This window comes from Cupressus sempervirens, chromosome 11 (genome assembly GCF_028749045.1).
Source record: "Cupressus sempervirens isolate cs-2001-9-10 chromosome 11, ASM2874904v1, whole genome shotgun sequence".
In the NCBI taxonomy this organism is placed as follows: domain Eukaryota; kingdom Viridiplantae; phylum Streptophyta; class Pinopsida; order Cupressales; family Cupressaceae; genus Cupressus; species Cupressus sempervirens.
Window position 1 is genome coordinate 55,134,518 of NC_143128.1, and position 72,089 is coordinate 55,206,606.

At 33.5% G+C, this 72,089-nt stretch overlaps 1 protein-coding gene across 2 annotated transcripts; it reads left to right on the top strand.

Annotated features, from left to right (window-relative positions):
• Window positions 1-6,769: 6,769 nt before the first annotated feature.
• LOC149528210 (uncharacterized) lies at window positions 6,770-30,700 on the top strand. Of its 2 annotated transcripts, none has more exons than XM_089810608.1 (9): window positions 6,770-6,832; window positions 6,950-7,104; window positions 9,472-9,826; window positions 10,217-10,816; window positions 11,128-11,184; window positions 11,311-11,460; window positions 29,472-29,605; window positions 30,013-30,094; window positions 30,216-30,700. In XM_089810608.1, the coding sequence occupies exons 2-8, from the start codon at window positions 7,020-7,022 to the stop codon at window positions 30,087-30,089; spliced, it is 1,458 nt and encodes a 485-aa protein (XP_089666734.1). In that variant the 5' UTR covers window positions 6,770-6,832; window positions 6,950-7,019; the 3' UTR covers window positions 30,090-30,094; window positions 30,216-30,700. The 2 variants fall into 2 exon arrangements, with proteins under 2 accessions (XP_089666734.1, XP_089666733.1); XM_089810607.1 differs by having other exon boundaries at window positions 6,781-6,832; window positions 6,967-7,104.
• The last annotated feature ends 41,389 nt before the right edge of the window (window positions 30,701-72,089 follow it).

Sequence of the window (72,089 nt, forward strand, 5' to 3'; positions counted from 1 at the left end):
ATGAAATTAATAATTAATCATTTAAAAAAGTTTCAAAAATAAAAAATAAAAATTTGAAAATAATATTATTATTTTATAAAATAAAAATAAAAATACAATTAGTATTTTCACATGCATTAGATCTCTCAAATCATGCAACCATACTATACTTAGTTTTCTATCTTTAGTTATTTGTTTTCACATGCATGCATAAGTTTAGTTACAATACATTTTTCTTTCAATTAATCTTTTTTTTCCAATAAATTTTGTAACCAAATTATTTTAGATATAAGAAGAATATTTATCTTTATTTAGAAAATTCATGAAAAGCACATGGTTCTAATGACAATTTTAAAGTTGAAACCTTAGCTATTCTATTTGTTGCTTTTTTCCAATTTTCTATAATCAAATTTTCCTTATATTACAATCATAATAATTTTCTAGAATTTTTCTCAGTCAAGTTTTCTTGATTAATAAGTTTTACTTTTTCAATATCTACAACATAATTTTTTATCAAAAAATCAATACAATAAATTAATAAGCATTATTCAAGCACGTAGGAAGACACAAAGTAGACAGCTCTTTCCAATGGGTTTTCAAACCCTACCTCAAAATCACAACTAAAATATGAGACAATCTGTGAATGCTTGCAAATCTGAACCCTCCAAAACTTTCACAATTCTTTTAATCCAATTCCGAATTTTGCTCCCCAAACCTTGTGTGTGTAGAAATGAGTTCGAATCTTTTATTAAAGAGTTTAACTCTATCTAGAGTTTTCGGTTTCAAACATGCAAATGTCTCTCCTTAAAATAAACTTTTATTATTTAATCCATTTATAAACACTTAAAGAACTTTTTAATTAAAACATTCTTTTAGTTTATTTTCCTCTACTTTCTTAATCAATGCAAGCACTATTTAAAGCATAGTTTATTATTTAAATTAATATTAATAATTAAAGCTCATCACTTAAATGCAACTCTAATTTAATTATTAATAATTAAATATTTATAATAAAGCAATATTAAATCTGTAATTTTTTGATTCTTTTTTATCCAACTTTTTAAATTAGACTTTTAAATTAAATCTTTTAAAATGAAGCACATATTTAATTAATTTTTAACTAATTAAATATCATCATATTGTAATTTCTTTTAACCAATTTTCTAAATTAGACTTCCAAATTAAGTCTTTTTAATAAAAGCATATATTTAATTAATTGAATATTCTCATATTTTAATATTTTTCTTTTAATCAAATAATATTTAATAATTTTCAATATTATATGATCAACTCAATTATTATATTAAATCATCACCAAATAAATTACATAGACAAATCCACATAAAAGTCACATTACCAAAACTTACTAAAACTCAAAAGTAAACAACACAGACAAAGATAAACTCATGGGTTTAATCCATTTATAAACACTTGAAGAACTTTTTAATTAAAACATTCTTTTAGTTTATTTTCCTCTACTTTCTTAATCAATGCAAGCACTATTTAAGGCATAGTTTATTATTTAAATTAATATTAATAATTAAAGCTCATCACTTAAATGCAGCTCTAATTTAATTAATAAAAATTAAATATTTATAATAAAGCAATATTAAATCTGTAATCTTTTGATTCTTTTTTATCCAACTTTTTAAATTAGACTTTTAAATTAAATCTTTTAAAATGAAGCACATATTTAATTAATTTTTAATTAATTAAATATCATCATATTCTGATTTCTTTTAACCAATTTTCTAAATTAGACTTCCAAATTAAGTCTTTTTAATAAAAGCATACATTTAATTAATTGAATATTCTCATATTTTAATATTTTCTTTTTAATCAAATAATATTTAATAATTCTCAATATATATGATCAACCCAAATATTATATTAAATCATTACCAAATAAATTACATAGCCAAATCCACATAAAAGTAACATTACCAAAACTGACTAAAACTCAAAAGTAAACAACACAGACAAAGATAAACTCATGGGTTTAGAAAGGGTGGAAAGTCAAATACATGTCCTCCTTCTCAAGGCAAGAACTTAGGCTATGGCTGGGATTGGACTCAGAACATTTTCTTCCCATTCTTACCATCGAGTTATTGCGATAGGGCACGCTCATCCTGACAATTTAGGGAAGTCGATGCCTAGTACTTATAAATCTGTATAAAATATGTGAATGTACATGTGCATATATATAAGCTAAACAAACAATGACGAGGAGTGGTACATCGTGTAGATCTCGACTAGCAGGTGATTACGATTCCCTCCTTCAACCATATCAAGCATGTCAAACATAAATGTAAAACACACACACACGCACACACACACACACACACACCATACACATGCAAGTATGGGGTAAGTATAATAGTAAATTCTAAATATAAATAACATCATATTATAGCATGAATATCTTATCATCATGAGGACATACTAAACATCTTTTTAAGACACCATATGGCATCATCGTAAAAGTAATTTCATTAACTAATAGAAATTAAAGCATCATCACTACCAATAGGAAATTGTTACAACCTAATGTAATCAATTACTCAACATATCAAAGTATTGCATTTCAAATATCAAATAAGGGTTAACACATTTATAGAAGAGTCATATAGAACTTTAACAATTAAGTCTACAATGATAGCAAATGAGGGGTATTACACCAAATATGTGTATAGCTTTATGTCAACATGGCATAAACAAATTCTTTAAGTGTAAAAGTCTGATCACATTTAAGCTTTCATAACAGGCTTGGATAACAAGGTTGAGGCTAGGAAGCTTCATTTCCCTCCCTTTTCATGTGTTTTGTTCTTCCAAACTAGTGTCTCAACTTCTTTTTTAGTAGGTTTACATGTCATCAATTGGATATTTGTAAACTTATCACCATAATTTCTCACATCTTCTAAGCAATCTAGTCATATTAGTTTTCTATTTTTGGACAACATTAACATATTTTTACATTTATTTTTACCAATGTCTCCATAGTTCATAGAGACACGTGTACCATTTTTTAATAACTTTTGATCTACTTGATCAAATTTAAAATAATTTATATATTATTATTGTGCACTTGATTCTTTACACTTAAAAAATTATTTTTTTAAAATTATTTTGATGGAAGTTGTGTTTCACACATGAATATGCACCCAAATTTTAGGATATGCTAAATTAAAAAACTAATTAAAAATCCTCAACAATTTTTTTATAAAAATAAACTTCTAGCTCTCACTCTTAACTATTTTTCTACTAAAGGACTTTGAAAATACCAAATCTAACCATGACATTTTTTGATATGCATGCTAAATATATATAATGTTTTTTTAATCATGAATGATTTTTCGTGCACAAAAGGCGTCACCCTCTTAATCTTATCCATTTAAAAAAAAAATAGTCCATGAAACTAAATTCAAAGTACTATAATTATCATGCACACATTTTTTCTACATTTTAAAGGTTCTTAGTGAATACACATGTTGAGGAAGAGCATACAAAAATATTTAGAATTAGATCTTCATGGAACCCATATCCTTTTATGTCTAAGTGATCACTTTTTATATATGTTTGTGAGTTTTTTGGTTTGAAATATAGTGTTACAATTCGTCCACAAACCTCAAAGTAGGGGCAAAATGTAATGATGAGATATATATATATATATATATATATATATATATATATATATATATATATATGTCTATTTAATTTTTGGCAATGGAATACCTTAATGCAATTACATAGCAATAAATGTCCCAATATTGTGTTATTTCACACTCATTATGTGATCCACTACCCACCCATGCTTACATACACTTCCAAATATTTAATCTAATCCTATCCCTATTTATAGTTTCTCCTACTCATTTGTCACTTATGACACATTTATCACATGTGTGTATCTTCATATACATCCATACACTCATTTGTTTCCATCCATACACTCATTTATTTCCTTAAATTTTCACATCTATTTTTCTCAAGTTAATTTAATGTTTTATAGGAGTCATCTTGTAATGCATAAATTGTAGGAAATGGGTATATCGTTTGGTAAGCTTTTTAATGTGACTACTAGCGTTGGTGCGACACATCCTACGATACCATTTGGGTTGGGTGAGTTTGGACCTCGTGACCTTGTACTTCATAGCAAGAAGCTTTTGCTAATCAAACTAGGCCCCCAATTGAATCCTAATCACTTCAACGATGTTCATTTAAAGAATATTCTAGATTAGAGAATTTAAAATGAACATGACTCTGCACCACACCATCTAGGACACTTACATGCATGAAGAGTGTTTGTCTTCAATCTTCAATATATTGCATAACTAAAAATCTAGTCTACTCTGTTAAGAATATTAACCAGATAACCTATAGATCTAATAGTACAGACCGTACTTTCTCTTCTTATTATATATCTCTAAACTGACATTATATTATATATATAACTCTTCCTAGGAGCCAACGACTTTTCACGAAGCAATAGTATGATGCTTAACTAAACTAATACATAGTTAGTTACGTGTTATTAATTTTTCTTCTCTAATTGCCGACTTAGAGGGAGTTTAGTTAGTGCTAGTTTAGGAAGGGTTATGTCCCTTTGAGGGACATACCCTTTAGGAAGGATATATAGGGAGGTTATAGATGCAAATTAAGGACACACAACTACAACAAAGTCTGCTCCTCTAAGTATCTATATCCTGCAAATAATATCAGAGATACTTACTCACAATCAAAAGTCAAATATTCATTATTGGATCTACATAAAATTAGGAATTAACTCCATCAATATTCAGAATTCTTAGAAGACCATTCTTAGCATTTAAAGACTGGATTAAAAGTCTAATTCAGAGATAAGGAATTTGAAAAATCTTTACATACTCAAGAGAGCAAGTTAGGAATACTTGGCCCTATAATTCAACAATTTTCCCAAGATATTTTTTTATAATATTAATTTTGGTGTATGAGCAAACATCATAAGTAAAAGTTTAATAGGTTGTTCCAGTCCGTGATAATTATTTATTTGAGTTTCCAAGCCACTTTTTGCATGATGTGTCAATATTATTAAGTGCAAGATAAACCTTCCATAATACAAAATTACTTGTGAACATTTTGACAACTAAGTTACATCTACAATAGTTGTTATACAAATTTATTTTATTTTTATTCTAAACCAATCAAATACTATAATATATCATAGTGTTTTATTATCATGATTCTCACAATAAATATACATGCTAATCTCCATCCAAAATGCAGTAAAGACAAAACAAACTGAAGATCAAACACAAAATTTTCAGAAAAAATCATGATGTTTTCAATTTTGATTTTTTGAAATTTGGTCAACTGTAGAGTTTGAATGGAGGATAGCTATGCCCATTTTCAACTATCAGATAACAAACCAAAATATTTTTTATGACAATTCGAATGTCGACTTCTTTCAACTCATAAAAAACCATTTGACTCATCAATGTTGAGCAGTTAATCTCCCTCCTTTGTCATGCTTTTCTCTATTGAATCTGTGTTGAATAACTTACTATATCTAAATTAAATGAGCACTTATGCATATCCTTAGAACCATATCATAATATTTTAGCACATTTTACCATATTCTTTTTAGATTACTGCAACAAACTATTCAGACTGAAGCATTGACTTTATTTTTATCTATTTTCAAGTTAAGGATTGTGCTGCAAATCTAGTTTATGCATAAAGAAAGTCATAAATTACTCATGAACAAGGTTTAATCTAACATATTATATTTTGGCTTTAAGTTTAATGTGGATGGAGTACATCTTTGATAAGTTCATGGAATACGTAACTGTTTTTATATTGTGTCAATTATAGAATATCATTAGATATTTCAAAGATTTAGGATTACATATATTTTATGTTGTAACACGATTTTCTAGATATGGTATAAGAACTTCGATTCTAAGGAAAAATCTAATGTGATATTGTATGTTGTTTTTGTCATTTACTAATATCATAAAAATGGAGCGGAGACTGGATTTTGTGACTTCTTCCTTACAATAGATAGTTTAGTCTATGGAGTCAACCTCCGCCTTCAAGAAATATATGTGTGTATGTATGTATATGTATATGTATGTATGTATGTATATATACATATGTACATATATACATACATATATCTATGATATGTACATATATACATACATATATCTATGTACATATATATACATATGTGTGTGTGTGTGTGCGCGTACACACACACACACACACATATATATGCAAAGTGATTTTTACAATCTATTTTTAAAAAAACTATTTTGAATTCAATTGTGTATAGATTTATACATCAAGATTTTGCATCACACTCAATAATTTAGTGTCACAATAAAGAAAACCAAAGAAATACAAGATAACAGATTTTATAGTTTGATTTGATATATTGCTGTAAAAATCTTGTATACAATTGAATTCAGAAACAATTTTTCCTAAATTTATATATATATATATATAATTTTGTAACCTCAGTATATTTGACATAAATATTTTAATTTTTAATGATTCTGCACTTTCTAATCAGAATTGTTGGACTTTTATTGTATTGTCATGTAAAGTAGAGGGAGGTAGCTTGCATTAGTCATGCTATAAAAGAAAAGTATTAAGTCACCTCAAACGCATGAAGTTCCTTGCCACCCAGGATCGAAACAACACTCAATTTAAAAGATGAGACAAATCCCAATCCTCATGGCAGACCCAACCCCTTGATGACGACAAACTACCCAAATACATATAAAATACAAAGAAGCTAATTGAATCTAATCTCGAAATTTGTAGCTCATGTTCAACACATAAATGCACCAAAATGAAAATGTAATATTAGGTAGGAGCTCAATCCATTTCAGTAGTTTACGGTCCACATCTTTTTTTTTAATTTTTTTTTTTGACTGATATTCTTCCATCTAACGTCGTGCACCTAATTTATCACCTCTATTAACAGATCTGCATTGATATCAGTTTCAACGCAGAGTACTAAACACTCCATAGTTTCATTGGTGAGGACTCATAGAATGATGATTATATTTCTGCTACCATGGATGTCCTTCATTTCTTCAGTTTTATTGATTTCTTCTGCGACTGCAACTCTGCAACAAGGTAATTTACCAATTCCTCTGTTTTTTTTAAGACATTATACATTACATGGTACATTGTACCCAACTGCAATATTTCTGAAATTTAGCATAGATTATATGGAAGCCATGAACCCAGCTGTAAGTCTTCAATCTTCTTAACCTTTCACAAACTTCGGTGGAGTTTTTCCCAGATCCCTCTCGCTTGCTAAACAGGGTAAAGAACAGATTATGAGTAATAAGGCGTTAAGTTTACATTTGTGCAAATTCTCTGTCTTTTGCTGTCGAACGACGAACACCCACTCTCAGACACGGAATTCTTTTTTCTCTTGCTTAAAATGTCTTGGGATATATCTGTTATTAAGTTACATGTTTAGGGGTTTTCTACTGGGGGTGTAGAGCTCGATGATCTCCATGACATGACTATTTCTTTTCTTTTTGTCTACCATCGTAAAAAACACGTTTACTTTGATTTTGCAGCTGCATATATCGAAACAATTTTTCGGGAGGAGTTCTATCTCTTACGTAAGCTGATCCTAGACTTATGTGAAGATTCAAGCTACGAATGCTTGATTAGAAATAACTATTTCTTCCCTTTGTCTGATGGCAAGGTAGGACGCTGCGGTGCCATGAAACGGTTTGAGAACATAGCTTGGCAGAAAATGTTTGAGCGCTAGACTTTAAGTATTAAGAAAGACAGAGCATATACCCAAATAAAAAATGTAGAACCCCTCACGTAGATATGGAAGATGCGTATAGCGAGTAATAAGATCACGATCCCGTAATGCTGAAATAGTTTACAGTTCTCCAATAGAGGTTAATAAGTTATTGTTGTGGAATCAAAAGAGTTGGAAGAAGAGGAATACTCAATAATATCCATGTTTGTGTTGTAGGAAAACTGTATGAAAAAACATGGATATTGGGCGGAAGACTAAGTCTTGAGACACTCGTAATGGCTTTGTGTAATTTGCCGATCTTTGGATATCAAATGAATACATATGAGCTCCCTCAAAGGATTTGTTTGCTAACTAATATTGTCCTAGGAACAGTAAGTCTCCTAAACTGAATGATATTCACCAATGATACAAAGTGTAAGAAGTGGGAAGGGGGGGATGAGAAAACAGTTTTCTGGGATGGATTTTTTTCTCCAAGCAGGGGATGGCAGCCGACTGCAGTGTGGGCAGCTATGTCAAGGGGCGGACGAGGAAACAGGTTTCTGGGAAAAAAAAAATTCTCTGAACAGGGAATGGCAGTGGGGGCAGCTACCTAAAAAATAGAGAATAATTAAAATATATCGGGAAGTTTTAAATATTCATGTGAAAACATGGATAAAGCACGCTTATGTACGTTATAAAACCTTAACATTTAATGTTTATGCTAAATAATTTAAATTGAGAGTTCACATGAAAGAAGTCAAACACATTAATTCTATGCACAGCCAAGGTGTAGGTTTCCGGAAGTTTCCAAGTTTCCGGGATGTTCCCATTTCCGGGGTGGGTCAAATTATATCGGAAACATGTCCCCTGGTAGCACTGCTTATAACTTCATGGACAATTTGGACACGACCAATTTTAAGGTTTTGAGATGGGTCTTTTCCGGCTAGATATAAACTGTAATCTATATATGCATTGAATACTGTTCCATTGCTGCTGGAATAATTATGTAGTATATCTTGTATAATACTGTCTTGCACCTTGATCACAATATCTTCTTTCCTTGTAAGAGTGCAAAAAGTGCTTTGCACCATCAGTCTCCACATCCTAAACTACCTGTTTTTCTTCAGTAAGCTGGTCTTATGCTGTTTATGTTCTTGCTTTTGCACATTTTCGACCTGGACCTTAGATCCACTTGTTGATCAAATATCATTGATGAACTTCATGGTCATGTTGTTTTGATTTAACAGGATATGTAGTGCTGGTAATATTAAATGACATTTTCGTATACAAAACACATTTGATCTATTGCTTTGAGATTTGAAAAGTTTGTACAAAATTTGTGATCGGAGTCGAACTTGCTTTTATTTCTGAAAGTTTTTTGCAACTCTTCTCTGCCAAGCCAAGAACCATAATTGAAAGTGTTATTTTAAGTTTTGTCCCTGTCCTTACAAATTTTATGTTCTTCAGTTTGAGCAAGATACACTGATATAATTAAAAGATACACTGATATAATTAATGGCATTAGAGGATTTTGTTGCAATAATTGATGGATATTTTGAGGAACAAAATCCTCAACTTTGTTTGAAACAAGCTTGAATTATTTTGTTAACACTCACTTCGGTGGTAGCCACAAGGCAAGGGGATCCACCAAGCACAGAAACACCTTTAAGAAACATTATTAATGGAGAGAATGCTAAAACTTGTGATATATGCTGATAACTATATTGCTTTTGTAGCTTCTGAACAAGGGCCAGCTCCAGCACTTTACCATGGAAATATTGGTTCGGGGGCACCTGTATTTATTTCAAGCATTCCAAGTCCATCATATTCTCCCTCTGCACCTGCACCTGCTTTAACAGGCACTTTGGAAGATTCGCTCATTCTTTCCCCATCATCTTCAACAAGCTCTTCACTTGCAAGTGAGTTTTCCTCAGCACCTGAACCTTCTTCTGAGGAAGTACTTCCAACTGCAAAGCTTCCTGAAGAATCTGGGTCAAAGAATGTTAAATGGTGTGCAGTAGGGGATGAATTTATAAATTGCCAGTACTATATAAGTCTTTTGACACCATTGGACGACTATAGCTGGAAATGGTATGTCATGCATTTGGACTGATTTTGATTTTGATTTTTAGCTCGCATATTTGCCTTAGCACATGGTTGTTTTAATCTGTGGCATCATTTTTCCCCAACTGTATTATATATTATGTAGGCATATTCATATTCTTCTTTCTTTATCCAAGTATTTATCATTTGGGATGTAGTCAATTTTCAGGATTCCTGTCATTTATGCTTTGTACACAGTTGTTTCTAATTTTGGGTCCCTTTCCGATGGTACTTATCTATTAGAACTGAAAAATGAATGAACCCTTTGATTGGCATCAACCTACTTCTGGTCATTTATGGACTTTAATGCTCTCTTTCATGCCTACTTTCTTTGGTCATTCATATACATTAATGCTCTCTTTCTTACTTTCTTTGCAGTGTGTCAAGGAAAACAACATTTGAATGTTTGGAAGCAATAAAGAACAAGGAAGCAGACCTCATCTCCTTGGATTCAGGCCTAGCATATATTGCTTTTATGAACTACTCTATGAAGGGTATAATGGCCGAAGAGTACTGCTATCAAGATACTTCATATGATGCTGTTGCCATTGTTGAGAAAAAAATGTGCAATAGGAAAGGAGACTTGAGCTTGAAAGATTTCAAGGGCAAGAAATCTTGCCATGGAAACTATTTGACAGCAGCTGGATGGAACTATCCACTGAACTACATTCTGAACTCCATTTTACAAAATCCATCTGAAAAGATTTTTCCTGCAAGAACAGATGAAGATCTGATGTCCAGTTTTTTCTCTGCATCCTGCGCCCCCTCCCAATTAGAAGGAAGAGGTTTGTGCAGTGCTTGTGGTAATAGCAGCACATGTGCTGTAGACAAGACATACTCTGGGCACTCAGGGGCTTTCCGGTGTCTTGTAGAGGAAATTGGAGATATTGCATTCTTAAAGGCTGATACTGCCCTATTATATTCTGCAGAAGGCATGAATAATCAATCCTGGTCAACGAAATCAGTCACTGACTACATGTGAGTACAGAACAAGCATAGTACATGAAAATGTGACTAAGTATATTCTTTTAATAATTCTTGCCAACTTTTTTTGAAACATGATTCTAAGAACAACTGTGTTCAGTCTTCTGAATTAGTTGCTTAATGTCAAAGAAGATCAGGAAATCTGTTATATTCTGTGATCTGATCTATCCAAGGATGTCTAGCAGGTGAACCAGAAATGTTAATAAAGTGGGTTGAACACGGATATTCCTAAATGTATGTTTTGAAAATGAGTACCCATTTAAAATAATCGCAAAATTATTACTAACCTTGTAAATGGAACTTAGGTACCTCTGTCCACATGGAGGTTGTAGAGCTATCAATGGCTTTCCTGGGGATTGCAAGTAGGTTCTGATTGTTTGATACTAATTTTTGTTTTTTGAAACCCAAAAAGTGAAAATGGTTTATTACAATATGTTCTTGACCTTATTGTTGCAGGACTTATCTTACTTACATTTTGAACATTTCAGATTTGGTTCAGTTCCAGCAAATACAATAATGACGAGGAACTCCCTTCCGCATTCAAAGAAATTGGCTATTGTGCATACCTTACTAAATGCAAGTTGGGCAGATGCCTTATATAGTGGCAGGAATTGGGCTGATCATCTGCTTTCGTCCAGGTATTTCCCCAACATCAAATGTAAGCTGAATAACATGGTCCATTTTGTAAATGTTCTATTGTTTCATATATATGTGCATGTGGATATATAGGATGTAGAACTTATAGAAACCATGCAGTGTACACACCTGAATGGAAGAACTTAAAACAGTCTGCACATTCTAACTGTTAAACTTGGAAGATGGTTCCACGCAAAGAAGAACATGGCAGCTGTTTACTTTCAGCCCACCCAAACATGCCAGGCGTCAGTTTGATCAAAATATTATGCCTACCTCATCTGATGATGGATGTTGCACTGTTGTTAAAACTAACAACAATAAACAAGAAGTTCAAATCCAGCTCTCAAATGGTTAAATTTATTGAAATCCCAAAGGAATAATATGACTACAATAGATGAAATTTTTTGTTGAAAATTCCTCAACATTTTTTGAGATCTACTGTTAAATTCAGGAAAGGAGTTAGTAATGATGTAGGAAGGCGCGTGTGGTCTAACAGAGAAGTGGTGAATGAATTCTTCCTTGCTAATGATGGTAGTGTAGATTGATTAAGCACCGCATGTATATTTAAATCCCATGTGATATTTGATGGACAATGCTCTATATTGTTGGAATTAAAATGTGTTATGAGTGGAAGTAAATTGCAAGTGAGAAACTTGGAAACAGAAAAGAAAATGTTAATCTGTAGATTCAAAATCTAGAACTATAGTCTATAACACAATATTGTTAACCTGAATATTACTGAAAAGAGATTAATTACAAATTGTATACTCTCCTCATAGAGAAACACATCTTTATGCAGCTATCGACAATAAGAAATAAAGAGACATTGATAGAAGATAGAAAGATTCATTTTCAACTAGCCATTTGGAAGCTGGCTTGGAGTTGAATATGGTTCAAAAGCAATTATGGAAGGTCAAACTTTGGAGTTTTTAGTCATTTATTGAGTTTGTTGCATTCAACACATGGCAAACATCCAATTTGTTCTTTTAAACATCAAAATGGCTTTCCAGACACAAACTGATGCAGAGCCTCAGATAATCGTGAATGAATGACACATTCTTCAACAAAAAGGCAGTTATCCAGGGAGGAAAGAAACTGATGCAATATACTGAGCACCCCTTGGCAATCACCTATAACCCACTTCAAACAGTCAAGCAATGTGATCTTTAGCACTAAATTCGAAAGATTTAAACATCAACTCATGCAAACAAACTCGTTGAAATTCTTATTGAAAGCAGAATTGGTTTTCCAAAACAGTGACGCAAGTCTATTGCCTTCTCAATACAATCTGATTTGGTCTACTCTTAGATACACAATGTCGTGTATTTGCATCCGGAGATGACTTCTGAAACCTCTTTCCTGCTCTCCTCTAGACTTCTAAAAATCATAACTCAATCCTCACCTACCTGTAATTAACACAATATAAATATCTCTCTCAGAAACTTCTAGAAAATGTAATGGATTCCTTAAAGAAGCATTCCCTAAAAAAGAAAAAACTTAAATGTCCACACTTAAATCTTCTGTGTTACTTTTTCCAATTAAGAGTCAAACCAGGAAGGAGGAATGTAATGCAAAAATAAAAGTGATGATGATTCAGCAGGCCTCCCTCCATATGGATGCCCGTGCATCAGACACCCATGGTAGAAAGAAATATTTCTTAGAGTGGAACTCAAGAATATTTATAAGTTTAATGCTTATTCTAAATTCACTTTTGTGTCCTCTCTGTCTAAATATGCTTCATCAGTTTTGATGTTTCATCCATCCTTATTTTTTCCTCTCTTTCTACCTCTTCTTACATAATCCAACTCCCACAAATATGCACTAGGAAACTCTGGATAATTATAAGCTTCAACGTCGTCCTCCTCAATAAAATAATCAAATTCATGCATAATCTCTTTTTTCGAAACTACTACAACAATTTGTCCTTCATCTTCCTCTTCTACAACATTGTGTTCCTCTTTCCCTTTGTCTTCTAAAAGACAAGGCTTAACTGCAAACTTTTTCTCCTCTGCATTCATGTCAATGTTAGTAAAATAATCAAGAGATTCATCTTTCCCATGATGCAACAAACTATTAGTTACAGATCTTCATCTTCAACATTCTCTTTATGAAGCAAGACATCATCCATCAACCCATTCTTCACTTGTCCATCTTCTTCCTCATTTATGACTTCATCATCTTCCAATGTATTATTTTCTACAACATTCTTTCCTATACCAAGATTATCATCCTTAAACAAATCAGGTTCAACAATGCTTTCACAAAAATCAGATTCTACCTCTTTTTCCTTCTCTGTTGAAAGATTCATTCTGCCCCTACAGAATGCAATCAGTGTTGCAACTTGCATGAGCAAATTATAATCTTCATCCCCACCCTCTTGAACAATCCTTTAACTCCATTAATCAAACATTTACTCTCTTTGAGCAAATTATACATACCTTTACATCATTCTTACTCAATGGTTTCAATCTGTGCCAAACTTCATCTTTCATCAATGTTTATGTGTTTGAATAACCATCTTGTATTGCCTTCCTATTGAGCTACTATGGTCTTCCTGATAAAATATGAAAAACAATCAATGACATAATATCACACAAGACCTCATCATGTTAATCTCCTACCTTAAATTTAACTTAACATTGTTCACTCACCAAAACTTTTCGATCATCCTACTACAAAGCAATCCAATATGGATGTGGTTGCCTTCTTCTTCTTCCTAACTACAACTTGCTTACTAGCTCCTGCAACAAGATTGTCTATACTTCCACCATCAACAATGACATTCCATACCATACCCTTACATCTTGTCTGAAATTCTTTTCCTTTGAACTGATTCTTGTCGTGCATTCATCAAGACTCTTCTTGCAACAAGATTCTCTCCATTATTTTGCATCTTCTGATTGATTCTTTAGCATCTTCCTCATTCACATTTGTAACTCTCGCTTTGCCTTCATTTCTTTTTCTTGTCTCTTTTCTGGACAATCATACACTATGTGTCCTTTTCCTCCAAATTCGAAACAAGTTATTTTGTAATTTCCTCTTCCAAAATCTGTATACAAGCTTCCTCTACCTTTCAAACTTGGATTTCTTTTACAAGTCTAATTCTAATCAGCTGGGATAAACTGTCTTTTCATTTTCTCTATCACCCGATCCCATTTAGTAATCTTGTCTTTACCTGTTCTTCTCTCAAGCTGCACCTTTTTCCACCAAATAGAGGTATGTCCTTTGAATCTGGTCTTTGCAAATCTCACTCTGTTGGGATCGTCAACTTCTTCCACTTCAAAATACTTTTCCATATTGTTTATCCAATCACTCTTCAAGAGTCAGATTTCCATTGAATGTAAGGATATCAATCTTTGGTCTCTTTCCTATTTTTGACAATACCCTCACCAAAGGATCATTCACAACCACTGCTGTTGCTGCATCTTCTTCATCACTTGCATCATTGTCATTTCCTATAGCTTCACCTTCTTCAGTCTCAAGTTCTCTTTTTCGGGTAAAACCACTTCTAATTTCTTCTTGTAATGCTTCAACTTGAATTCTCAAGCCTCTAAAACCATCACTACGGACAACATTTGCAGGATTTCTTCCTCCACTTCTAACTACAACTATGCAACAACCACACAAGGCTCCTCTTACATGCATTTTTACAATACCCACAAACTCATTATTGGTGTAACTTACCTCCCTCTGGTCAATCTGCCTACACACTCAAAATCTTCAAGCTCTAACACAATATGCAATATGCTGAACACCTCTTAGCAAACACCTATAACACACTTCAAACACTCAAACAATCTGATCTATAGTGGTGAATTAGATAGATATGTAAACAAACTCACTGAAATTCTTATTGAAAGCGAAAATGGTTTTTACAAAACAGTGAGCCAAGTCTATTGGCTTCTTAATACGAATTCCTTTTGGTCTGCTCTCAAATCTGCAACATGGTGTATTTGCATCTAGAGATGACTTCCAGAACCTATTCCCAATTCTCTTAAAGACTCCAAAAAAGAGATAACTCACTTCTCAAAAATCATAACTTACCCCTCACATACCCACTCCAACACTACTTCAAGCCCCCACTCCAAAAAATTATTGAAAATGTAATGAAATCCTTAAAGAAGCATTCCATAAAAAAGAAAAACTTGAAGTGTCCACACTAAATCTGCTGCTTTACTTTCAAAACCATTCACTTTTGCTAATTTAAGAATCAAACCAGGAAGGAAGAATGTAATGAAGAAGGTCGTGAATGTTTTGCAAGGCTCCCCCCATGTCGATGCCTCTACATCAAAAACATCCATCATAGTAGAGCATGCTAGAAAATATCAGTGATTTACAAAAGTTTCATCTGTTAGAAAGTTAAGTCCACCCACACAACTGAGAGGGAGCGGGGGGAGGGTGAATCAGTTGTGTGAAAATTAAACTTATATCCTGCTACTTAAATTGAACTTTGAAAACCAAAACAATGAAGCATAACAAGAGGTAAACCATACACGGTGACACAATGATTTGTTAACTAGGGAAACACTTGATCAAAGGGAAAGCCTCGGTGGGGATGGCACCCACAAGATAGTGTACTAATATACGTGTTCCTTGTGAAAGGATGTGACTTTATTAGGAGCTAAATACAATGCAACCGGTACAACAGTCCTAGTTAAAGGACAGATCCCTGTTAGGAGACCTTGATCCATTGTTAGAAGGTTCAAACCCTACTAAAGGCTTGTAAGAAGAACAACTGAACCCACTGTTAAAACTGCTTTAGTCAACAACGAAGAGTTGATCTTTAGGATAAAAAATCCAATAGTTGAACTAACCAATACTACAACTCAATTGCCAACGTAATTCCTTTGAAGTCCAAATCCAACATCCAAAATCCAATAGTTGAACTAACCAGTACTGCAACTCAATTGCCAATGCAATTCCTTTGAAGTCCAAATCCTACATCGAACTCTATCTCAGCTCTACTATGATAAAACTTGCATCATCTGATCACATCCACATCAATATAATATAATGTGACAAATACATCCAAGGAAACCATCTTTACCTTATACTGTATCCAAATAACAAATTAGGTCATCCTGTTAAGGTTTTCCCAATATACAATGATTACATAAGACCTCATTGAGGCATACACACCTCCTTAAGCATCAATACAATTGTTACAAAATGTTTCCACATGATACAATACATTTAACACTTCTTTCAATAAAGATCAACATGTTGCTGAGGTTGGTTTTGTACCACTACATAACATATAGCAATTGAACACCTGATATGGAATATCAAATCCTCAATTCCTCTCTTGAAAAGTTAATACTCATGAAGACATAAGCAAAACTCCAATGTTCCTTACACCTATGGATACTAACTCAATATATCAATGTGATTTGCTAGTAATCACGTAGGCGGCCTTACACTATTTGTTTGAGGACAACTTGGACTTTTGGTGGGATGATGGTGACGATGTTTTGAATGAGTTCTAGATGATGTTGATGGAGACGGTAATGGTGATGGAGGGTGAATGTTCTAATGACTTATGCCTTCCTAACCTTTTGCAAAACTCCAAATACTATACTACTTGCTATTCTACTCCTACTCTTATGAATAGAAAGATTAGCAAATGGATGAGGATTGGATGAGGATCGAATCTAATGAAGGCTAACCGGCGGCTCCACCTCCATAGATGCAATGATTCAAAGGAAAAGAACTAGTTTACCAGACAAGGCTTCCCAACAAGCCGCTAGGATGCTAGTGGCCTAGTTATAGATCCCTATCAAACATCCACTAATACTACCATGCAACTATCCATCTACTTTTCTCTCTACTTAGCAACTTGAGATGAAATCTATTTTAACAACTTCAAAGAAAATCTTATTCTAACTATTGGAAGTAGAAACCATGCAACAATACCAAAAGTTCTTAATCACCACGCAAGTCACAACAATGAGAAAGAAAAGCAATTTTGGCATTATCTTAGCAACAATTTTCTTCGACCCTTTACAAATGAGAGCAAATGGCCTTATATAGAGACCAAAATTTACAATCGACGGTAGAGATAAAGAGGCAAAATCAACGATCTAGATTGGATCCTAGAAACCCTAATAAGGGTTGCCACCCCATTGGCCAATGAGAAGATGCCACCTCATCAATGGATCAATGAAAAAAAAGGAAAAGTGGCAACCAATGAGAAGGCACCAAAATGGTGGCCAATCAGAATCAGACACCTACCCCACCCTAGAAGAAAGAGAAATTGCTACTTGGGCTTACATCAAATGATCTTCTAATATAGTTCTACCCTTTTCTTTCATCTTTTTAGCCAAAGTAATGAACTTGGCTAGCTTGTCGTTGACTTCCTTCATGGAGGGACAAGGCATGTGTTTCATCTTGAGCTCAGCGAAATTCATCATGCTGTTTGCTGCTTGTAGTGTCTTCTCATGGTCCTTCTCGTACTCTTTTGCATATCCAATAAAGGCATTGAGGGAGGCAAGGGTGCCCAAATGTTTTTTCTTGATGGCAACCTTCTCCAACTCATCCAATCTCGATCCAAATTCTGTATCATTGATGTTCTCCTCTTTGATATCTTTAAAATCAAGTGCAGCCCCAACATCACTCATCATGGTTGAAATGGAAGTGTTAACGCCTGGGCTGTGTAGTGCAATCTCATTATGTATTTCTTCAAGTATTCTCAATTTGATAGTCAAGGCAACAAACCAAGACTCCACCGTACTCAATCCTCCTTCATCAATCAACATGGCCCTTTCCAAATATTTCTCTGGTAGCTCAATGAATGCCTGTAGTCTAGGAATAGCTAAATCCTTGACTAGAAGGAAATTCTTCCATTCACCTTCAAATGTTCTGAATTTATCTCTAATAGCCACTAATGACCTGAATGTCGAGACAAAGGAAGGCAAGAAGTTTTGCCCGTCTTGGATTGTATCATGGATCCAATCCTTGACTTCACGCAACTGAGCCGATATCTCTTCCATGTTGCTCCTGCTGTCTTGAGGAAGGGCTGCCTGGTGCAACTGTTGGGTAGTCTGGCAATCTCTCCGATACTTGTTCTCGGCCTCCAATTTTATGATCCTTTCATTTGCCTTCCTCAACCTTTCTCTAATTGAAACTATGCTCTTCTAAATTTCCTCACATTCCATGTCATTTGTGTTTCTTCCCAAGTTATGCTCCACTATCTCGTATTCTTGAGTTGCAATCTCATCCAATGCCTTGTTAACCATTGGTATAGCAATCTAAACCTTTCGATGACCATCACTGTCGCTCCTAATCACTTTCACTACTATTTTTGCAATCTATTTCTAGTTTTTGCTATCACCCTTTTCCATTAATCCTTGGATGTCTTCAACTGTTCGGGCAGCTACTACCTCGCCTCTTGGCATTAGCATTTGCCTTAACCATAGTGGTGTAGTGCATCTTCCCAAATCTAGATTCGGTTTGACTAGCAAAGCATCACCAACGGCCTCGGGCGCCTGGCTTACTTCCTCAATATCAATTGGTCCATCTTCTTCTCCACTAGTAACTGCCATGTCATCTCCATGCTGATTCTCTGAGAGAGGAGAGTACTTGGTGCTATCACTGTAACCACTTGATTCTGAATCATAGCTCACCTCCACCGCAGTCCCTTGTTCACTTGTGTTATCTTCTTGACCTCTAGCCTCAATTATACTTTCTCTCAATGGCATTGCATTCTGTCTCTTTGCTGGGGGTTCCCGATGTTCTTTACTTTTCTCAACCTCCAAAGCTCTCTTCTTGCTTCTAACTGTTTCTTGCTGCTGGCTACTTCCTTCACCCTTTTGTTCGATTGATTCCGTTAGACCTTCCTTTGGCTTTATCTTCTCATAAGTAAGGTGTACCCTTTGACTTTGCAATTTCCTCAACTTCCCATTATACCACAACTCAGTATGCAAATCAACTACTCTTGTAATTGCCTCCAAGGAAGGATCTTGATGATCGTTCCAATCCACTAGATTCAACTCTGTTCCCTCCACTGTATCATAATCTTCTCTCAACACATTTTCATCATCCTCCAGTTGATCGGAAATATTAAGGCCTCTCCATCTGACTGCCCTCATCATGTTCACTGACAATCTTGAGAAAGCTAGCTTCCTCACGTGAAAGTCATCCCATGCATTGGCCCATAAATCTTCTATAGTAGGAACATTTTTTAATGTATTTCCATGAGATGCCTTGATAAGACCATTAGGATCGAATCCTTGCCTTGCTTTGTACCATCTTAGATGATACCATTCCAATTCTTTCTCTGCAGTTGCAAAAGCGACAAGATTGGGGCAACCATCATTGCCAATTATGAATGAGAAGGTAATCCCTGTCTCACCCTTAAGTTTCATTATTCTATCATAAAGCCAATTCCATCAAAACTACCTTGTCGGGTGGGTACTTTGGAAGTCTCTTGGTACAAACTATGCTTCTTGGTACTCTAATGTATGTGAATTGCAGAAACTGGATAAACCAACTCTCGTATTTCTTAATCTTTGCTTTTGCTTCCGATGAGAGCCTCTTAGTAGGTGTCCCTTGTAGTACCCTTATTGTCTTCATGGCAAAGGCGTCAAAAACATTTTATAATCTTTGTTGTTGTGTAAATGAAGCTGTGAATAGCATTCATGCACCAAATATTGCCCCGACCCATTACCAATCTCTCCTAAGGCCTTAAGTCCAGGATTCTCATACAATCTCGCAATCAAATAGAATAGATAGGACACCATATAGAATTGCTTTTGATTTTGTACGGTCCTAAGTTGCAATTCTAGATTCTTGCTTATGATCCTAGCCCAATCAAATCTTCTTTTTCCTTTGTCAATTTCATCAATAAAGCAGTACATCCAGTTTTCGAATTGCATACCTTGAGCTAGGCCCATGATCCGGCTGAGGAGCACAATGAGATCGCCATACTCTGATTTGAAGTCTGATACGGTAAGCTTCGATGATCTGGTAACTCCCTTCTTTCCTTTGTGTAGCCAGTCCTGTTTTAGATGCATGAAATAAGCCTCTTGGTTATCTTGAAATGACTTGGCCACCTGATCCATCATTACTACTGTCATGCTTTTGTACTGAGGGATGTTAAATGCCTCTTCGATCACTTGTCTGCCAATGTTGGCCAACACTTTCTTCCCTTCATCAAAAATGATGGATTTACTTACCAAATCAAATCGGGATGCACATTCCATTACCAATTCTAGACAAGGCAAGGCAAGAGGGAAGGTCACTGCGTATACAATTCCACTTTTGGAAATCTTCTTTGCCATGGGGGATTGTCCTTCCTTCAATCTGTCCTTTAGCTATATCATGTTCATTGTGCCGATATTGGTATCGGCTATTTGCCTCACTTTTGAGAAGAAGGTGGTCTTGAGCATTATGTCTTCTTGGTCTTTCTTAGTATTCGTTCCCTTAGGATTCTTGCTTGCACTAACATCTACCATCCTAAACACTTATTTATGCCCCTTCATTCCAAGTGATATGGACTACCCTTATCGATCTCCAACCTTCTTTCTATTGATGGATTCTAACTTATTTCTGCCTCGCCAAGTCCTATCGCTACACTTATCAATCTCCAATCTTCAACCTAGAAGTAGGACTACCACTTATTTTTGCCTCTTCGTTACCTTAGGATGGACTACACTTACATCTCCCAACTTCATTCCTAGGGTGGTTTAGCTTATTTTTGCCTCGCCAAATATCCTATCATGGAATCTACACTTATTTCTCCAATCTTCAACCTATAGATGGTATGATGAAGTGGTGGATGATGAATGCAAGAAGAACATAAGGGAAACAAAACCAAACATGAACAAGGAGTGAAATCTGCATAAGAACCACCTTCAGCTCTAAAAATGAATTGAATTTACCTTTACCAATAGCCAGGTCTTCTTTGGAGTTCGGATCAGATTCTAAAAAGAATTCAAGCTTCCTCCTAAAATCAGAATTTTAATCCCTTTGAAATTGTCCACACCTTGCCAAAAATCAGACTTCAATCAAGCATCCTCTACCAAAGAACAATGCCCAGATCTAGTGTAAAATCGCAGTCCATTGCAAGAAAATCAGTCCTCCACCAAATCGCCAAGGCAAGAGGAAGTACGGATCTGCCCTAATAAAATCCACAATTTAGAAAATGCTTCCCAAAAACAATTCTTCCAGGACCGAACTTGTCCTCCAAGAGAAAAATTGCCAATTCAGAGAGCTGCTCTTTGAAGGGAAAATTGCCAAACATAAGAAAAATCTGCTCCAAGAAATAATTCGTCCAAGGCATGTGAAATCTGCCCCTTGCTAAGAAAATCGCGAAGTAGAGAAGAGGCTTGTGGTGGAATGAGAAATTGAAGAGGGGGAAAACCTTCTTATATCACCCTCCCATACCTCCTCCAAGTTGGTTAACTAGCCTTGGGAGAGACAAAAAATTAAATTAGGCCACCATTCATGGTCCAAATTTAAATGCCAAGCTAAAATTTTATTTTGCCTTAATGAAATTTGCATTTTTAATTGCTTGTTAGGACCAAAATTGCAAAATAAAATTAAGAAAGCCTTGGAGATGTTAAAAAAATTCATTTAATAAATTCTTAGGTAATTAAATATCATTTAAAATCAAATTTGGCAAGCCAAAATCAATTTTTCAATTTTAATTTACCAATCATTTTAATATCTTTAAAATTTTCAAGGCACTTTTCCTAATTTAATGCAAAATTTTGCAATTTAATCCATTTTTTATTTTACAATGTAAATTTGATTTTTTACCAAAACTAAACCATTTTTCTAGCATCCAAAATCGATTTTTCAAATTTAATTTCAATATCACAAAATTTCTTTTTTTCACCAAAAAATTCAAGATTTTTCAAAACAATTAAATCTAAAAATTTTCATTTTGAAAATGTTCAAGTCTATACAATTATATCCAATTTTCAAAATAAATCGTCTAAGTCCCAAAAATTTGTAACTTTAGCCCACCAAATATTGTTCTAACTATCGAGAAAATGTTGTCCTTGAAATTTGTTTGGCCTAAGGATAAAATTACCAATTCTGGAAAATCAAGTTAAAATCGGGTGAAAAACAAATCTAAGCATTTCCCCTAGCTCGAAGGTGTCCAAGGTGTAAATTTTTCTAAAATCGGAAATTTTTGGGCAACTTCAAAATTTTTTATCAAGGCAATTTGAAAAAAGGGGATCCCCAAAATTTTTGGGGCGATGGTGTGAGAACCTCACAACACACGTTTCACTAGCACAGTTAATTGCCAGTAAAACATATTGCACGTTTTACTTCCGCAACCTCTCTAGAATACTCTCCAAGATATTCTATCACAAACATGTCTTCAACCATGATCCAAGCTCACTAACCTTAATTCAACTTTGCATATAAGATATAGCCAATTTATCAGCAACTATCTCTAATAGAATTTCCTGCACACTGGTATGCTACCAGTCTTCACCAAATGAACTATAACTCATCTAATACTCGATATAAATGTAAGTGATCATAGATGTAGCATCTACACTCACCCATGAACATAATCCTAAGCTCGCATAGCTAAACCTTTTTTGTGCCAACTTTGCTAACTCAACAAACCTCTGTAATGTACAGAATTCCTGTATGATCTCAAACATATGTGTTGTCATCAATACAATACATCAACAGTTTGTCCTGTCCAAGTGTCATCCAGACCTATAATCCTAACATCATCTGCCTCCTCTAGATTCACCAGAATCTCACCACAGGCCTAAGCACTACCTAAACTGCTAGGTTGCATGGGTATATGTATCCATACCCTTGGGACTTGTACCCACATACCTAAGGTACTAGGTACTCAATGGAGAGCATCATAGCTAAGGAACTTGATTATGATTTTTGATTTTTTGTTTCATTTTTTGTTGTGTATCAAGTTTAATTCAATACGTAATCAGTTTGGAACTTTGATACAATACTGACTAAGAGTAAACATTATCAATGTTTATCATTTTCAATATGTCATTGTTATATACTTTTATGATCTTCTTGTTCATGTTTAAAGTCTGGCTTCTCTGTTATGCATCTAAACATTTATCATATATTATTATTACAAACATTCCGCAAATCTGAAACTAAAAACAATACATTACATCTGAAACCTTATCTCTGTTCTTGTTTTGAAAAACCATTGTCATGACACATATTTTCAGATTTTTTATAAATATTAACTTATATTAAAAAACAGTTTGACATATCCAAGTACCCGTCCTCTATTTTGAAAAATAGTCATACCTGTACCAATACCAGTACCCTAAGTACCCAAGTAGCCTTGTCCCCATGAAACCTTTCTAAACTATAGACCTGATTTTTTGGTGTGGAAACACGACTACTAGACCCCCAATCTTACATTAACTCCTTAAAATAGCGTGTACATGAACGAATGTACTCAATGTGTCTGAGCAGTTACGAACAACCACAACAAGATGGGAGAAAGAATCGATTAGCTCTTTGTTTAGAAGATCTAGTTTATATCATTGTCCCCTTACCTTTCAAAATTCTGAACGTCCTAGTTCAAAGCTAGTTTATTGTGAAAAGAAACATCAAGAAAGCTAAAACACTAAGCAACTTAAGAATGCGATCTTTACATTATTTTTTCAAAGAAAGATTGCTTCCATTCCAACATGCCACTACATCAAACATCTAGGTGAGAGTTTAGGTTAGACAGTGAAACCATTGTTTTGGCTTGAAGAACAAAATCGTGATATTCCATTCCTCCAGCTTAGATACTTCTGCAAATGTCGACATTTTTTCTTCTTTCACTTCCAGCTTCTTTTTGGATCAGTGATCCTTCTCCTATACCAATTGGTTGTTTTCCTTTTTTTGCAGCTCTTTAAAGTCTTAGTGGTCCTCCTCCAATGAAAATCATCATGGCTCTTTGCACCATTCATACCACCTTCTATGCTCTGCAAATTAACCATTTCAAATAAAAATTCTGATATGACTTTCCTTCTTGTCTATATTATACTATTATGTCATTTAGGTATGCCTTTTTGTTCGTCTTTTTTGAGGTCTTTTTTTATTAGCTTTGTATGATTCCATTCATAAGAATGCTACTCTTTTGCATTAGCTTCCTTTTCTACACAACAAAGGTATGTTCTTTTGCTTCTTCCCTAAGTCACTCTCATTCCTTCTCTGCTAGAGAAATGTTTTTCTAGTCTGTTTTTTTCAAAAACAAGATTCTCTAGACATTCCTCTCACTATTTCTAGCTGGTTGTGTCCTCTAAAACCAACACTTCTTCATCACAAATGGATCTCAAAGGTCTACATCTTTTTGTATCTTCTTCTTTATTCTATTCACCGCATGATGAACCCTCTTCAACTGAACACACATGATGCGCAGGGCTTCTCACATTCCCCTCTCACTACCAATCCTTCGTCGATCTCATAAACTGTGCACTTTATGTATCAGTTTGAAGTGAATAAATGGATAGCTACCAAAGAAAATATAGAAAAAAGAGACAAAAACTTCTATCTACCATGTAGTACAATGGCTCACAGGGATAGGAATGATTTTCTCTTATACCAAACTGATAGCCTCAATAAATGTAAATGCATTATATATTCTTACAAAAATTCAGCAGTTCAAGGAGGAAAGAAATGTCCACTATATTAAAGTAAGTATGCCAGAAAATATGATGCATGAGCATCCTAGGTTGCATTTCTGTCCTGCTTGGTAGATGTGTACTCGGTTATACTTGACATGCTCAGTGACTTCATTGCTGATTGGCTTGGCGGAGGTGTTTCTACCTTCGTTCACCGACTGGCTCGGGTTCTTCTTTCATCGAGTGATTTTGTCTTATGTTCACTGAGTACCTCGATGACTATTTGCTACTGTTGTTTGGTGATGTCTTGTTCTTCTTTCACCGAGTTGTCTGTTTGGTTCTTATGTGAGAGCCGACTTGTGTATTTAATTCAAAGTTGTAATTAAATGTATTGGATCGATCATTGGGATGTTTGTGGAGTGTTATTTGGTCAGCCTTCTCCTTATGATGATCTAGAATCTTTTGTAAGCCGTTTTGGCAAGTATAAATAGAGGATCTTGGTTTAGGTTTGGGAGCAAGTAGTAGGTAGCGAGAATCAGAGAAAAAGATTGTAGATCTCGCAAATTGGAGGATATTTGTGTATTTGAATCTTTGTATTGGCTGTAACCCAAGAGGCCTCACAGCCGGGCATGTATGATGAAAATTTGATGAATCAATGACAGATTGTCGATTCTCTCTCCTTTCTGGCACTGTCTCTTCATAATTGCTTCTGTTATGTTACCTCTGTGGGGTTGGTTGATCACTAGGCGTGCCTTTGGCCCTAGTTATCATTTCCCTTGCATCAAAATATCAATAATCTATTGATCTGAATTCAGCAAGGAATTGATTTTAACAATACAAGGTAAGCAAAAACTTGAAAGTATTGTGAATAAATGGACAATAGTACGACTTGAAATAGGAGTTGTATGCATGAAAAATCATCATTAAATTCTTCAACCTGAGTTTTTAAACACAAGTGTTGAATCTCAATAGTCTTTGGACTTCAATCAATTTGAATTGAAGAGTTCTTAGAGAATAAAACAAAAAACATATTACAAATATTTAGAAAACTATAAAATTGGGTAGTCTGACTTGGCAAGGCCATAACTTTATGTCCAGTGCTCAAAATTGAAACCTCTTGCATTGTTGGAAAGGTATGGAAGAGGTCTAGATTTAATTCCTTAGAACCATGCCTTCGCCAATCATTCTAAAGAACTAACAACAGTTCTCTCAACTCCAGATGATTCTAGTTTTTCTCACTTCTGCAACTCTGAACTACTCTAGACTTTCCCAATATGGCCTGGATCATCCTCAAATTGTTCTAGACAATTTTCATCATATTCTAGATCAGTTCCACGTGGCTCCTATCCAACATATGTTCAATCATCCCCTTACTGCTTCAGACTACTCCCAACATATACTAGTTACATTTATTATACTAACAGTTCATAAGGATTTACATGAGTCTCATCTGCCTCTCCTGGATTTGACTCCCCTCAGTAAGCCTCAGCGCTATCTAAATAATAGAGCTCATTTTTTGCCATGACAACACCACCACTATACTCCTCATCTTACACTAGCTCCTCAAAATAGCATCCAAATAACCTTACCCAAACAGTAAGAGTGGTTACAAACAAACCCAACAAGATAGGAGAAGAGAAAGTTGACCATAGTTCAAAATCTCGTTTTTTGCCACTTATCGACAAGGAAAAAAAAAATCTCGGCAAATATTGGAGAGAAATTGGTAACTTGTGGGAAAATTTCAGGAATTTTTAAAATAACTTAAATTTAATTAAAAATGCAATTTTTTTGCCAAATTCAATAAGTAGATGCATCTAATGAGTCAATTGTAAAGTTTCTGCAAATTCTATATCCTTTCAATCAGACTTTAATTCTGTCCTTGGTTGCTGAGAATGATCTTCTTATTAATCTGAATATTGAAGAAGTTGTCACCTTTACTTCTGATCTGAATGTTATATAATTTTTGCAATAAATCAATAGGATGATATTACTTGAAGAAGCAGACTTAATTGTAATTGTCTGTCCTTCAAACTGTAATACTATCCTTCCTATATACCCAACTAAAGGAAATGACACTCAAATGGACATGTCTCTTACCTAAGTCAGCCCATATGCCTCTTTCATAAATCGACGATTTACAAGATTAGTTACCATTAAATACTAAATAACACACAGTGTTTAGATTAGTTTTAATAACACATAAGCTTCTAGGAAGTTGTCGTCTCATAAGAGGAAGACTACATACAATGTCATATGTAGTATATAGGATGAGAAGATCAAGTGCAGTTTGCACTTTCAGATCTGTATGTTATCTGGTTATATACTTAACATCAATAAATGAGTAAACAAACCAAACAAGCTGATCTAAATATATGTAAATGCAATAAGTAACAAAATCGCATCCTCATGTCAATAACATGCATTACAGAAGGAGACCAAAAGAGTGTGCTATGCCTTTCTTGTAAGATCCTATCCGCTGCCACATATGCCGATGCATTGTCAGTTATGATTTCCACATTTTCAACCCCAACCTCCATCACAGCATTCTCTAGCATTAGAGTCAAGTCTCAGCCGTCTTTACCTTGTTCAAGGTATCCAATGGTTTAAAAAAACTATTTGATCCTTGCAAGAAACCAAAAAGTTGATGATGGTCCGATTTCTTCCATCCATCCATCCATCTGAAAGTATGGTGCAGCCATACTGTTTCCATTGTAATTTTTTCTCTTCAACCACATCTTGAGCTCTAGAAACAACATCTTTGAGCAATTTACAAGCACAAAATAAAAAATGACATTAAGTACACAATTTGTACACAACTTTGATTAAAAAAAATTACATTCAACAAAAATAAGTAAATTGTAAGACTGTAAAAGTATTAAAATTTGAAACAAGTAACTTAACCTCCCACTCAAGTTTGCAGGAGTAGGTGGCTTATAGCCCTTTCCCGCTACCATACAACCAGTCACGAAATTCAGAAAATATGGACTTGCTGCAACATTGAAGGTGATGTTAAAAACCAAAACTTGGCTCATTGAATGTCAACTTGTCAATACACATCACTGTTCCATCCAGTATCCTCTAGTGATGGTTGTGCTCCAGGTGTATTTCTATGCACAAAATAACCATCAAGAGAAGATTTGTGTGGTCTACTAGAACCAACAGAAGTGGAAGATGAGTGGCCAACAGGTGTGCAGATCCGTGGGCCATGAAGAGGTCCATGGGGAACTACCCACAACCTTAAGTCTCCTCCGTTGATTAGGCAAGCTTTGGGGTGAACTCCTAAAACTATGATTTTACTGAGAAAAGTATGATATTTTTTGGAAAGTTTGCAAAATTATGGTGTTAGATCTTAGTCATTACACTCCAAAACGTGTTAGAGAACATTGCAAATGGTATTCAAGAGATTCAATCAAGTTAAATGCAACTAAGGTAACACAACCCATTTTTTAACTTTAAAAAAAAAAAATTTAGAATACTTGTGAATCCAGATTTTCTTAAAAAGAGCTTCGAATCCACGTCAAATCCACTTGCAATCACTCTAAAAGGCTTCCAAACACTATTCTCTCCTCCACAACCCTTCTTTTCTCTTCCAAGCACTCTAGAATGCAAAAAAAATGAAATAACAGTTGCTGTTGGGCATCTTGGTTTTGAACTTACACACACGAGAGAAGACAGTTAGTTATCGTGAGAAGTTGGACAATTCTCAGAGAGAGGTTCAATCTTCTTGGCCGAGATTTTGGCATGAAAACCTTGTATTTTCTTTCCACTCCCAACTTCTCATGAGAAACTGATATTTCTGCCACTTATCGGCAAGATTTTGAACTATGGGAGAAACAATCAATTAGCTCTTGTTTCAGAGGAATTATATTACAAACATTCAGATAAAATTAGTTTGCGGCTCTGCACCACCTACTTCTTGATCAAATCCTTCAATTGTTTCCAGAATTGAAAGTTAAGGCCTAGATCTAGATTGAGACCCCTGGAACCCTGTATGTGCTCACTTAATATTGGTTGTGTGATTATTATAATTGTACTTATTAGATATTCTTGTACTTACCGTCAGTCACTTCTGAAAAATATAATATAAATTGAAGTTGGAAAAAAATTCATTATAGCTAAGTATTGTAGCAGTCAAGCAAATGATATTTGCCTCGCTACAAACCTAACTGAAATAAACTGACTGGTAGTGGTGTCAATTGTGTGTAAGCTTAACCTATAAATAACTTTATGATGTGCACACCCTATGAGAAATACATTCCAGATTTTTTATTTTTGAATGGACAGTGACTGGAAATGCTTATACTCTTCCTCGTTTATTTCTGAGACCTATAAAGAATGCAGCTTGATTCATTTCTGTACATTCATAAATTTTGCTTAATGTTGGTACAAATCTTTCCTGGTCAATTTCTATGTGGGTTGCAACTAACCATCTAGTAATTTCCATGCAGCACACAAGGTTTAAGAGAAGTGAAGGAGTTGACCAGATCTTTCCTTGGAGTATCTGCTCATGTCTCTCAGGCTATAGAAAACCTTAATGGTAACAATGCTGAAAAGACAAATGATACAAATATCCCTCTTCAAGGTACATACCATGGTGTCATGTTGATGACTTTATTTTGTTGTTGGGCAGTTTCTAATTTTCCTGTTTATCTTGAATATTTTATGACTTATAATTTGCCTTATTTTTTAATCATAAAAAATTAAAAAAGATCAATATAAGATTTCCATCACTGCGAATTTTCATTTTGATTGGGTGCTTCTTGAATAAAAATTTGTCAGATTTAAAAAATAAAATTGTAAATATGTGTGTGCGCACACGTGCGTGTGTGTGTGGGCGTGCGTGGGTGTGTGCGTGTGCGTGTGTGTTGTCTGTGTCTGTGTGTACAAGACAAAGTCTGGCACAGTGATCGTAGAAGCACCCAATGAAAAATGTAAACATGGTCGAAGGCTGAAACATTGATAAAAAGTTTGTTTCCTTTGCTTGGGCAGATTTTTCAGCAGCATTTGCTACATGTCATCATTCATGGATCCTTGCTGCTCTTATATCAATATTCATTGTTTTCTAGTTAATGTAAGCTTACATGGGCCTTCAAGTATCTTCTTTCAGTTTGCTTCCTTTCGATTTTGTTCAATAATTATACTAAATCGAGTAATTTGCTCCGACTTGAATACCATGGCAATTGGTGCTGCAGGATGGCTTCATTTTTAACATGTTTCTATGGCATTTCAAGGAGCTCTGTTGTACAACAAAATCATGGAAGTATATGGAGATGCCTTTGATCTCACATGTTTTGAACAGATTAACTGTGGCATTTTACCCATTGCAAGTCTCACCATTTTGATATCAAAGCTGCTACAACAGAGTCCTGACCTTAAAGAATCTGTATTACATTAAATGATTACACAAAGTGTAGTTTTTCACTTCTCGGACAAAGCAAAGTGTAGTTTTTCACTTCTCAGACAAAGTGTAGTTACTATAAGAATTAATCAATTTTTTTCCTTTGAGATTGTTTTGTTGCCAGTATAGAGCTATACTGCATACTTTTGGATCGACACCCTAGTATATTGAAATTTCAGAAGTTAATTTGTCTCCGTACTGAGCCCATTATCAGGTAAAAGACTAGGAGCCTATTGTTTGAACTTTGAAAACCAATTATGAATCTTTACTGTTTTTGAAGACCAAGGTGTTCAGAATTGTAATATTTCTTTTCCTGTAGAAAGTTTCCAAAATCATTAAAAGAAAAAGTCAGTACGACAAATCTCTCATGGAATCTGGAAGTCACAAATCTCATCCAGATAAATCACTTCAATAATGATGAATAAATTATAAAAGTGCTCTCTCAAAATATTGGTCTATGCAAGCTATCTATGAGAGCTTATTATAATTGATTTGCAAAGAATTCACAACTTAAGCTGCTTTTATTTCTGTTGAATATTTTCTAAACAAAAATGTTAGTTCACATTATGAAATTAAACAGCTCATTCAACATACTGCTTTTATCCGTCTTTTTTTCGCATCAATTCTTAAGATAACATTTAGCATGGGATAAAATGAAAGGACGGTATGGTCTTTTTGAGTTCTATGTTTAGACTGGAGGGTAGATCACAATCTTACAAGACAAGCTCGCCACCCCTCAATCTTAACAGTAAATGGTATGCTTAATCTGATATTACAGTTGACTATTTAAAAAATACTAGCGGTTGTACCAAAAGGTTCAGTAGTTAAGCCGGTAGCAATAAATATTTCATGATAGGTAGGAAGAAGGCAAGGTGACCACTCATGCAGTCTGGGGATGAAAATTTTGAATTTAACAAGAATTTAATGGATTTTATTGTTGTAGTGCTTGTTCTTATGCTCTTTAATCTTTCCTTGGTAGTCATTATGTCCTGGGAATAGATTTTCGATAGACATTAATCTATTAGACCTCATAGGCATTTTACCTCTTCTCTTCACCATAATCTACACATCTCATTGAGGCATTTTTCAAGGATCTTGTATATCTACTAATTTCAATATTAAAATAATAATTGTATTTTTTTCTACAAATGAATTGATGGATGTTAATATCCTATTTCAGACCTCTGATTTTGACGAAAGCAGGAAAGATGCTGGCAAAGATTATCCAAATTGAACTTCACAATTGCCAGTCATATTTGCTTCAAAGTTTCTAAAACTTTTTAAACGAATCCATTATATGTATATTCTCCGACCATTGTATTTCAGGAAGCAACACATCAGTGAAATATTTTGTCAAACGGATGATATTCCTCACCCATGCTTTCGCATTATACATTTTCGTAAAAGTTGCTGATTTTTCTAAACAACTCCATTTCGTTTATCTCCTGCAACCGTTGTATTCTATGAGATAACATCTCTTCAAAGCATTTTTTCAAAATTCAAATAAAACATTTCCAGCCACAATATACGAGGGAAAACTCCCTCAGAAAAACTCCCTTACACTATGCTTTGACGGATGTCTGTACCGAATTCCCAAGTGTGCAATTTGTGATAGGCAAAATGATGTTGGCTAAGGTTGTCAAATTTAGTAACTTGGTTTAACACAAGCCAATTTGCAAGCCTCACTTGGTTTCGATAACTCAGTGGATGTTTCAAATATTGTGATGCACGCACAAAGTGATGATCTCCAACCATTCACCAAACTTTCAACAAAGCCAAAGATCATTTCTATAGGCTCCATCAATGATCCCTCCAGACAGCAATACCAGCAGATCTATTGTTTTGTGAATATCATGTAATCATGGCATTCAATGAACCTCAAGTTCATTGAGGTATTTTGTCAAACAGATCGCCAATCGTGTTGATGCTTCAACATTGTGTATCCATGTCCTGCAGGGTAGTTGCAACATATAAAATTCCTCTCTTATATGATTTGATGGATAATACGCAACTCCTAAACTCACAGGTTGACTGCACAGCTACCAATTGCATAAACTTGAAAATTTCTAAAAATCCACCTTCTGTGTACCCTGGAATCATTGCAATCCATGAAAGCACAGGTCATTAAGGCATTTTTTCAAGAAGTTCTCTTGCTTTGTCTATTCTTCCATATTTCGCATACATGTCTACCAAGGCACGGTAAGAGAAGATCTTTGTGCCAGAATCTGGCAATAGAGAGGGAAATGACACAGACACTCCATCGAGGCTGGGCAATCCTGTGGCACTGACGAAAATACCTTCATTTATCGTGGCTCCAACCTAAGGCAACGCTCAAGATGGGTTCTTTTTGCCTAGGATTATCATTATGGTGTCTGCCGCAAGGCTTCCAATCGTATACGATCCATCGCCATAATACACCTGGTAAATGCATGTTTCGGTTCGGCTATAACCTAAAAAAATTGAGCTCTTGGCACTGATTTGAGTCGCCTTTGAGGCCATTGTAGCTTGAGAACATGACCGGGTTAACGATCGGGTCAGACTATTTGTAATTTTTGCTGCAGGGCTAGAAAACTGCGACCACTTGTCGCGTCAGTAAACATAAAATGAAAAAGAAATTTTATTAATTGATAGATAGATAGATGAAATTTTAAGGTCCACAAGGCTAAAATTAGCTTATGGGATGCTCGGTCTCTCTTCTATTCTGATGTTGTCGATTTTTTCATCCTTATCGATCACCGTCTTTTATTCCATTGGTGTCACACCTTGAATTCCTGCGGGCAATCCCCACATAAATAGTCTATCCGACAATTAAATTTTTTTTATTTTTATATCACTTAGAGAACTTTAATATCTCTCAATTGTATTACTAGTTCTATTCAAGAGTCATAAACAATGAAATGAGAGATGGATTTAAGAAAACCACTATTTGTAAAACATATGTCAGCTTGTTTGATTGGAAAATAACACATTTGAATCCTCATAGCAACATCACAATTTGACTTGTTGTGGAAAATATCTCCTACTTATCAATTGATGAGCTTAAGGGGCTTTCTAATGAATGGTTCAAAAGTCACAAAAGTTGGTGAAGGTTTTGCAAATGCATTTGCAAGAAGAGTGGGTTTACCCATAGAGGAAACTTTGTAGTTAAGTGAGCTTGAGTTGGAGTAGTGTTGGGATGGTGACCTTTCGGGAAGTCCCAGTGCTTCACCTTTGTGAGCATAACTAGATCCAATGAGTGTTAAGTGTTCTATTCATTATCACGAGACATGAGTTTATGAAAACCGCTACTCGTGAAAAATTGGGTCAATGAGTTTAACTCAAAAACAACATTGTTGAATCTTGATAGCAATATCACAATTTGACTTCTTGTGAAAAACATATCATGCTTATCAATCAATGAGCTTAAGGGGCTTTTTAATGAATAGTTCATAAGGCACAAAACGAGGAAACTTTGTAGTTAAGTGTGCTTGCGCTGGAGTAGTACTAGGATGGGTGACCTCTCAAGAAGTCTCAATGCTTCACCTTTATGAGCATCACCTAGATTCAATGAGTGCTAAGTGTTCTATTCATTATCATAAGAGATGGGTTTATGAAAACCACTACTCGTGAAACATGGGTCAATGAGTTTGACTAAAAAACAACGCAGTTGAATCTTGATAGCAATATCACAATTTAACTAAGTTTGTGGAAACTATCTCCTACTTATTAATGAAATGAGAGAATAATCAATGAATCATCTTGATTTTAGTTATAATTGTTAATATTTTAAAACTTTAACAAAGAAATTAGTATAGGAGAAATCTTATATTAATGACTTTAAAACTCTAGAGGACATTTGGCCTACAAAGAGTGGGGAGAGAACATGCTATTAGAGCTAGTAGATGAGTTGTGAAATTAACACTATATAAAAGAGAAAGGGGTAAGTTCTTAGTGAAAATTGGAGACCCAAACCTCTTTACTTGTTGGGAGGCTATGGAATGGATAAGACTGCCAAGTTAGAATGCTAGTTTTCTCCTCTTTAATTTTGAAAAAGGCAATATCATAAGATTAAATGGCCCTTCCTTATGATGACTCTTGAAGCCTTTGGGTTCCTTAACTTGTTTTGCTAGAAAGTCAGTAGTACTTTGTTAAGAGATGTTGTTAAAATCATTGTAGTTGCATCTAGTGTCATCGTTTACATCCTAAAAGGCTCACTTATGAACCCCAAGGTCAAAGTAATACCCCTCCCTAATAAAGATGAGGTCCTCTAAACATTCAATTTGCTAATGACAATGCCCTTTTTGTTAAGCTTGAAGAAAATAAGTTTGATAATTTATTGTAGAAGCTTAGCCTTTTGTATAAATATTTTGGTGCAAAGTTATCCATAATGAAGCACATAATGATGAGGGAAAACTCTCCCCTTGAATGGTTTAGCAAATATGAGTTTAGAGGGAAAAGTACTAATAAATAAGTTAGGTAACTTGGTATCCCATTTGTTGTGAATCCCTATTTAAAGGACACATGGAATTAGACAAAAGAAAACAATAATTAAATCTAGGAAAATGGAATAATGACATTTCTCCCTCGCTAGAAGGATTCATATGTATTAGAAGTAAGAGAGAAGCAATACCTTGAAGTAGACTTACAATCTTGAGAATCATCTACCCAATTCAAGTTTGTGTCCAACCTATTGACATATCAGTCAAGTTTGTTATTAGTGACTGTTGGTGTAAATAAGTATTTACTTATTACACTTACTTAAGTTTACTTAGGTTAATGCATTATTTAATTATTTTGCATTATTTTATTATTATTTTAGGTGAGACACTTAAGAGTTTGTGTACTCTCATTGAGTTACACAACTCTAATTATGCACATGGTGTCTACAACACAGGAGTTCACATCATTCACTGAGTTTTCATGTTGACAACACAGTTATCCACACTCCTCATTTAGCACATGTTGTATACACCACTGATTTGCGTGCTACACCATTGTAAGTTTATCCTCACATCATCACACTTAATCCCGTGATCAATGGAGGATAACCCATATCTGGTGGACATGTGCTTGGTTGTATGACATATCATGATGTTGACTTCTATGCATTCTAGAAGCTCTCCTGAGGCCTTTATATATAGGCACTCCTAGTGTACTCTCAAGTTGGCATATTGAATGAATATCGTCATTCTGATCATACTCTCTCTATTTTGGTCTACTGTGTGCTTGTGTTGAGTTCTTTAGTTCTTGGGTGAATTCTGGCCTAAGCCAAATTCTTACAATGACATACACTTATTTAGATTCTAAATAGCTATCGCGCTTATTATGTAGTTAACAATGTTTGCCAAGCATTTCAGTTGTCACCGAGTTCTACAGTTGCTACTAAGTCCTTTGGATGGATTCCAGTGTTTACTGAGCAGTTAAAGTTATAGTGAAGATTAGCAGTGCAAACCATGCAACTCAGTGTATGCCGAGTTTACTAGTGCAAACCGAGTTGTTTAGTGCTTATCAAGTTCACAATTTATGTGATGTGAATCCAGTGTTAACTGAGCTACTCAATGTTAACCAAGTGACTCAGTTTATATCGAGCTCGAGGAGATAGTGCTTACCGAGTCATACAATGTAAACCAAGAGACTCAATTTATATGACGAGTTTCATAGTATCTACCGAGTCACTAGTGTAGACCGGATTCAAGACTACTTGGAAGTGATCAGTATGGGCTGAGCTTCTACATCTACCGAGTGCATGATGATGCCAAGCATTGATAGTGGATGTCGAGTATTAGAACCTCACTGAGTCAGTCTTTGTAACGCCCCGCCAAGGGATCCGAAAGAATTAACTTAAAGTTTTACTAAGTTTGCCAAACATTTTTTTTTTTTAAACAAAGAATAACATACACATCAAACATGAAGTAGCGGAAGCAATAACATACAATCATATAGAAGCGAACATAATAGATTACATTCCTTAAAGATCCCAAGATGTTGAGTCACATTTAATTTTAATTAACACTAAGTCTAACAATTACCACATCCACATGAAAGAATAATTAAAAGTCTAAAGTCCATTTAAATAATATTTGTTTTGAATGCCACTTGGCAATAAAATTCGGAATGCTCAATCATCCACTGTACATGTCACTAGGTATGAAAGGCTAAACGAATATACATTTATAAAAATAGAATTACATCATCCCTTTCGAATCCATGATACAAAGTACAACACAATAAATGAAACCATCCATCATAAATATACAACCATCCATCATAATACGCAAGATACAATGGAAAGAAATGCAGACAAGGAACTCCAACTACGACATCAACGGACGGATCTCAATGGTAAGAGCAAAAAGCACTACCACTCGACCGTGTAGTAATCCAAAAAGGCTCACTCCCACCACACTGAGGAGATAGTCTCAAGTCCCAAATAGGATATCAATCCATAAGTCAAAAGTAATCTCTAAGTTGAGGAAACCCTAAAGGTAATCTAACTCAAAGGTTCCAAGATAAATCAACATCTAGACCTAGAGGCACACAAAGACAAGTAGGAAATCTATACTGTTAGTGGGCAAGTGTCATCACATGAATCAACGCTAGGGTTACACGGTTAGTCTTTTAATCCTCCGACCCTCTAGTGACCCTATGCGGCACTAGTATCTTTTCGTAATGACAAGGCATACTAACGAGTCAACTCTAAGGTTACTTGGCTAGTCTTTTAATCCTCCAACCCCTTAGTGACTTTTTATGATACCAATATCTTATTAATTCATTTTAAACCCATTTAATGAAATGTTATCACTTATTAAATCACTTACAATGGGTTACCTTGCAACCACTTTGGGCCTTGACCTCCATTGCAAGACATTTCCCAACTTAACATACAGATTACCTACCCTAGTCTCATAAATTACAAATCAAAAAATCACAAATTTTGCCTTAGCCCTATACAAGTGATTGGAAAGCATCAAAAGATAATTCACAATAACACATCAATTCTCTATGAGCAACTGGAAAGCATCCCCAAAAATACTGATCGAAGACTCAAAATGGTTAAGTCAAATATGTCTTAACATTCACCTTAGCTTCACATAAAAGCACTGGAAAGCAATAACGAATAATAAACACGAACTCATCATAAAGCATACCAACACATTACCATGGTTGAGTTTAAAAGATCAAGATCAATTCATCACAACATCACAAACACAAAACTCCCAAGCCTTTGGTAGATGTCCTAAATTGGTCAACACTCTAGTCAACTCCCAAAACACAAACAACACACAGAAACAGAGTAGTCTAATAGTTTGGTTTGATTTGAAAACATATCGCTGAGTTAAATGTAACATTTCAATTTCATTTCAGTACAAGTTTTCGAGTAATTTTAACCCTTACTATTTAACCCATTCTCGTATATATAATTAAATAAAAGTACTCCCAATTCCATTAATAATCAAATTTTTAAATAATAAAAATAATTAATATTATTAATTGATATTTATCATTAATTTAAATTAATTCCAATAATAATTTATATTACTAAATTAATATTTAATTAATTAATTAAAAATAAAAGCTATTAAAAAAATTCTTTAATAAATAATGTTTAATAATCATTAATTAATTTAATAATTAATAATAATAGTATGAATAAAATTCTTTAATAAATAATATACTAATAATTAATAATAAATCTTATTAATAAAACTAATTAATAAATTTGATTAACAAAACTTTTATAAAAATTTAAATTTTAAAACAATATTAAAAACAAACATATATATTAAACACGTTTAAGGCTTGCTGGCCAAAAAAGGTGCCAAGGGCCATTAAGAGGCCTTGCGGCCACACAACATAACGTCGCCAGTACGGTAAGGAATGGGAGGTGGGGGTGTGGTAACCCTGCCCCCATTCAAATTTTATTATATTTTTTAAATTTAATTTAAATGAAATTTGTTCAAAACAATTCCCCACCATTATATATATATATATATATATATATATATATATATATATATATATATATATATATATATATATATATATATATATATATATATATATATATATATATATATATATATATATATATATATATATATACACATTAATCTAATAGGGAAAATAAGATCAACCAGTTAGATTTTCTCTTTAAATTTTTTATTTTTTTTAAACATTTCAAAACCTTCCCTGGTTTAAATCGAATTTGTGAATTACTGGACGATGACTCTAAGATAAATCAATCTCTACATATATTGAAGAATTAACATGCATACCAGAAATCCACAATATTGAAACCCTCATCACAAAGAATTATTCAGATAACCATTTCACAGACATGAAGAAGACTGGAAAAGAAATAACGTAATTAATTGTGCGATTCAATCACAAGAATATACTTGAACTCTGATGCTAAATCACGACACCCAAAAAGATTTGTGAGAGAAATTTCTCCTCTCAAAACCTTCTCTTTTCCAAAAATTCTTTCTTCCAAAATTTGTGGTCCTTTGAAAATGAACCCTCAATTGGTGATAAGGAGTTCTCTGCTGAAATCAAGGCACTAATTGTGTGATCACCCGAGAGGACTCCTTGCTCACCAGACATTAACTCTTTATTGTCTTTTCTTTATTTTTTTCATGCACATTTAATGAATTATAAAATAACTTTATTTAATTTTCACTTGACTTCTCTTTTTAATTAATTTATTAAATTTTAAACTCATGCACACTTTATGCAATCTTTAAACTTTTACTAAATTAATATCTTTTTCACTTTTTAATTTATTTTAGAAACTTAATTGATAAAATATTTATTAACTTAAATAATAATAGTATTTAGCATTTATTTAAAAATAAACTCTAAATATATTATTATTAAATTGAATAAATATTATCACGTTCACTTATAACTTTTATTTTTAAATTTAATTCTTTTTATTTAATTAATTCTCCAAATTAATTAAATATAATTAAATATTAAAAATATAATAACAAATTTCCATTAAATTAAATTATTAATTTAATCATATAATTTGACTTAATTACTAGAAAAATCACCAAAGACTTATAAAACAAAATACGAAAATTCATCATAGAAAAACACATACAAGATCAAACTAAAGGGTTATAATCACAAATTAACGTCATCCGAAAAATTTGGAAGGTAAACAACTCAGATACTTGTCCTAATTTTCTATGACAAATGGCTTAAAAGTTTAGGATTTGGACTTAAGAATTTATCTCCCCTCTCTTACCATTGAGATAATGCAATCAGGTATGCTCATCTTGATAATTCAGGGAAGTCGATACCCAATATCTACAATCTGCATAAAATCACACATCTACAAACACATATATACTAAGCTAAACAAGCAATAGCAGGAAATGGTGCATTGCGTAGATCCCAACTAGCAAGTGACTACAACTCCCTTCCTTAACGACATCAAAAATGCCATACATAAAGAAAATAAACACGCACACCATACACAAAGAAAATAAACATGCACACCATACACATGCAGTATGGGGTAAGTATCCATAAGAAAACACATATGATAATCCATCTAATTAATCATCATCAATAACTGAAATCACTGTAATAATCATCATGCATACATGAAGTATAAAGTACCAAGTAATCTCATCATATAATCAACTAAATGTAAAACAATATCTAATAATCTCAAAATAATGCTACTAATAATCAAGCATAAAACTGGCTTAAAGTGTTCGATAATAATAACAAAATGTAAACTAGGGGTAGACACTATAGTCTTCAGAGCTCGAGTGTCTATCCTTGAGTCGACTTTGTAATATTTGTGTAAACTTGTATAGTGGCTGACTTTGTAATTTGTATAATTGGATTGGTATATATGTAATGAATTGTATCATATCCAAGTGTGTAAGAGTAATGTGAATGCAATGTAATCGAATATAATCAGAAGAGCAAAAAAGAGTGAATTATAAAGGCCACAATAGTATAAGAAGCAGCAAAGATATATCTATCACAACAAGGTGATTAGCACATAAATAAATCTCATTCAGCAAACCAAGTTGCAGATCAAAGATTAGCTATTGTTTCATCCTAACAAGTGGATTAGTCAAATCCTTTAACAAGGTAGACCTAAAAATCTTTTCTAAATCTCTCTACCAAGTGCATACTTTATTGTATGTTTGTAAATCTTTTCACAAGGTGGATCTAGCAATCCTCATTGCTCCTAACAAGGTAGATCATCTGAAGTGATCAATATAAGTTTTAATAGGCCAACTTTATACTGTAGTACTAAAGCTTGTGGGTATCATCCCCACCCTAGTTTTACTTTCTATTTGGAAGGTTTCTAGGTCACCAAATCTTTGTGTCAAAGTGTTATGAATACTTTCATGTTTTCAGTTTCATATGCATGCAATTAGATCAGATTATATGTGAATAATTAAATGCTAATTGGATTGTTAGATTAAGAGTTAAATTTTTTAAGTTTTAGAAGTTACTAATTCACCCCTCCCCTCTCAATAACTTAGCATAGTCTAGAATATTTCCAACACAATCAAGTTAGTATCCACACATATTGCATACTACAATTTATAATTTTGAGTATCCTAAATGTAGTTGAGGATTCATTTTATTGTTTTGCAATGTAACTCATGTAGATCCTATATTAATATAGAGACCATATCTAGAACATATGAAATATTGAGACTTGTATAAGTCAAGTAAATGAGACTCTTGACAAATTTTTAGTATAAAGTTCCATCAACCAAGGAGGAAGAGAAATTAACCTCAAATTTTACCACTAAAAAATAGAATCAATATAGGCCTGTAGTTAGCCATGTGAAATCTAAAAGGCATATCAAGTGCATACTTGGGTAGTCTAAGGAAGATATTTGAATAAATAAAAAAATCTCAATCGCAAAGAAATAGTGGAAACGACTTAATTCTAACAAAAAGAAATCTATCATATAGAGTATTTTTTACTACTTTACAAATGGATGACTCCTTGTCATCGACAAGTCATCAACATAAAGAACTAGAAAGGTGAGAGTTTCATCTTGTAATAGAATATATATACCTTCAAATCATAATGACATTGAGTGAAACCAACTATTAGAAGGAAGGAGTATATATTGGGATAACAAGCTTGAGGATCTTGTTTGATACCATAGAGGGACTTTCAAACTCGAAAAAATATCAAAAGATCCTAAAAACCCCATGTAGATAATCTCTTGAAGGTCACCATGAAGAAAGACACTCTTTACATCTATCTAATGGACCTCTCAACAATGAGTTTTAGCTATAGAAAAGGTAAATTAGACATAATTCATTTGATGCAATACAAGGAAGGAGAATCCCTAAAGGAGATCTCCTGGCCCCTAGCAATTAACTATACAACTGAAGAATAACAAAACACAAAGATTTTGATCCAAAAAAAATCAATTTCACAATAGAATCATTAGATTAATTTTCAACATGCTCGGTTGTGAGGCCTTTCGGGTTATGACCAAATACATCGGTAATACAATAACAATTTTGCAAGACATCACAAGATCCAACCACTAGCTAGCCCAAATCCACAATCAAGTAGAAACTCCAAGAAAAATCTAAACTTGTGCTTGCAAGCCACCAAGTAACCTTCTTGTTTTCCCAACCCCACACTTAGCTACTAGCTTTGCTAAACTTTGTTCCTCTTAGTTAGTCCATCATAAGACATCATAAGACCCTCTACTTATACTAAACCAATCCATAGGTCATCCTAGCAAGTTAAATTAAATAAACACTCACATTAAACAAACCATCAAGCCACAAGTTGGCTTGGCAACATACATTAAATGTACATGAATAAATAAATAATTAGGACAAACCCCAAGTTTATAATCCATAACTAACTCAGATGACAACATAAAAGTATGCACCCTTAGGAATAGGTCCACGTGTCATCTAACAATCCAAATCCAAGAGCACATAAGCCAAATCCCACAATCAAAGCTTGCCAAAACAATCTCCAAAGATTGTCTAGGAAATCAGGAATATGTTACCAACAACCACCAAAAAGGCTCTAACTCCAACACGATTACTCCAAACATTACACACACTTAGGAAATGGTTCCCCAATGTGCCTCAAACACATCCCCAACTGCACGAACCATAAGTCTACAATCCAAGCCTGATGCTCCTACATTTAGGATCATTGACTACCTTGAGATGCTTCTGCATTAGACATCCTAGGTGCAAAGAAAAGATGTTCTCATTATCTAGAAGAACATCTTTTGGGATTCAACACATATACCCTAAACTAGTTCTTCACATACATTTCCTCCAAGTTATCAACTTGTATACATTTGCCTTTATTCCACTTTTGTAACTCCTTTCTTGTAATGGTCATCTTCACTTCTATCTTTGGTGTGCCACATCTATGTTTCCCATGTTGATCTCTAACCCTTTGAGAATTCTGTAACTCAACTTAGCTACCAAAACTCAGGTCCCTCCTACCAAGTTCTGCATTTTGCAAAGGAATCAAGGAAAACTTCTCGCCACCCTTGTCAACAATAAACATATTTTTGACACAATCATGCACTACCTTGTGATCTACTATCAAGTTCTACCAAGTAATGTGTGACAAGAACTCATGTCCACAATATCACATAACACTTGATCCGCATACTATCCAATCTGAAAATCAACAAGACATTGCCCCCTCATTTCCAAAGCATGTTCATCTTGCAACCAACTGATCCTACAAGGACAAGGATGTCCCACTCTCTTCAAACCAAGTTTCTGAAACATCTCCTCAACAATAATATTATCAATACTACCACCATCCACAATCACATTCCAACATTTACCTTTAGACTTATGACAAGTCTTAAACAAATTCCTCTTTTGACAAGGTTTGACATCCTTCTTGCCAAATGATACTCTCTGAACTAGCAAGTTCTCCTCCTCTTGCTCAAGCTCATTCACTGAGTCCACATTCTCATTCACCACAACAACTCTTCTATCGCCAACCTTTATGTTAGCATTAGAACATTCAAAAGATCTATGTCCTTCTTCACCACACCTGAAACAAGTACCCTTAAATGCACCTTAATTGTTCTCTTCCTCTATTCAATGGATTTTGGTTTATCTTCAGTAGTATGTTTATCTTTCGCCTGCTTCTCCTTCCCTTGGGAATTATCTTGATTTCTTCTCTTCAACTTATCTTCTTTCCTCAGAGCATACTGATAAGCATTCTCAATTGAATCAATCTTTAGCACACCAATCTCAACCTAAATATTAAATCTCAAACCATTAATATATCCAGCCACCTTTTCCTTAGAAAATTCTATATGTTTATACCAAATTGTCAACTTGTAGAACTCCTTAATATAATCCTTCACAGTCATATCCTTCTGTTTCAAATCTGTAATTTCTCAAAAAGTCAAGTTCATAATCAGTAGGAATGAACTTAGCCTTTAGTTTTGTCACCATCAATCTGCATCTAGCAATCTTCATTTCACCTTCTTCTTCCCTATCTCTTTGCAATTATTTCCACCATAAAGAAATGTATCCTTTCAATTTAGCTTGTTCCAACCTCACTCTAAGAGGATCTCCAATATCCTCTAACTTAAAGTAGTCTTCAAACTTTCCTATCCAATCAATAGGTCTTAGGATTCAAAATACCTAAGAAACTAGAAACCTCCTTCTTATGCCTTTGTTTCAACTAAGCTCTAGATCTATCCAATTGACAAGTTCTATCTTCCACAAATCTCTCCTTCTGATTAGATCTATCTTCACTAGTAGATCCAACAACCTCAAAGTCTTGAGCAACTTCCTCATAGCCATCTTCAGTGCCCACATTCATTGATACACCAGCTATAGCCCTCATGATCTCAATGACCATATCATTCTTCATCAACTCCACCTCAAATCTGAAATCCACTTTAACCTTGTCTAAAATCTTAGTCTCCATGACATCACAAAGATCTACAATCACCTTAGGACACAATCTTTTCGGAGGCATCTTCCAAGATCTTTGAAAATCCAAAGAAACAAATGCACAAGATCAACCAATTCTGATACCACTTGATGTAGTACAAGGCAGAAGAATCCCCAAAGGAGATGTTGTAGCCACCAAAAATTAACCACAAAATGGAAGATTAACAAAACACAAAGATTTTGATCCAAAACAATGCTAATTTTTATAATAGAATCATCAGGGTTATGTCCAACATGCCCAACTATAAGGCTTTTGGATTATGGTCAAATACATTTGCAATACAATAATAGTTGTACAATATCTCATAAGATCCAACCACTAGCTATTCCAAACCCACAATCTGGCAGAAGCTCCTAGAAGAATTTAAACTTTTTTTAGCAAGCCACCAAGCAACCTTCTTATTTTCCCAAGCCCACACTTAGCTACTAGCTCTACTAAACTTCACTCCTCTCAGCTACTCCATGCTAAATACCATGAGTCTAGACATCACAAGACCATCTACTTATACTAAACCAAGCCATAGGTTGACCTAACAAGTTATATTAAATAAACACTCACATTATAACAATTTTCATGCCACAAGTCAGCTTGGCAAAAGACATTAAATACATGAAATAACTAAATACTTAGGGCAAGTCCCAAGTTCATAATGCATGTAACTAATTCATATAACAACATAAAAATATGTGCCCTTTGGCATAGGTCCACGTGTCATCCAACGATCCAAATCCAAGAGTGCATGTGCCAAATCCCATAGATCAAAGCTCACTGAAACAATCTTCAAAGTTTGTCTAGGAAATTAGGAACATATTAAGATCAACCACCAAAGAGGCTCTAACTCCAACACTATTACTCTAGACATTATGCACACTTAGGACAAGGTTCCTCAATGTGCCTTGAACTCATCCCCACCATCCAAACCATAAGTATACAAATTCGAGCCCACTGCTCCTACATACATGATTATTGACTACCCCAAGATGCTCATGCATCACATCTTAGCAACTTCTACAAATGTTTCAAATTAGTCGATCCCAGTAGTTGGGAGAGTAATTTTTCAGCCAAATGAGCATTAAGATTATCAAGAATCCTATATGCTACAAATTTGTTGATGGATTCACTTTCATTGAACATGTTTCTTTCACTTATGAAGATGGGCTAAATCACATGTGGGGTCCCTTTCCTCTTTTCTTGTATTGTAATGTCGCACTTGAGAATAGTTGAAGAGTATAGAAAAAAGATTGTGGATCAAAAGTTGGAACAATGAAGAGATCTATAACCTTTTGGAAATATGACATGTTTCTTGTAGTATTTGATGGATCACCAACTTAATCACTAGCTAAATCCAATTTTTATTGAGTCCAAAGAGTAGTTGAAAATGAATAGTTTGGAGAAGAATCATCCGAGTCTAAATGATTATTAGGAGAGGAATGTGTTTCCTTGTCATCATTGTCTCTATTTAAAGTGAAGGAGTAATACTCATCAACAAGATTAGGAGGATTAAGATCCTTTGAAGAAGTATCATTATCATGCAATGTATCCAATGTGATGGTGGATGAAGTGATATGAGAATACAGATGAATCTCCTAAAGGAACTCCTCTCATTGAATAACTCACGAGTGTTGTGATAGAAAATCCTATAGATTTTGAAATCATCTAGGTACCCAATAAATATGCAAAGCATTCTCAGTAGATATGCAACCTTACACTTTTTAGTTGGAATGTAGGCCCATTAAAAAGAAATAGACACTCTAGAGTTTTTAATTACGAGCTTCCAACTAGTCCAAGCTTGAAAAGGAGTGTCCCTCTTTACAAATTTGTGAAGCACTCAATTCTAGATATAAATACATAGTTGATGATCTTCTCCCAATACTAAAGTGCTAAACATTTGAAGTGGAGCAAACAATTTTGTATCTCTTTCAAGAATATGTTCTTGTATCTCGTGACAACATTCTCTTGAGAACTTTGTGGAACTGTGTGTTGCATGTTGATACATTTTGAAGCACAAAACTATTCAAACTGATTGTTAACATATCCATCCCTGGTATATATACATAGAATCTTGATGATCTTTCTAGATTGTTTCTTTGCAAAAACTTGAAATCTAAAAAATTCTCAATGGCCTCAAAAATTTTCCTAAGAAAGAAAACCTATGAATGTCTAGAAAATTCATCAATAAATGTCAAGATATATCTAACCTTATTATAAGACGGTTGTAGAAATAGTCTTTCCAAGTCTACAACCTCCAATATTTATGTAACTCTCCATGCTTTTCCTTTATTATAATTTTTCTTGGGATGCTTTGCAAGAATGCATCCCTACAAAACTCTACTAGAAAACCAAATAGAAAGTAACCCCAAAACCATATTTTGTTGACTAAGTTGTTGCAAGTAACAATAGTTCAAGTGGCCAAATTATTGATGCCATTAACAACTCACTTATTTTGCATGAGTAAGATTGTTGAAGAAGAGATAGGAACAAAACAATAAAATTAATATGGTTTGGATCGGGGATATGCTTTTCCAATAAAAAATGTAGGCCTGGTGTACATTTAATTAATTGTCACTAAGTTTAGAGTGAGCTCAACTCGTTTGCTAAAAATAGTGTGATTTATTTGATTAAAAAAAAAGACCAATACATAAATATGGAATACAAAGGACATCCTCCAAAGTTTCTATTCCAAAATCAATAGACCTTATGTCATTCACTTCAATAGGATTGTTATCACCTAGTAGTATAGTAGACATAGAATATGACTATAAAGAAATAAAACTATTTTTTGAAGAAGTTGTGCAATAAAAAAACACCCAAATCAATGATCCAATAATTGTCGGCAGTTTCAATAAGGATAGTTGTTAGGGTTGTTACTAATGACAACATATCTACAATATTAAGATAGAAGAAGTTGAAGGATACGTTTTGTATAAGAACACTTAAGAAATTGTTTAAGTATAAAGACACAATACTGTGTACAAACTTATTGTTCTATTTGGCGAGCTTCATGAAAGCCATATTTTGTTTAGTGATATAAGAGGAAGCTAGATTGGATATCATCGATGATGTGTGCAAGGTCTCTAAAGTTTTGGATAAGTTTTGTATGAGTTTTGGCTGGATTTCCAGTAACAGATAGAACATCACAAAATTGGATAACTTTCAGGATACTAAGTTTTTAGTTAAGGAATTATTTGACTTCTCAAAATAATTTCTTGACAAGATTGAGCCAACATGTTCAAAGTTATCTCTCACGTGGAAAAAATTAATAAGAGGATTTGGTAATGTGCAAAGAAGATCAAGGCTGACAACTGAAGGAATATGGTATAAAGGAAGACCATTTAGTTTAGCAAAGTTGCCAATGGTATCTTTATGATATGATTGCTTTATGCGCACTTTGTAAGAGCTTTATATCTGCAAACTTGATGGTGTTAGCAGAGCATAGTAGTTGTATAAAGTTTTATGAAGGGGAACTACAAAGATAGATCAAATATTCAAGATATCAACATAGTCAAGGTTTTGTATCTATCCATATAACTAGTGAAGTTATATACGCATATTTAGGCAATGGGACCAACTTGTATTTTATATTGTAATTACAACTCTTACTCGAGTTTTAGGTTTCTAAGAAGGCCAAATACACTATATGCATGTAATAGATTCCTAATATGGTCAATATCATTCACAAGATATTTTTGATTAGTGGATCATTTTGTGGGTACCATCCCCACTGGGGTTTTCCTTTGGCTAGGGTTTCCTTAGGTAACAAAATATGGTGTTGCATGAGTCTTTATGTGGTGCATGGTTTTACCTTTCAATTTACTAGATATATGCAAGTTTAAAATTGATAAATGATATCCATAGTTATGTACAACTAATTCACACCCCCCCTAGTTATATCAACATACTTTACTTTGTAATGATAATTTGGTCACAAAGCAATAGTAACTAGGGAATTGTCTTTTCTTTCCCCTCACTTTTGTTTGTGCCTTTAGAAGACCGAACTATGATGAACTCTAATTGATTTGAATCAAACACCTTAATATTCTTCTTTTTAATAAGATGTGAAAGGTGATCTATGAGCTATATTAAACAAATGGCTTTGATACAATGTTATATTCTGTGAGAAATAAGAACCAAGACAACATTTAATGTTGATCATGGATCACTTGCAAATCCATTTGAAATTTGATCAAAGAGAAAATTAGAAAATTGAAGATAAATCTGAAATGAGAGAAAAATAGAGATAAGAGAGGAATAATTATAGAACCCTCTTATTACTCTTGCCAAGTTTTCACTAAACTATAGAAGGTGGACTGTTGAATATACATCAAATAAATGCCACATGCATCCAAGAGGTGCATAAATTCTTACTTCCCATAGTAGGGTGAGAGGTTTTAACTACTTATAAATACCTAAACATATGGCATAATCTCTTAGATGAAGACAACAAAGGAGTAGTTAAAGGTAGCACATCAAAATAAAAGAATGTGTGAAACCACACTAATCGTCAACCTAACAAGGTGGTGTCAATGTATAGTAGTCATAAGAGGTGGCACAAGAAACTAAAAGAGGGCATATAACTCATGAGAGGTACTAAAACAAGTAGTTAAATTATTTCTCTTTGTCCAAAATATTAATCACTCCTAATAACCTAAGAAATCTTAAATAATATGTTTAGAGGAAAAAAAATCCCCCAACATAAGGAAAATTAGAAAAAGCATACACCAATAGTTCCAATGTGTTTAAAAGATTATGAAAATATTGGTTAAAGACTAACTACTTTGACAAGGGTAGAAACAAAGTCTATCCATCAAGATCAATATGGAGCACATTTAACAAAGATGCCATTTTATGGAGCACATTTAACAAATATGTCATTTTCTATGTTGCATGGGCGCTCTTGCAAATCTCATTGCATCTAAGGGGTAAAGTGCTTGAATATTAATATTATGGAAAAATCAAGTGAAGTTTTGGTCTTCCCTTAATATAACATTTTCAGACCTACCTCCTCATTGGAGAACTTATTAGTACTTGCTGGTAGGCTAAGTACTATTGTGGCATATTTTGTACTTCCTTTGTTAACGCATTATTAAATTAACTTTGATATAACAATCTCAGTTAATTTTTTTTGTTTGTTTTATATAAATATTACATTTTTATAAGAGTAGATGATGATTTTTTAACTTTATAATTTTTTATTTTTTTTTAATCTATATTTCTATTGATTGGTTCAATTAGACTCTTATATGTGAGTTATATGCGGATTTATGGATTTACGAATTTAGAAATATAATTTTATTATTATTTATTTAATTCTTTATCACCATGACTTCAACATGCATTATTTTTAGGGGAAAAAATTGCACTGGTCAATATATCTTGCTGAAATTTATTCACTTCTCTTGTTTACTTAAAAAATTTATAATAACAATTTACAACTTCTTTGAATAATGAGAAATTGCTCACTGGCCACCTTTTTTAACAAAAAAACTATCAAATTTTGTCATGGATTTAAAACATTATTTCATAAACCAATCAAAATTTTGCAATGCATTTTAAAAATATATATATTGAATACTTTTTTTCCCATTTGTATAATATATATGCGTGTCTTCATTTTAAGCTTTAATTCTCCACAATAATTTATTTATATTCTCCGTACTATTTTAAATTGCATAGTACTAGTTACAAATAAGTAAAAATTAAATATTTAAACTACATTCAAATTAAAAAAAAGAAAAAATCTAATATCTATGCTTATTTAAAAACAAGAGGCAAGTACTTAGCCACTTAGTGGCACTTGTTCTGTCTTGACGGAAGCATGCAAGATTATTCAATTTCCTACCCAATTTGATACAATAATGATATGATTGATGAATGTAAATGGTGCCATTGTCTTGAATTGCATAAGTTGAATCCAAGATTGATTTATGTTTTTATGGCTAAAACCTTGTATTTAACCAGACAACTAAATAATTCATTGTAATCTTGACTTCTTTGTTAAGTATTGATAAAAAAAAGTTTATGCACCTCTGTTCTAATATTTTAGAGCCCAAATGGTTATTAGTGTAGTAGACAAAATAACTTATTCAATGTCTCATTTCAATTTAAGTGTTTGCTCTATATATGTAGAACTTATGAAAGTATTGAGCATGTCAGTTTTGAAATTGGTTCTGCTAAATGGAATTCTTTTTTCTTGGTATGGGTGTTGGGGTGATAATAATAATTTGAAGTGATAAGAAATTTAGTTAGGATTGTGCATGATTTAAGTTTATCATTTAACTTGTTCCATTCACTAAATATTTATGGTGTTTAATGAAAAGCTAGGAGTGACGAGGAAATTACTCATTCAGCCTTTTAGAAGAATAATCTATCTTGTTATTTTTGTGTATTGTACCATAAGTTTCAAGGATAAGTTCTATAAGATTCTATATAACATCATAAATTGTAAGTGGCCTTGCTAGATTGTCTAATTCTATGATCTCCTAGCACTCACTTTAGTTTGTCTCTTTCTATCGCACAATATAGGATCTTATTGTACATTTAATTGATAATTAATTCAAAATATGAACATTAGTATAATTTTTCTAGATTAATTGTGTTGAAAAAAAAAATCAACATTTCAAATCACACTATGTAATCCATTATTTCTTATGCTCTTGTATGCTCATCATTACATTGAATCATAGAGTTTGATTCAAAATAACGATACATTTTTTTCAGCACAATCGAATCCAGAAAAATTATACTTTTGATTATAATAGATTGTAGAAATCTTTTCTCTTTGATCAAAATATAATTGTATTTCATCAAACCTCTAAAAATGACTCTTTGTAGAAAACTAATACACTTACTCTTTCAACTTTGTTTACATATTATTTTGAAATATAAATACAGTAATATATAATAGAAAATCTTTTTTGATACTTTAATTATTTAATTTTTAAATAATTTTGGTTTCAATTTATATGCATCTAATCCTTATTAATAAAATATTAAAATGTCTTCAAATTATGTGTCATAAGCTTTTTGAAAATATGTTGAAAACAAATGAATAATAACAAGTGCCACATAGTGGTATGTATTTAGAAATTTGAATTAAATAATAAACTTATTACTTTTGTTACAATATTATATCTTTGTAATAATTTGAAAAAAAGAAAGCTAAATTAATTCTAATGCATCAATTAGATATTAGTTTAAGTACAAATAAAAATCTTTAATCAAACAAAAAATATCATTTCTAATACAAGGATACTAAATTTCTCTAAATGTTGGCCCATTGAGGAGAACCTTATAGAGTTTTTCTCTATCTACATGGTCTAAATGATGATAAATGATATTCAAGTATATAGTTTCATTTATCATTATACTCATTTCTAGCTACTGTGTTTGTTTAATTTTATCTTGATTGGTGCTTATTTGGCTTTTGCTTTACATGTCTTGGCTATTATGCATGGAGACTTGGCCAATGGTCTAGCATATAGTACAAAATTAACAGAAAGAAAAGAATCCACGATAATTCTGGCATTCCGGCATGGATGCTACGTTGAATATATTGTTAATAATTTATGTTAAGAAATACTTTATTTAAACATCTTTTAATAGTCAAATAGTCATTGAATTGTTTGTGGTGTTGTATGAGGTGTATTCATGAGTTATACAAGTTGAAAATAATCCACAATAATTCTAGCATGGATGCTAGACACATTGAATGTACTATTATTAGTTCCTGCCGTATGGCAGGATACTATAGCATCCAAGTGGATGCAAATTTTCAATAAGTTTTGACCAATTGAAATGTTTTATTTATGCATTCCAACCTAGTTTCATAAAGTTTTTGAATTCAGGCCATTTTTTAATTTATAAGAACATGTTAAATTCGAATTTCCCATTGGCTGTTGTGGTGAACAGTAGGGTATTGAGCTATTTCCATTGTATTAAAAAAATGAATTTGTGGCAATGGTGGCGGATGGATGGAACATAGAAATAGTGATTTCATTAATATTATTCACCTATCTTTCAACAATATCTGGCCAATTTTGACAACATTTGATCTAACATTAAATAAGCGTATTGTCAATGACATTTTTTTCTTTCTAGTCTTTATTGCTTGGCTTTATGTTTCGTCAATTGTCTTATCTGAACCACTATGCTCAGCCAATTCCCAGATCTAAATCTTTAGGAAATCCACCGTATTTTGATTTGGATTTATACTGTGCACTGTATAGGTGTCATATTGTCAGCGAAGATGTCAGTTTTGGGAGAAAATGTGGTTAGAATTCTTTGGTCTGTCTTTTACTCATTGTCTTGGGGAATGTTTTCCGGCTGTCTGTCAACTACATTTAATTGGATTCTTGAATTCTGGTCATCTAAAGTTCCTATTTATTAGTAATTGTTGATTTCGGAGGCATCGGGAAAATTGGACAGTCCCTTCTGTGTGCTTCTGAGAAGTAGTTTTGTTGCAGAAAACAGGTATGTTTTTCTCCTTCTGTAATGTATTTTGCTAATCTTCATCCCCAGAATCCACGTTTTCTGCTACAAAATTCTTCATCTAATATTTTGTATTTCTTTAGAGAGCAAGTTAGAAAAATCTAAATTGGACATGAATGAGCAACAATATGTTGTGTTGTCCCGAGTTATTTTGGGGAATGTTGATACTGCTTCCTTCACTACTTTCTCTAGAAAATTGTTTCAAGTTTGATATGCGTTCTGTGTGTATACATGTCTTATCTTTTTATTTACTCTTCAATATTGGTTTGGCCTTTTGGTAGCTCGTCTTCTCATATTTGTGAGGATTTGAGTGTGCCTGATAGAGGCCTATATTTTAGCAAGCTCTGTTGAGTCGCCGTATTTAGGGAAAAGTTCTTTCGTACAAGCAAATGTTGTTCTGCAAAATCTATTTTACATTAAATAGTGAAGGATTCTGATACAAATCCGTTGGTCCTAGCCCTATGATGTGATGTAATCTTTGAGACCTGAACTTCAATTTTTCGTATGCGTTGTTAGTTCTTGCTCAACCAGAACAATAGCGAGGATTTTTAGGCATCAAATTGTAGTTGTTCTGGTGTGGCACATTTGTCTTAGTTAATTCTTTGTCTTCAATGTGTGACTTCTCTTTCTTCATCCTGATTTTCCTTAGAAGCATTATCTGAAATAGCTAAAGGGCCTTCGGACACATTTGCAACAGTTGAGAGTAGTTGAGATTTGACTTCAGTATTTTTAGCTCCAAGTACCCTGATTTTGGATGAGCATGTTGTTTCTCTGTTTTTTCGCTACTGTTGTTGCTTCTTCTGCTGCTCTGCCCTGCACTTCAAGATGGAGACCTAACATTATTCGGTGAGGATGTTCGCAGTTTTGATTCCTTGCTGGTTGTCCCTGATTTTCTTGGACTACCTTTTTTGGTTTAATGAAATTGTGAAGAGTAAAATTTAGGGCCGACTATTATACTTGTGAGATCTCTGGCTCAGTTTTTGTGATTAGGATTTTTCACAATTTTTTCTTGGACTGCCTTTTTGGGTTTAATGAAATTGTGAACAGTCAAATTTAGGACCGGCTATTGGACTTCGGAGATCTCTGGCACAATTTTTGTAATTAGGAATCTTGGTAATTTTTTCTTTAAAATGGGCAATCTGAGCTATGGACAACTTGCTGGAGTTGCAGGGCTTGAGTAAGAGGAGCTTTTTTTGTGGTTCGCCGTCAAGGGCATCAAGGTTGACATACCCAATAGCGGATTCATTTATTTTGATGTTGGGGTTGTCTATAAATAGTTTGTTCTGTCCCTATTTGAATCCCCTCCTGATTGCACCCCCGTCACCGGAGAAGGCTCTGACATGCAAATCCAAGTGTCGTTTGATCGATCATCAGGGTCGTCATCCGATCATTTTTCTCTATATATATATGATTGTGTTGCCTGGGTGTTTAGTTATATGTATGAGTTCTATTGGTGCGAATTCAGTACATGTTTGGTCAAATTGATGGGTGTTTGGATTTTGAAGGCTTCATTGCATGCCAATTTTAGAGAGTTGTTGGTGCGCGTTTCGAAGGATTTTTTTGCAGTACAATGATCACATGCACATATAGAGGCTGTATTATGCTTGGTTGTGCTCTTCACCAGTAATACTTTACTCTTGGGAAACAATATACTGTTTATTGAAATTTCTATACGCCGATTAGGAGGCGAGGTTTTATTTTTACATGGTTGGCTTCACCATGCATGCTTTTGCCTTTTAGATTTGTTGATCTACTTCTCTAGGCTCCAACCGCGTTCTAGTGTTTGTTTCAAAATTTCATTGTAGCTACTAGAAGACAATGGATTATTTTGGCATGGTAGGCTATGTTGTGCTTGACTGTTTTTAGTCATATTTGATCTGCATATGATTTTTTCATCCTTAACAGAATGCTTTTTCAAAAACTCGCCCTGGCAATTAGGTGGAAATAATGTTCTCAACATAGTTTTTGATGGCATGCCTCATTAAGTTTAAGACTTCTTTTACAAATTTATCTGAATACTGTGGATCCATTTTGAAAGAGATCTCAAATTAAATAAAATGTGGGGGCAAAATTTTAAAAAAAAAATCCCAACGAACAATTTAGATAGTCAACATCTGATGACCAAATCAAATTCCATAAACCCTCCATCCCACAACGGGAAAACGCTTGTCCTTTTACATTGATGTTTGATATCAGATTGTTTTGTTTGCTTTAAATTTGGAGAAATATTTCTTATAATGTAAAGAAATATTAAGCTATTTGTAATTATAGTGTGTTGTGTTTACTGTAACTGAAAGGAATGTATATTAGCATTATGAAAATATATTAGAAAATAATTGTTCTAAAATATTTTGAGAAAACACATATAATTGATGATTATAATTTGTGAAAATATTAAAAGACAATAAATGATAAATGACAGCTCAAATTGTGACTTTTTGAAATAACAGAACACGTGGATTTATTTAGTAAATAACACATGGATTTATTGAGTATTTTCCAAAACTACTCGAGTTTGCAACGTGCATTTTATAATTTTGTTTGAATTTTAAAATTTTAGGTCAACCATGTCACTTCTCTTAAAAGTGTTTATTCATTTTGAATATGTGACAGATATTGTGTTATCAAAATGTTTGAACAAATTTATATTCCAAGTCCGGGTGCTCAGTGGGATTGTCCAATCATTGGTGCAATTCAGTCTACAACTTTGGAGCATGTATTTGTCATAGAATGCAGAAATGTTGAGAAAGCATTACGCAATTTACTTGGTGAAGAATTCTTGGAAAATAAATCTGGGAGAACAACTTATGCAGATATTGTTTCTAAATTCCTCACCAATTGCATGGATCTTTTAGAAAATTCTGAAATTGTAAAGAAAATGGCAAATGCATATGTGAAGCCTTGTTTCAAACCTCTCGAAGACTATGATGCATACATTAATGCATATGTTATAGAGATGAGTGCTAGCCTCATAGGTGTGGCTTGTTCTCTCTTGAATCTTTGAGCTCTTGTGATGTTACAACTTGTGTTTATTATTCCCTGAAAATTGCAATAAGTAGTAAGTACAAACCTCTAGTGGACCATGCATTGCTTGCTCACCAAACTCATTTCTGTGAGCTTAGTGCATCAAGAATCTCAGATGTTTGCAATGTAATGATACTTGTGCAACTACATATTTCTCCTCCTGTAATTTCACCTTATGTAAGCACCATTTGCTCAACAAAACCTCTACCTGCTGGGGATGTTATATAACCTATTACACATTCATCCATACAGAATTGTAGTAGATGAGCATATTATCCATATATGTACATAGTAAAGAACATATGCAATGGATAAATGAAAATGTTTCATAACTTTTGCAATAAAAATACATATAATTATCTTGTTATTGATGCATCATATTTATTTTCATTTAGATTATCACAATGTATAAGTCATAAACCAAATTAATCGAATATTGAAAAAGTGATATGAGCCATATTTGTACTATTTTTTTTACAAGTTAATATTATTTAGTACATATTCCACTTCATTTTCAAATATTGTATAATGCATTCCATGATTGAAAAATTTATAGAAAGTTTGTTATTCTTTATATATTGTACAATTTTTGGTTTAGTAATCTTTATGAAAATAAATATAATACATTTGTAACAAATGATTTTGTGAACTATGTAATTAATTGTTCTTCTCTATCTATTTCTCAAGTGCAAAGGTCGTGAAAGAGACATTGAAGGTTGTCAAATTGGAAGAACATCTCAAAAACAATTGATAATTAACTGGTATGTTTCCATCCTTTTCTGTTCACAAAATTGTACTATCACATGTCAGTGAATTAAAATGCATTTATAATTTGTGGTTTCTCAAATATTTGCAATGCATTTATATTCCTTGAATTAAACCAAAACTTGATCAATTTAATGTAGATTTCCTCTTTTCTCTTATCATCTCTGTTCTTGCCCTCATCATTATTTGCCCCATCTTTTCTCTTTTCCATCTGTTTCTTGGTCACCATTTCTCTTTTTCTTCTCATAGTTCTTTTCTTTAGCATTATGTTTACCCTTCTTATCGTCTTCCTTTTTTTTGTCTTTCTCCTTAATCGTGTCTTCCTTTTGCTTGCTGATCGTGTTTTCCCTTTTTAGCATCCTTGTCCTTTTCCTTCTGTCACTTATCTTTATCTACAGTCTTATCCTTTTTAGCGTCCTTCTCCTTTTTCTCGTCTTACTTTTCCTTATCCACAACCTAATTTTGTTTTTGATGCATTGTATTTATTTTTATTTAGATTATGACAATGAATATTGAACAAGTGATATAAGCCATATTTGTACTATTTTTAGTACACATTCCTCTTCATTTTGAAATATTCTATAATGCATTCTATGATTCAAATATTTATATTTTATACAATTTTTTTGTTCAGTAATCTTTATCAAAATAAATATAGTAGATTTGTAAGGAATGATTATGTGAATTATGTAATTAATTGTTCTCCTCTATTTGTTTTTCAAGTGCAAAGGTTGTAAAAGAGACACTGAAGGTTGTGAAAGTAGAAGAACGTCTCAGAAACAATTGATAAGTAACTGGTATGTTTCCATCCTTTTTTGCTTACAAAATAACACAAGTATTACAAAAAACATATAATTTAGATTTAGTCTTAAAAATGAGAACTTAATTAGTCAATAAATAACAGGAGATGGGTAGAATTTATTTTACAAGTTGAAAATTGTACTATCATATGTCATTGAATTAAAATGCATTTATAATTTCTGGTTTCTCAAATATTTACAATGCATTCATATGCCTCAGAATGCATATTTGTCTATAAATAGTAACAATGTATAGGGTCCTCCTACATCATCCTGCTCTTTATTGTACATATTTGAAATTTTTGTGCTATATATGTATAGAAACCTACACATTAATTAGATGCATATGAATTCCCCACCAAGAATATCTCTAAAAAAATGGAAAACATTGAACTTAAGTTATATCTTAGAATTCAATTATTCGTAGAAAAAACTAAGAAATGTTGCTCGTTTTCAATAGGTTTTCCTCTGTCCACATTGCATCAGTATGAATACTATAAATGCATCTACTATAACATACCCTCGAACAGATGAATTCTCTGAAATTCCACAACTTTGTATCCTTGAAAGAATCCAACAACTTCCAAGTGAATGCCAAAGAAAAATATTGGAAAGCTATTTTTATGACAACCATGCTCCAATGTTTCGATATCATGGTTGGGGAAACATTGAGCCGATAGAAGAGACCAATGAAATTCATGTTTTGTCTCCATTCATGACAAATGGAGAATTAATTTACCTAAAATTTTTGGTGCGGATATATATGGAAGCTCATATAATAATTCTTTGTCAAGATATTTTAATTCATTTCCCTCACAGAAATCATAGTGTTGAAGAATTAACTGCCATTTTCAATCCAGCATCTAAAATGCTATTTTGTCAGCTATCACCATTTAGGGCAAGTAATGAAAATGACACACTTATGTACATAATAAACCTTATCATCTCATATCGAACTCTTTCACTTGAATGGATTATAAGATATGATAATATAGAGCTTGTAGGACAGTGGTATGATGATGATAGAGGACATCTAGCAACTAAAACCATAAAGCATCATTACTCATACCATTATTTGTTTGAATTTTCAAATAGTGACATGTCACCAGGCATTCATCTTGTAGCAGATATTGGAAGATGGCACATCCCAAATGGATGAATTAAGTATTACATCATGACGATTGACAGAAGCAAATACTTATGATGTATAAGATTAGCCTCCATTTCTGAAAAGTTGAAAAAATCTAGAGCAATATGTATCTGCTCATTGGCATGTCAATAATGTCTGCATATCTAAGTTTACCTAACTATGTCTTTTACTATTACAAACTTATAGCAATTTCATGAATTGCACTTAACGTGGAAGGATAATAATCTCTTCAGTTTGGAAGGTTGTCATCTTTTTAAAAAATATAAATTTCTTCATTAGAAATCCAATTGCAATTTTGTCATTCAATAGAGTTCCAACAATGTCTTGTTATAATTAAAGCAAAAGCATTCAAAGTTCCAATGTAGACATAGTCATCATTGAGCCTTAATATGCTTTTCAATGGCCAGTTCAAGTCAATATATTCATGTGGCAGGATTGACACATTTGAGGGACACATCTATTTTCTATAAATCTCAATTTCACATCAAGAGCCATTGAAGTTGTTCAAAAGTCACTGTGTGAAACTCTCAGCAAACAATGGAACTTCTTGAAATAGTATTGGGAGTTGAACTTTTCTCTCTCTTGGTTCTATTTTTCACTGTGAATGAAACACCTACTTTCATTTATTTGTTGACTTTGAATGTAGTACTCTTCTATGCAATTCTCTATTTATTTGAGAAATATATGTAATGTCCATTGCGAAGAAGAATTTCATAGACAATAAAGTAAATATTATTACATTCAAATGTAGTTAATGTTGATGATGTCATGACATGACTACATCACCCAATCTAATGAATAAGTGTATCTTGTAATCAAAGTAATTTAAAATTATCAAATATAATGATATATACATTGTCATTATTTGTTTATAATGTGTCTTTAATATTAAAGCATGATTATATTCATTCATGTTTTATATATGCTATTCATAAAGAATTACCTTTTTAGTAACAAAGTAAACTTCTACTTGTTATAATATAGGGTGCTAACAATGTTTCAAAATAATGACTTCTCCCTGTTTCATCTGTTCAAATAATCATGTTTATGTAAATTGTTTATTCTCTTCATAGAAGCAATCAAAACCATGAATACTTTGATGCAAACACCAATTGTTGATTTAGATAATGAAGAAACATCAACTTTTGAAAAAATCAAGCAGACCTGTTGCAAAAGAAGGAAATGTTCCAAGCATAAAAAGTACAAGGGTGTGAGGAGACGACCTTGGGGTAGCTATGGTGCAGAAATAAAAAATCCAAAGACTAAAGATCGAAAATGGCTTGGAACATTTCAAACTCCTGAGGAAGCTGCAAATGCATATAGAGAAGCAACTCTCTCCATGAAAGGTGTAACAGATTGTATAGATTGTCATATAAATTTTTTGGGAGCAAATAGTGAAGCAATTCATAGTGCTGATATAATGACAATGACAGAATCTCTTTCTCAAAGTAAGCATTTCTCAAAAAACATGGACAGTCATGTCTGTGGAGAGTTGACTGATATCTCTCAAGGAAAAAATTTCCACTCACCATGCCTTGATGATATTGCATTTGAGAATATAGTGGATTCTGATGCAGAATATTTACTGACATCTACAGATATGAATCACTATCAATCTTGGAATTCTCAACATTTACAATGTCCAACAAAATTATCTAGCTCAGATGAACCCAACTGTTGAACACAATATAGTTATCCTCAACAACAACCATTATACACCATAGATACCCAGAATCCACAACAAATAGAACAACAAGAAAGCATATGCCAGCCATATAGTACTTCAACCATGCACAAAGTTGTTACCACAAAGCCAACATTAACATACAATTCCAATGTTGGAGATACAAATTTTGACCAAGCAGCTATCGAAATTCTCAAATCTACAGACTTAGAACGGATGAAAGTACATGGTAGCATTGGTATGTCCTCAAACCTATTGCTACATTTAATATTAATAGATTAATTGATTAGCATTTGTAAATGTAAAAAAATAGTTACTACAATCAAAATATTGGCTTTGTACATATCCTCATTTCTACTAGCTACTTTATCTAACTATATCGTTCCACAATCTAATGTAGGAAATGATACTATGGCAAGGCCTGCAAGACAAGAAAGACTACCATGGAACCCGACTAGCCCAGTCATCCAGAAAAATACATACAATTATGACTTGAGTTCAATGAACATTGAACATAGTATGCACCATAGAAGCGGGTCTACCTATGCAACAAACAAACAAAGAATTAGGTCAACATCTGGTGATTTGCATGCCTCAAACAATCTTGACAATAAACACCTTGCATTGTATGACAAAATTAATTTGGAAATGAATGTCATAAAGTGCAAGGTATCGAAAATTGAGAGCATTGTAACTAATATTGAAAACTGTCTATTTAATGCTCTCAATGGAAGTAGCCAACCACTATGAAATGTCTTGAGACATTTATATCAAAGGTCTTGTTATTTAACAATTTAAAGCTTCAACAATGATTATTTGGAGAGTTCACAAATCAATATTCATAAAAAGTATAAATGTTTGTGTAAAAGTGTGCAAAAAAATACTGTTACAATGTCTTTGACATAAAATTTATTTTAAAATGTTATTACTTTGTTACTTAGATTATCAAGTTTATTCAATTATTAGCCAATCTTATAACTAGTCACTATTTTCCAACATTTAAAGAAATATTTCTTGAAAAATAATTCAAAAAAAGTGCCTTCTATTCTTAGATTATCAAAATTTCTAGAATATTACAATTACTAATAGTGTAATAGATCATGTGTAAATGAGTGAATTTGTAAAATACTATTGTCCATAATTCAAAACATTCTATATATCTAGTACTATTGGTTGAAATAGTATAATAGCAATGATCAAATGATAGCAGTTTTTGAGTAAACTAACAAAATTTTCTACTGCAAAACCATCAAATAAGACAAAGCAAAATGGTTTGTGGGGGGATATATTTTGCATACATTGGATATCAAAGTGGCTTAATATTCGTATATGTGTTTGGTCTGCATCTTATGGAAAACGATATTTAGATTTTAACAACCACCTTGATTCTACTCCATTCAATATCCTGTTTCATGATGCAAATCCTTTGTCAGGGCACTTAAACCAATGCAATCTTAGAACAAAAACAACATAATATCAAATTGCACAAATTAAAAAAAATGATAAGAAACAATGGCAAGACACCACTCAAAGAAAGAAAGCGAAAGAAAGAAACATTAAAGAACTACAATATGTCTACCAATGATAAGCATAATATTGCAAAAAATCAACACAATATAACATTGCGTGCAATGAAAAGATTAATTAGAAATAAAGCTTGCAACATTAATCAACAAACAATTACAAACGAAAACAATAATATTTTCTCAACCAATAACCAAAATAATATAAAAGCACAAACTCAATCCAAAAGAACAATACATAGTAAAAGGAAATCAACTAAGACAACTTTGACACCAATTGATAAATTTTTTTCCACAGTAGAAGACACACCAAAATATCCTTGCACAATTTGTCAAATGCTCCATTTCAAAAAAGATATAAAACAATACACAAAGGAACAGAGAGTTGTATACCGCAATTTGACAAAATCTTACATACCACTGCTTACCGAGTACATATGTAAAATATGCAACGATTCTCTCAATAAAAAAAAAAACCTAAATATGCAGTTCCTCACAACATACGCAAAAACAAGCCATTACCAACTGTACAAAAAATGACACAACTAGAGGAACGTCTAGTTTCACTAAGAATTGCATTTGCACAAATTTGGGAATTAGGATATAAAAAGTCTCAACTTGGACTAACTGGTTCCATCATAAATGTCCCTGTAAACATATACAATATTCAAAATGCTCTACCACTATCACTATCAAACACAAGAACAATTGCAGTGGCTCTTAAAAGACAATTGCAATATAAAAATGCATTTCAAAAAGGCATGGTACGACCATATATAATAATGCAAGCTCTACTCGATTTAAGCAAAACAACCCTTTACCAAATGCAAAATGTACAAATAGCTGAAAAGTGGATAGAAACATTAGATATCAACAATGAAGACAATGGTTGTGAAAACAAAAGTTGTTCTGAAAGTGAAAGTGAAAGTGATCTTCAATATGACAATCCAACTGATTCTTTAATACATGGATACACAGACTCTACATGCATCCACAATATGGATGACAAAATCATTCAAATTGCACCTGCTGAGAATTGTTATCCTATTGGTATTTTCAAAGATAAGTATGCAGAAGAAATGAATTTTCCAACCCTCTTCTTTGGTGAAACTTTATGAAACTATATAGTTTTAATTTATATCAGTTTTTTCAAAATTTAAAATAAATTATTTATCTACAATCTCATTGGCTAATGTATGCTACAGTAATGTTTCACTTTTGGTTTTTTGTCCACAAAAATAAAAAATCACTTTAAAAGTATTCCACCATTGTGAAAATGACAAATAAAAACATTAAAATCAAAATAATAAATATGTACCAACCAACTCACAATGTCTATGAATATCTTCAAATTATAATTCAATTAAATATATAGAACTCTCCCAAATTTTTTATTTTATTCAAAACCATTTACATTAAAATAATTAATATGTACCTACCATCTATGAATATAGTCAAATACTTTAATAAGAGATGATATTCACTTAAATATATAGAATTTTTCAAATTTTTTAATTAAAAATCATCTACATTAAAATAATAAATATGTATCAAATAATAAATATGTACCATGACAATGTTTATAAATATCTTCAAATTCTTTAATAGGAAATGATATTTACCAAATCAATGCCTTTTATTTTCAAACTTTTTTTTCATTCTTAAAGAAATTTTTGTTTGAAAAAACTTCAAATACTTTATATTAATTTGCTTAGGAATATTTGCACATATTGTTGGAATTATGATATATTTGTCATCAGTCACAACACTTATTCGATTGTGAATGTTTACCGAGCTACTCACCTAATCTACAGTTGATACCGAGCATTCCTTTGAAAACTGAGCATATGGGAAGTTTAGCAGTATTTACTGAGTTCACAATAGTTACCGTGCAGAACAGTGTTCTCCAAGCAGTTAGTGTTTACCGAGTAAACAAGGTAAATGAAGGAATCAGTGTTTACCGAGTAAACAAGGTAAATGAAGGAATTAGTGTTTACCGAGTAAACAAGGTAAATGAAGGAATCAGTGTTTACTAAGTAAACAAGGTAAATGAAGGAATTAGTGTTTACCGAGTAAACAAGGTAAATGAAGGAGTCAGTGTTTACCGAGTAAACAAGGTAAATGAAGGAATCAGTGTTTACTGAGTAAACAAGGGAATCAATATTTACCAAGTAAAGAAGGTTATCAATGGATTCAGTTTCTACCAAGTGACACAACATTCACCGAGTCACCAATGGTTACCGAGTTTCAAGCTACTCATAATGATTAGTATGGACCGTGCCTCTACTCTTACCGAGTGCATGAAAATGCAGAGTATTGAAGTGGATGCCGAGTATCAGAAGGTCACCGAGTCAGTTTGTGGAACCCAAGTTTTCTACCACCTGGCCGACTCAATAATGTTTGTTCACTTGTAGTTTGGCCAAGCTTGCCAGTGTAAATATTGGAATGGTATATATCATTTGAAACAATGAGATGCTAAAAAAAAAATCATCGTTGGTTGTGGTGTGTTGCAATATTTTTGAGAAGAAGGAAAGTGAATTACTAGCAGAACAGAGGAATACAGCAAGGTCAACATTGATGCAGAAAAGATATATTTGTCACATCAAGTGATCAGAGCATAAGGATCTTATTAGCAATCAGTTGCAATCAGATTCACTACTTCATCCTAACAGGTGAATCAATTTTCTAAATCCTTTAACCAGGTAGACTTAACAGTCTTTTGTAAATCTCCTAACAGAGTGCATACTTCATTGTATGTTTGTAAATCCTTTAACAAGGTGGATCTAGCAATCCTACTTGCTCCTAACAGGGCAGATCATCAGAAGTGATAATTGTAAGCTTTAACTGGCCAACTTTATACTGCAGTATTGAAGTTTTGTGGGTATCATCCCCACCTCAGTTTTACTTTCTAATTGGAAGGTTTCTAGGTCACCAAATCAGTGTGTTCATGTGTTAGAGATATTTATCTTTTCATACATACAATAGTTTAGATGGATGAATGGTAAAAATATTATTATGCAGAATAGAGTTAAAGTTTTAGAGTTACTAATTCACCCCTCCCCTCTCAGTAACCTTGTTAATCTTGATTATTTCCAACAATTGGTATCATAGCATTGTGGTTTTCAAGTAAAGTTTGACAACTTGAGCAAAGATCAAGGACAATGGAGATATTCAGACTTGACAAATCTATTGAGAATGAAAAGCTAGATCTAGAAATGGCCATGACTCAACTCAAAGAAGCAAAAGAGCATCTTTCTCAATCCCTAAAAAGAAGGAAGGAACTTGCAAGACAAATGAACGATTATCAGTATATTGAAGAAAGGATTGAAGACCTTTTACCATCATGCAATTCAAATGAAGCTAATGAAGCAATCAAGGAACTCCTAGCAAAGAATGGTTCTCTACAGGAAGAAGTAAGAAAGCTCAAAAGAGAACAAGAAGTCCAATCCATCAGGTTATGTGAAGTTTTGAAATAGAGAAACAAGGCAAATGAAGACTTAGAGGTAAGAAATAATCTATCCCTTCAGCATGAAGATCTTATAGGACATCTATCTAATGCAAATGAAAAAATTATGAATCTAAGATTTGAGAATGAAAGTTTGAGAAATGATTTAATCACTGAAAGACAAATCAATGCAAGTTTGTAAAGTGATTTGAGATTTGAAAGAAAAATCAACGAAAGTTTGAAAAATGACTTAAATGTTGAAAAAAAAGTCAATGAAAGGATGATAAAATCTCAAGAAGATATGGATCAATTGAATTTGCAAAATGAGCAGAATCTTCATAGACAAAAAGGTAAAGTAGGCCTTGGATACAATGAAGAAGGTGAATCTTCCAAACGAGGTACCCAAAAGAATCAAAGACCTATTTGCAATCACTGTGGAAAGTTAGGTCATACATCCAACAGATGTTGGAGCAATGGTAAAAGAAAATTCAATGGTAAATGCTACGATTGCAATCAACATGGTCACAAAGCAAATGAATGCAAGGAAAAACCAAAGTTTGAGGGCAAATGTCACAAATGCAAGAAACAAGGTCACAAGGCATCTGAATGTAGATCAAAATCATTCAATCCAGCAGAATAGGTTATCAAAGCATTATTTGGTTGGGGCTACAATATTTGGTGCAGATGTCACTATTGTGGAGAATATGGACACATTGGAATAAACTGTGCAAGGCATCACCTAAGGAAGAAAGATACTACTATAAGATGTTATACATGTACCGAACTTGGTCATATATCCAAGAATTGCATGAATATAGGAAGAATTGAAGATGAAAAGAAAGCCAGAGCTGACAACTTTCGAAAGCAAATGAGACAACAGTGGATTCCAAAATCTACCGAGCCAAAAAAATTCAAATAATGGCTATGTCACTCAAGAAGTGGGTGACTCCACCATTTCTAATTAGACTTATCAAAAAATCAGGGACTGCATCCTCAAGCAATATCCTAAGCAGTTCTAGAATATAGAAGTGCAAAAGACAAATCAGTATTTCAGATATTAGACATATTTCACTGTGATGCATCTACCGAGCAAGGTTGATTTCAGACTTAACCGAGCTAGGTCGGTAATGTGAAAGGTTTTTGTTTGTTTACCGAGTTGCAAGGTTTACCGAGTAAGTCGATGACTATCTGAAAAACCCTAGGTCACCTCAGCTACCTTCATACCCGAGCATTAATGGAAGATTTTTTCATCAAAAAGGCAGAATTTGATCTTATTTCTCACTGCGAATTTAGAATATTCAGAGCAAAGAAATTTCTAGGAGTGCAAAAGAGAGTTCAAGCGATTTGAAGATTTTTCAGCGAAGAATTTGTTTAACGAGATCATTCACTTACCAAGTAGCAATGGCATCCGCAAGCACCAGCAGCAACAAGGCAAAAAGAGGCTCCGAAATGCTCGTGAAGGGAGTAGAGTGGAAAGCACCCAGCTTCAAGCTCGTTCCCGCCATAGCTGAATTGCTCGACCCTCATGGAGCTCAATCAAAAATTCCACCAAAGGTACTTCTTATAAACGACATTCGTACTCATTTCAAATGCACTGTTCAAGAAATAGGGACACTAGACATGGATAATGCCCTAGCCAAGTTGTGTGTGAACAGAACCCTAAAACTCGAGCACAAACATCTGGAAGCCAAAGGTTTGACCCATATCCCGCATCTGCCAAGGAACTTTAAAATGAAATGGATAAGATACATTTTAAGCCGTGTGCATAATGGATAGTTGTGGTTAGAGCAACCCATCCTGATAACAAAGAAGATGATTCATAAGATCACGGGTTTGCCAATGTTAAGCAAATAAAAAACAACTAAAACCCTAGGTCGGGATGAACTTCAGAGGTTAACCCTAGCCGAATGGGATGGCAGAGGATTGAAACCTAACAATGTATCCGATGCAGAGTTAAGGTTCAGAATCTATTTGATTGCATATAAGATGTATAGTTCCAGCAGATTGAATAGCGTACCCTGTGAGGCTGTAGATTTAGCTTATAAGGTTGTCAAGAAAAACATGGAGTTTGATCTAGCAGATGTGCTACTCAAACAACTTAATAAAAACATGGACAGTATAAGGACCTCTAAAACCAACTCCTATAAATTTGGTTCTTTGTTAATTTGTTTATTTTTCTTTGTACAAAAGTTTTTCCCTTCAAAAGGTACAGTAGTATGGAGGAAAGACATTCTAGTTTTGTATCAAATAAACGAATTTGTAGCAGAAATGGGAAAAAATTTTGATAGTATTATGGACAATTATTTTGAAGACTTCAAGGAGAGGATGAATAACAGGTTCAGGATTCCTCCTAAGCTTGTTGAGGATTACAGAGCTAATGTATGTTTCATGGTTGACTGTGACAAGGTATACATTCAGGCAGTCAGACCTCGAGTTGCATGGGTAAAACCTCTTCCTTATGAGGTAAATATTGATGAAACCAGAGACATCATAGAGGCACTGGTAAATGAGCCAGTAGACCCAAGACAGCCAATTTTTGGAACCTATGAAGAAGCTAAGGCTAATATTGAGCTTGAAATCAAGCTACCACAGGCCATGAGCAAGGGCAAGAGGAAAATAGTAAAATTGAAAACTTCTACTGGTTCTCTTATGCTCACCGAGGGAAAAGGTGAAGATGAAGAAGGTGAAGAAGGAGGAGAAGAAGAAGAAAGTGAAGAAGAAGGAGAAAAATAATCTGCAGAGGAACAACCAAAGAAGAAAGGTAAGGTAATCATTACCAAACCCAAAAAGAAGCCTACTGTAGTATTCACCAGAAGAACCAGGAAAGGTAAGCAGGAACCTATACTAGTTAGGCCTGCACCCACATTCGAGCAAAGGCTCAAACAATTAGAGGAAGGAGCTGGCATCACAAATTTCAAAGCATTGAAATTTGAAACTAGAACTGATGCGGAGAAAATGTAGATTGAGGAACTGGTACTCAGCAAGATGGGTAAATGGAAATAGTCCCCAGACTAGATTGCCCCTCAAATCTCAAAAGAACTACTAGAGAGATTGCAACCGAGATGGGAGTTAGCCACCCAAATGGTAAAAGATATTTATGAGCAATCTCTAAAGAATCTTCGACCAAGTCTCACTGGAGTAGAAGTTAAAGCTGAAATGAAAAACCATGAAGGTAAAATGATGATCAGATTCCACACTTATTTGATTTTGATCAAAGACATTGAACATGTTGTAAATGATGCTACAAACATGTGGAAAAATATCTATCATCTACATAAGCCCAGTGAAGATCCAGTAGAAATCAAAGATGATGACAGCAGCAATGATGATGAGCTTGATAACACTCCATCTGTCACAGTCTCACCAAGAGAGCTGCATGCACTAATGGAAGATAAAGAGGAAGAAGACAAGGAAGAAGAAGCTGAAGAGGTAGATAAGAAGGAAGACGATCTGGTAAAAATTGCAGTAGTAGTTATTGCATCACTTCCTCACTCTCCACCTAAAACTGTAGCATCATCAAGGTTGGAGTCAGCTTCAGCAGGTTTGGTCACATCTACATCAGATATATCATTAGCACCTGCCACATCTCAGCTCCAGGTATCATCAATGGAAGTGTCTACCACTTCATCTACCGAGCTGCATTCCTTTTCTTCAGTTACCGAGCAAGCCTTCTCAGCTCCATCATCGCCAACCATTATAATAGTAAGTTTCGCAATTTTGTCAATTCCAATTTGTTCTACAATTTTGTCAGCAATATCTGTATCTACTTCAAACCTAGTTAGTTCAGATACTGCATCACCAAGTGTATCACCATTTGTGGCAAGTACTTCAATTTTTGACTCGGCATATACTCCTATTGGCACTCCACCCTCAAGTATCCCAATTTTCGTTGCTAGTCCTTCCATCTCTACCATTGTGTCTATTCCCAAGGTCAAACCAGTCATCACAGAAGTCAAACAAAAGCAACCATTAAGACTTATGATCACTAGAAAGGAAATTCCTAAAAATATTGACCTAGACACTAAGATAGTAATTCCAAAGATTGACTATGAAAATGCTACCATTGAAGAAATGAGGTATGCTAGTCAACTAATTGAGATGAAGGCTACGCAGAAGCAGCTAAGGTCTGAAAGGGATAAGGAATATAAAATAATCGAGAATGCCTGGAATATAATTATAGAGGCTATAAGTGTTGATGTAGATTCTACTCAACACATTTTGATCCAGTTAGAAGAGGCAGTCAATAAATTCAATGAGGATACCTCCGGTCAAGAAAAGTTGATGGAGAAGGAAGAAAAGAAATTTGATAATAAGGTGCTTGAGCACATTGCTCAGCACATAGCAATGAAACAGGTTGAATTAACCTTAGTTTTGGCTAATATTGAAAATTCTTTTAATAATGTAACATCTCTTTTTGCTAAGATTTGTGATGTTACCGAGTATACTAAGGAGATAAGAGAGAAATTAAATAAGATAGATGAGGATTTGAAGGCAAGCACACAAAATCTGAAGCTTGACCCCAGTTCAACCTCATCTCATCACCTCAGGATAAAATTTTTGTCAGAAAAACAAGCAGAATTTCTGAGAGAAGAGTCAAGGATCAGATCTACATTGATAGATATTCAAAATATGATCCTTCCCATCATGGACACAATGCAAAAACACATTGCCCACTCAAAAACATTGATCCATGACAACAATTTCTCCATTGCAGACCATGTGATTGAACTCTCTGCAGAAGTTCAAATTGCTCTATCCACATGCAAAATCTTGCAAGAGAATTGGGATAAGACTCTACAACTCATTCTTTAGGTACATTCAAAGTTTATCTCACATTTTGGTGTTTCTATGTAAATACATTCTTTTATTATTATTTTTGGCATTACTGTCAAAAAGGGGGAGAAAGAGACACTCAGATAGAGTTATTGGTGGGATAAATGTACAAAAAGGGACAAAGAGATACTGTAAATAAAAGTCATATAACTCATGTAAATACCTTGTGTATATTGTATGGGGGAGTCATATGTAAGGAAGCCATGAATATTCAACGGAATCAGTTGTCAATATGTCAGATATTATATATAAGTGTTGGCTCATAAGTGTTTTTGTCACTAATACCAAAGGGGGAGATTGTTGGAATTATGATATATTTGTCATCAGTCACAACACTTATTCAATTGTGAATGTTTACCAAGCTACTCACCTAATCTACAGTTGATACCGAGCATTCCTTTGAAAATCGAGCATATGGGAAGTTCAACAGTATTTACCAAGTTCACAGTAGTTATCGTGTAGAACAGTGTTCTCCAAGCAGTTAGTGTTTACCGAGTAAACAAGGTAAATGAAAGAATCAATGTTTACCGAGTAAACAAGGTAAATGAAAGAATTAGTGTTTACCGAGTAAACAAGGTAAATGAAGGAATCAATGTTTATCGAGTAAACAAGGTAAATGAAGGAATCAGTGTTTACCGAGTAAACAAGGTAAATGAAGGAATTAGTGTTTACCGAGTAAACAAGGTAAATGAAGGAATCAGTGTTTACCGAGTAAACAAGGTAAATGAAGGAATTAGTGTTTACCGATTAAACAAGGTAAATGAAGGAGTCAGTGTTTACCGAGTAAACAAGGTAAATGAAGGAATCAGTGTTTACCGAGTAAACAAGGGAATCAGTATTTACCAAGTAAAGAAGGTTATCAATGGATTCAATTTCTACTGAGTGACACAACATTCACCGAGTCACCAATGGTTACTGAGTTCCGAGCTACTTAGAATGATTAGTATGGACCATGCCTCTACTCTTACCGAGTGCATGACAATGCAAAGTATTGAAGTGGATGCCGAGTATCAGAAGGTCACCGAGTCAGTTTGTGGAACCCAAGTTTTCTACCACCTGGCCAACTCAGTAATGTTTGTTCACTTGTGTTTTGGCTGACCTTGCCAGTGTAAATATTGGAATGGTATATATCATTTGAAACAATGAGATGCTAAAAAAAATCATCATTGGTTGTGGTGTGTTGCAATATTTTTGAGAAGAAGGAAAGCGAATTACTAGCAGAACAGAGGAATACAGCAAGGTCAACATTGATGCAGAAAATATATATTTGTCACATTAGGTGATCAGAGCACAAGGATCTTATCAGCAATCAGTTGCAATCAGATTCACTACTTCATCCTAACAGGTGAATCAGTTTTCTAAATTTTTTAACCAGGTAGACTTAACAGTCTTATGTAAATCTCCTAACAGAGTGCATACTTCATTGTATGTTTGTAAATCCTTTAACAAGGTGGATCTAGCAATCCTACTTGCTCCTAACAGGGCAGATCATCAAAAGTGATCATTGTAAGCTTTAACCGACCAACTTTATACTGCAGAATTGAAGTTTTGTGGGTATCATCCCCACCCCAGTTTTACTTTCTAATTGGAAGGTTTCTGGGTCACCAAATCAGTGTGTTCATGTGTTAGAGATATTTATCTTTTCATACATACAATAGTTTAGATGGATGAATGGTAAAAATATTATTATGAATAATAGAGTTAAATTTTTAGAGTTACTGATTCACCCCTCCCCTCTCAGTAAACTTGTTAGTCTTGATTATTTCCAACACACACACACACACACACACACATATTCCTTTGGGTTATTTATCTTATTTGTTTAGAATTTAATTAAGATTTAATTTTAATAATTTTATTAGATTTTATCAAGATATTTTTGTAATTTTAATTTAAATTAATAGAAAGAAAATAGATTTGTGAATAATCATTTTACAAAAAAAATTGATCACATTTATACTTAAACTGTAATATATTTATTTAAAAATAAAATTAGCATATACTTAAGC

What these genes read in the sequence shown, in the direction of transcription:
- LOC149528210 (XM_089810607.1), top strand. Translation starts at nt 6,805, where the DNA reads ATGCACCAAAATGAAAATGTAATATTAG. An exon ending in AAATGAAAATGTAATATTAG is followed by an intron (nt 6,833 to 6,966) that starts GTAGGAGCTCAA and finishes CATTGATATCAG; the next exon opens with TTTCAACGCAGAGTACTAAA. An exon ending in TACAAATATCCCTCTTCAAG is followed by an intron (nt 29,606 to 30,012) that starts GTACATACCATG and finishes TTGCTTGGGCAG; the next exon opens with ATTTTTCAGCAGCATTTGCT.